The 72089-nt window shown below is 38.7% G+C and overlaps 3 protein-coding genes and 1 long non-coding RNA gene across 4 annotated transcripts in view; 3 read left to right on the top strand and 1 right to left on the bottom strand.

Moving 5' to 3' along the window:
* Positions 1-840, top strand: part of LOC110917702 — a 2848-nt gene extending 2008 nt beyond the window's left edge. The window contains exon 3 of the mRNA XM_035985902.1: positions 1-840. This exon is cut by the window's left edge and continues 452 nt beyond it. Within this exon, the coding sequence (XP_035841795.1) occupies positions 1-803 (803 nt within the window). The 3' untranslated portion in view covers positions 804-840.
* A 794-nt stretch (positions 841-1634) lies between these two features.
* Positions 1635-7153, bottom strand: LOC110918464 (serine/threonine-protein phosphatase PP2A-2 catalytic subunit). Its single transcript, XM_022162774.2, has 11 exons — positions 6988-7153; positions 5670-5726; positions 4996-5079; positions 4839-4910; positions 4547-4618; positions 4406-4446; positions 4167-4233; positions 3871-4062; positions 2979-3068; positions 2789-2896; positions 1635-1955 (listed from the first exon to the last, which is right to left on the bottom strand). The coding sequence occupies exons 1-11, from the start codon at positions 7075-7077 to the stop codon at positions 1890-1892; spliced, it is 939 nt and encodes a 312-aa protein (XP_022018466.1). The 5' UTR covers positions 7078-7153; the 3' UTR covers positions 1635-1889.
* A 24141-nt stretch (positions 7154-31294) lies between these two features.
* LOC110919901 lies at positions 31295-31633 on the top strand. Its single transcript, XM_022164152.1, has one exon. The coding sequence runs from the start codon at positions 31295-31297 to the stop codon at positions 31631-31633; it is 339 nt and encodes a 112-aa protein (XP_022019844.1).
* A 6088-nt stretch (positions 31634-37721) lies between these two features.
* On the top strand, positions 37722-48932 carry LOC110917833. Its single transcript, XR_002580891.2, has 3 exons — positions 37722-37743; positions 47075-47162; positions 48823-48932. It is a non-coding gene; the product is annotated as an uncharacterized LOC110917833 (long non-coding RNA).
* Positions 48933-72089: the final 23157 nt, after the last annotated feature.

The raw sequence follows: 72089 nt of genomic DNA, 5'->3' as shown, positions 1-72089 counted from the left end.
AGTCAAACCCTAGCCCTATTGACCCTAATGGTTCAAACCTCCCACAAGGTGGTTCAAATGATGACACATATTGGCTAGACCTTCCAAAAGATGATTCAAGTAAACAAAGGGTCAAGAAAGGTGACTTACAAGATGCAAGTTCATATTTCCATGTTAAACCCATGTATGGAGGGTTATTTACCGATATTGCCATTTGGTTATTTTACCCTTTTAATGGTGCATCAAGAGCCAAAGTTGAGTTCATCAACATTTCATTAGGAAAGATAGGGGAACATGTTGGTGATTGGGAACATGTCACGTTAAGGATCAGTAACTTCAATGGCGAGTTAAATCGCGTGTTCTTCTCACAACATAGTTGGGGAACATGGGTGAGTGCTTCTAGTCTTGAGTATGCAAATGGCAATAAGCCAGTGGTGTACTCATCGCTAAACGCTCACTCATCATATCCAAAACCCGGGTTAGTTTTGGTGGGTGGTCCTTCAGGGGCCAATATTGGACTTAGAGATGACACGGCTAAAGGTGGTCAAGTGATGGACACAGGAGTCAGGGCAGTGGTGGTCTCCGCAGAATATCTAGGGTCCGTGGTGGTCGAACCACCATGGTTAAACTATGAACGAAAATGGGGTCCAAAAATTGATTATGACCTTGATAAAGAAATTAACAAAGTGGAGAAGATTATGATAGGGAAGTTGAAAAACGTTTTTGACAAGTTTGTGAAGAGTATTCCTAGAGAAGTGTTGGGTGAAGAAGGGCCCACTGGGCCTAAAGTGAAGAACAGCTGGGCTGGAGATGAGATGGCGTAAACGGTTGATCTTTGATTACAATTTTTTTTCTTCATTCCAAAATATTGAGTCGTCGGTTTTTAAAAAAGTCGAAACAATGTGTTATGTATTATACAAAAGCATATATAGTTACATGATATTATACACTTTGGTAACCCGTTAAAAATTTAGAAAAAAAAAATCATATTTTCTAAACTTGCAAAATATTTATAAAATCTTATCAATTTAAAGGCATTATTAAAGTTTCTATCTGATTTTTCATATATATTTATTCATGAATGTTTATATAAGTTCATTTAAACATACTTGGTTTTTTTATATATTTAAAAACTTTTAGCATCTTTTTATGTCATTAGTCTTCGAGTTTTTATAAAATTAATCTACGCTATGTATTCTTGTAATTTACATAAAATGTTTATAGATTTTGGAATTTATATAAAATCTTTATAGGTTTTTAAAGTTGATCTTTACACAACTAAAAAAAACATATTTTTAGTATGTTTATTAAGCCAAAAATATATATAAAAACATACTTTCATATGTTCATTACACAACTTTATGCTTGCTTAAATAACAATTAAACATGTATATAAAAATTTAGTTCTTAAATCAAACTTAAAACAGCTAAGAAACAAATTGAAAAGCATCTTTAGTTAGTGCGCAGATTGAAATTGTTTCCATTACGTTACGTTTCTTAATATTGTGCACGCACACATTTTATCTTTTTGACTTATTAGTTTAAAACCGAATATATACAGTTCCGGCTCAGCCCGAAAATCAAACACGGGCCAGGTCGATATAAACCTGGGACTGTTTGTATATATGTGTGAATGTGACCCTGAAGAAAATGAATATATAAAAACAAACTAAACACATAAACCAAATCAAAGAGGGAAATGGCTTAATACAAATGTTAAATTTAGTTTAAACTAGTCAAAAACTCCTTCTAAATCATTCATTCCCTTTGCAGATACATAAAAAGCCCATTACTTCAACAAATGAAACATACAAACCATTTGGTCCTCCTTTTCTTGCACTTCACCTCATGAATTTTGGCCCATACAGTTGTATCACAAGCCCGAATCTTGACAGATGACCATGAATCATTCAGAGAAAATAATCCGGCGTTCGTCTGGTTACATCCGGTTCTCCTCTCCTAGGAGCAGGATCAAACTGCAAAATTTTAAAAGTTTTAAACTAGAATAACTGCACCAAAAGGTACACTCTTTCATTCAGTTTCTATTTTGACGAATGTACAAGTTTAAACCGTTAAAAAGAAAACGGATCAGATGCGTTGAAAGTCATTGTATTTTTTTATGCATAAAGGCTTCTGAATCATTTTATTAAAAAGAGTAAAATGCCATTTCGTCCCTCAGGTTTGGCCAGTTTTGCTACTTTCGTCTAAAGGTTTGTTTTTCCGCATCTGGATCCAAAAGGTTTGAAATCTTGCCATGTTCATCCGGCTCATTGACTCCATCTATTTTTTCCGTTAAGTCGGGTGTTTTCGTCTATTTTGTTAACTTCAAGGGTTTTGAATACTTGTACATTATGCTAAATGCTTGTACATAAAATGAAAAGACCGAATTGCCCTTTAAGTTAACAAAAAGACAAAAATACCACTGACTTAACGGAGAAAAATGGATGAAATTAACGAGCCGAATGAAAATGGCAAGATGTCAAACCTTTTGGATCCATATGCGAAAAAACAAACCTTTGGACGAAAGTCGTAAAACTGGCCAAACCTCAGAGGGACGAAAATGGCATTTTACTCTATTAAAAGAGAAAATTACTGATATAAAATAAATGTTTATAAGCATATCTGACGCACCAGTTACTTATAGAAAACTACAAAAATTCGGACAAAAGGTGATCTGTGGGAACTCAACCCAGCCATCTAACCCGTGAAAAAAAACTACCCATTCTAGCCTGTTACCCAACCCGGTACGCAGCCCATTTTGCCGCCTCTAATAGTGAAATGGTGACGTGTGTGTCGGTATAACAAAAACCTGGATAAATGTGTGGCCCTTGCAATCATCAACTTCCAAGATAGAAGCCATGTTTCCACATCGATAGCAATAATTCGGTGCGCTAAAGATAGTCACAACTTTTTGTTCCTGTCATGAAAAACAATCAAACGACATGAATCAAAAGGGTCCCACAAGACATAATAAGTAATAACATCAAAGTAATTATTACATGTCCCCAGTTGAATCCTTCCATGACCAGTTGATGAGCTCTAGCAATAAGCTTCAGGTTGTTGGTATGATTAAATTGCTCAGAAATATCCTACAAAATAATTTTACGTCATAAAACATTCACTTGATAGCTAAAACGAAAAAGATATCAGACATATTTACTAGGCTTGTTGTAAATGAACCAAACGTTCATGAACTGTCCGTAAACTTGTACGACGGGAAGTTCGTTTATTTAATAAAGGAACAGACTAGTCATGAAAAAAAAATTTTGTTCATTTAATTAAATGAACCAGCATGAACACATGTTGTGTTCGTTCATTTATGCCCGTTTATGTTCGTTTATTTATGTTCTTTACTTTTTTATGTTCGTTTAAATTTTAGTATATACATAATTAAGTAGTTATATTTATATAAATATAAACATAAAAGTGGCTTTATAACTTCTTATATAAATATAAATAATTAGTAATTACGCTTTCTAATAATAAAAATAAGCTTTACAATGGAACTTATCGTAATTAATCATTAATTTACAGATAAGAAACTACTTTTGGTTCGTTTGTCTTCGTTTATTATGGTCCATTATGCTCATTTGTGTTCAGTTATGTTATTTCAATTATGTTCATTTGTGTTCGTTAATGTTTCTTAAATTATGTTCGTTTAAGTTTGTTTGTTTATGTCCATTTACATTCGTGAACAGTTCGTTTCGTTTTAAATGAACAAACATAAGCGAACACGAACATACCAATTTTCTTAATGAACGCACATGAACACAAAAAGTTGTTTGATTATATGTTCGTGTTCGGTAAAAGTTAAATGAAAGAACACGAACACGCCTCTGTTCGTGTTCGTTCGGTTCATTAGACAGGCCTAACTAATATTTACATACTTACCTGTCCAAAGGTGTATCCGGCCCCACGTGGCGAAATCCCCCAACCGCAACGGTCATCTGGGTCAGACCATAGAAGATCACACATTGGACCCTCGTGCGGGACCTCTTGCACACGGTCAAAGTTTCTTATGCTGTCAAGAGTTTCGATTGACGGTGACAACCCACCATGAAGGCAAAATATTTCTGACTCAACCTAGCAGGATGAACATATAAATATATAAGTGGGGGTATACTATTATGCTAATAACATTATTGTAGTTTATAACGTAAATGAATATAGAGAATGTGGATGCTGACCAATGCAGTCAACGGAAAATAGTCAAAGAGATCTGTAAAAGTCTTCCAAACATTAGCATTGCCGTACCTATAAAACACATACAAACACAATTATACACCAGTAACAACTAACAGCATCATGCAAAGTTGCATACAGCAGAATAGTTAAAGGTAACCCAAACTTAAAATTTATAATATTAGTAGCATTGTGTATTTTGGTCAAATAAATATTGAATTATTTCGGGGTGCAAGAAACTCACTTTCGAAGGCATTCATCATAAAACCCATAGACTTGAGTGATCTGTATACAAAAATAATAATATAAGTTGATGAAAATCGTGGTTTGACCGGTTGACCCGTTTAAGAGATAAAAACAGAATCAGGATCGACTAGTAAAATACCTGACGACTTTCATGATTGCCTCTTAGAATTGTAATTCGCTGAGGATACCTTACTTTCAGAGCCACCAAGAGCTAAACAAAAGTAATTTTCATCAACTTCACGCCATTTTAAGTACAAATAAGTACGAAAGCTAGTAAAAAAAAGTCGATACTAAAATTGTCTTGTAATCAATTTGGGTACCAGAATAAGCTCCCTTTGAACCTTTGATTCCCCTATGTTATAACTGTACTCCCTGTGTCCCACAACAAATGCAACATTACATGAGAATAACATGTTTCAGCTTCTACTTACCGTGACGGTTTCGACAGAATAATATCCTCGATCCACGTAATCCCCCATGAACAAGTAGTTAGTATCTGGGCACTGCCATTGAAGATGAAACATAGTGAAGTGAAATTGTGTAACCGTAAACGAAACACGTGGAATGATATGAGGAGCGCTTAGATACCTTCCCGCCTATACGGAAAAGTTCAGCAAGATCATGAAACTGCCCGTGAATGTCACCACATATTGTCACGGGGCTTTTTACTGGCTGCAAAAAGCATCAAGAAAATGAATAAATAACAACAGATTTTCATATATCTATCAAAATCTTTGATATTTTATGTAGAGTAAAATGCCGTTTTTGTCCCTGAGGTTTGGCCAGTTTTGCGACTTTCGTCCAAAGGTTTGTTTTTCCACATCTGGATCCAAAAGGTTTGAAATCTTGCCATTTTCATCCGGCTCGTTAACTCCATCCATTTTCCTCTATTAAGTTAGGGGTATTTCCGTCTTTTTTGTTAACTAAAGGGAAATTCAATCTTTTTTAGGGGTATTCGGTCTTTTTATATAAATTGAAAAAAGACCGAATTGCCCTTTAAGTTAACAAAAAAGACGAAAATACCTCTGACTTAATGGAGAAAAATGGATGGAGTTAACGAGCCTGATGAAACTGGCAAGATTTCGAACCTTCTGGATCCAGATACGGAAAAACAAACCTTTGAACGAAAGTCGCAAAACTGGCCAAACCTCGGAGACCAAATTGGCAATTTACTCTTTTACATATCTGCATAAAGCTACAAGGTGATGTGATACATATATTGAATCTATATTCAACTTCAAGAATGATAAATTAACTCATACCTGAACATTGCTTTCGCCCATAAGTATCTCTTTTGCTTTCTCACATAATGTCTTAACCTACATCAACAGATAGCAAATAATTTAACACTAATGCTTCTAGAAAACAGCCACCATTAAACTCCATAACAGCGAATCTTTACACTTCCTATTTTAATATTTGCAGTGGGTTGTTACTTGTTTGTTTACTTTGCAGACTTCAGTTAAGTTTTCATAACAAAGAACATATAACATGAATATCTTTATTTCTTATTGATATTCAGACTTATTTTCACGAGTATGTAAACTATATATTCAATAATAAAACTCATTTCATACAAATTACAGCAAAACATGACCATCAGTCAAAAACCTTCTCAAAAAGTCTAAATATAATAAAGTCTTACAATAATTTCCTTTGAAAATTCGATTTATATACAACTGTATATATACACATACTTATAGCATAAGGCTTGAACAGCTCAATTAGCGCTCTAGCCGAGCCCTTATAAGCTGGCCCGGCTCGTTATATACTTCAAGTTAACTTCTATGCTCTAACACAGTAAAAGCTCGACTTGAACGAGCTCGAGTAGCTTGATAAAGTTCAACACGTTTGCAGCCCTATATTGAATTAAGTGTCCATTAAGTACATAAAATGCTACACAAAAAGGTTTAAATGATTGATCAAGAGATGTAGATGAACCACTATATCAGAAGAAGAATTATTTTTCTTGCCTACATCCTTTAACATTCTATACAATAACTACTATCTAACTTTTTATTCCACACTTTTTAAGTTTTTATAAAAGCAAAAGATAACGAAACCCTACTTAAAGTACAATCAAGATCAACAATTTATGCTCAAGAAAACTACCACATCATCTACCCCCTCAATTCCGTATAAAAGCCCGATTTCTTACACAAAATCTAATGTCCGTTAAACGTAAACTCAATGTACACATATCTTATCAAACACATCAACACCAACACTATCCTATTTCTTATCTCACTACAACACTTTCACACATAACAATCCATCTTCTATTTCTTAACACATTCCAAATCTACAAATCCAACACAAAATTCAACTTATTTAACCACTAATCACATCACAAACCACCTACAAACAATTACCCTCATAATTCATTCAACATCAAATTTACACAAATCATCAAACCCTAAAAGTGCCCTAACAACAACAAATCCAGATCCACAACACAAATCACAAAATCAACCACAAAAATGTTCAAAAATCATAACAGAAACGTAAATTAAACACACTAGCAACCCTAATTTGAAAAAATAACCAAAAAATATGGATCAAAATTGGGGGATTTGGAACCTCTGGTTCGGTTAAGGGTTTGCACTCCATGAGCTGTGAGATTTGTTCGTCGAGATTGCCATGGGTGTTGGAAGCTAGATCCACACTCATGCTGTGATATACATATAATAATAATAATCAGATCGATTTCGATGATCGAAATGTGGTGGATGATACAGAAAAAGGAAACCCTCGTAAATTGTTTGAGATTATTATTGTTTCGTTTCGGTATGTTTCATTATACTTCCCTCAATGTTAATGGTATGGCAGTTTCAGTCCCTTATGTTTTATATAAATAGAGTAGCAAGATGACATATTCGGTTTTTTACATTTTGGGTTTTTAGTTTTTGGTAGTTTTTTTGTTACAAAAAGTTGAATTTGGTTTGAACCAAGTAACACTATGGGGTATGGGACGGGGGTTAGGGTGTGAGTTGGAGAGAAACGTTCAAGTCATCACTTCGGGTGGGCTTGGGTTTGGGCGTGGCCCCTTGGGCGGGAGTTTAAGGCCGGGCGTGGGGCATGCTAGCGATCGTATGTGGCCGGCTCTTATCGGCTTGTTGGCTAGGGCATAGCAGGCCATGTTTAAATTTTAATACACCTAGCCAAGTCACGCCCCGCCATACCCCACGGACACGTCACTCACCAGCGGGGGGCTCAAACTACACGTCAACCCATGCCCCAAACCCCCCACCCACCATACCCCATGGTCTAAACCCAACTAACTGAATAACAAATAATGATGTTTAAATTTTCGGCATTTAGCCTAATCTAGTTACAATTTAACTAAATCTTATTTAGCTCAACCCAATTTATTAAGAGATCGTGGTTGTTCAGTCGAAACGGAAAAGTGGAAAACTGAATTGAATTCAAATTCAATTTTAAATTAAAATTACCGGAACTCAATTCGGTTTAGTTTTTGGTTTATGTAGAAAGAGATTTGAAGCTAAAAATCTACAATTGAACCGGTAAAGACCCTTGGAACTATTCATTCTTCTTTTTTTTTTTTTTTTTTTTTTTTTTGTTGAACAGCAAATGTTACAGTAACATACTCCTAAATTACATCAAATTAATCGTAATCTATCTTATGTTTGGATATGAACCTTGATCGTATCTCCAAGAGACAAGGGTCTCTACCAGCCAGCCAAAGCTAGAATGGCTAACAAAATTTGATGGCTTATAATCAAGCCAGAAGTTGACTGAAAAGTGTTGTGTTCTTTAAGCTATTTTTAAATTTTTTCCCTGTAACACTTAACTATACCAACACATACTTTTAGTTTGACAGGTTTGCTAGATTTGCATTATTATTTTTAGAGTAAATTACAAGTTTTGTCCTTTATTTTTGCCCCAAATTTCAGGCGTTGTCATTTACCTTTAAAATTGACGACTTTTGTCCTTAATGTTTGAAAATGTTGCACGTTATGTCCTTTATGGCAAACCCAATTATAATTTTCAGTTAAATTATGTCATGTGCACTGCACATTAGGGTAGAACGGTCATTTTCACCTCCCACTTGTCTTTCCCCCTCTTTAGTACCTGCTAACATCCCAATCTGCAAATTAGGGCTCACAAGTCAACTGCAAATTAAAGAGAATTATGAACTTTGGTATTAATCAGAAGTCGACGGTGGTGATCGGCGTTGTGGGAGACGGTGGTTAAGTGGTATATGGGAGTAGTCGACGATGGGTGTGGTGATTGGTGGTCGTCGATTTGGGGTTTTGTGGTCATCGACAGTTGTTGACGGCGAGGGTCAAGCGGAGGTGATTATCGGTGATGGTGGGTAGTTTGCCGGTGGTTATGGTGATTTTTGGTGGTTGGTAAATTAGGAGATGGTGATTGGGTGGTCGAAGGTGAAGGTCAAGTGGTCTAATGGGTGTACGGTGGTGAGTGACAGAAGCTAATGAAATTGGTGTGATGGTAATCGGCCGGAGGTTTGATAGCGGAGAGGTGGTCGCCGGCGGTTATGGTGGTCGGCAGTGATGGTTATAGTTGTTGTCGATGGTGGGTGAGGTTTAAGAATCGTGGAGGAGGTGGTCTTGTTCGCCGGAGAAGAAACAAAGAAAAGGAAGAAAGATTCTTTCTTCGCAATGCGGGGTTCAAATCCAGGAGAATCATGCTTGCCAGTATAAATTGGAATATTACTTGAAGACTGAACCTGGTGAAGAACATTCGCTGGTGAAGATCTAGTCACTGATGAATTACTAGCTTCCTTATCATCTCTATCCAAAAATAGGTGAAAATTTCCTCTTTTTACTACTATTAGACTGAGAACAATTTATCATCTTTAAACCCTAATTTGATGGGTGATATGAGCCCTAATTTGCAAAGGTGAAACTATTGGGATGTTAGCAGGGTATTAAATAGGGGGGAAAGATAAGTGGGAGCTGAAATGACCGTTCTACCCTTATGTGCAGTGCACATGACATAATTTAACTGAAAATTATAACTGGGTTTGCCATAAAGGACATAACGTGCAACATTTTCAAATATTAAGGACAAAAGTCGTCAATTTTAAAGGTAAAGGACAGCGCCAGAAATTTGGGACAAATAGAAAGGACAAAACTTGTAATTTACTCTTATTTTTAATACGTGAATCAGTGGCGCAGGTTAGAAGGGGTCGGGGGGACCTCTCGAACTTTTCGCTTAGTAGTATTATGTATGTAGCTTTCGCATAGAAATTTTTGGGTATATACGTTTTCGACCCCCCCTCCCAGTCGGAAATCTCAAACTTCGCCACTGGTGTGAATGGTATATGTGATTTGGGCTTGCACTCATGGCGAATTATTTTTAATACGTGAATCAGTGGCGCAGGTTAGAAGGGGTCGGGGGGACCCCTCGAACTTTTCGCTCAGTAGTATTATGTATGTAGATTTCACATAAAATTTTTTGGTATATACGTTTTCGACCCCCCCCCCTTCGGGTCGGAAATCTCATGCTTCGCCACTGGTGTGAATGATATATGTGATTTGGGCTTGCACTCATGGCGAATTGACATATTGAAATCATTTATCTCGAAAACGACTCATATAATTTTTCACGTTAAAGACATAAACTCTAACCTGAACATACATAAAACGATAACCCGAACACGACATGTATGAACCGGTTTATCTATAGAAGTTGACATGTCAAAATGGATTGACAAAGCTGTAATCAAGTTGTAAACGAACTAAAATGTATATTAAAGGGTTGACGGGTTGTAAACGGGTTAAACTTGTAAACTATATAATTTTTGTTCTTACTTTAAACTACTTGGCAAGTCAGTCCATTTAAATTTAGCACAACTCGAGCATGTTCTTAAATCAAAAGTGATCAGCTCGGACAAGACATAATGTTAAACCAACTAACTTACAACTTGAATATTTTAGTGTCAATTTTGTATCGTATCAAAGTTGTCACTCTTATATCTAAAAAGATTATAATAGTTAGAAAAACCGATAAAACTTAGACAGAAAAATTCAAAAGTAAAGTTATTATATAGTTGAATATATAAAAAGTGGCTCCAAGTCATATAAAATGTTTATTCTAATGATTATAAAATGGTTACCAGTATTGTCCATATCATATGCCTACCACTCGAACCTTTGTATAATTGTATTCTTTTCAACCGAAAGTAGAATTGCAACAAATCACAAAATCTCTCCAATCAATTTAGATTCTTATAATAAACAATATCGAGTCATATTTCTTTATCCATATAAAAAATAATTTAAGAGTTAGATTTTTTGAGAAGGAAAGAGATATAATCAATCATCAGCGAGGCTTCTCGTGCGGAGGCAGTACGGTTTCCGGGGGAACGCCGTAACCAAGTCTGGCCAACCCAGTGCGGGTCCGTTTAAGACAATATAAGTCTGTGCAGACTTGGCTAGGGCCGCCGATTAGGCGGTGTGACATTGGGTCACTAAAAAAGAAAGTCACCGTTCAAAAAAAATCAATCATTGATATAAAAGCAAGTCCAACGTATTTATATAAAATATAGGACATCAATATACATTCAAAAAATATATACTTCAACTGTAAAAATGATGCATTTCATTAAACTTTTTACTTATGAAATAAAAATTGTTAAAGGCAAAAAAATGTGGCGTTTTAGAGCTAAAGTAATAAGTTCTTCACCTTGATAGGTATGACTGGTGAAGCATTCCACGAGGAACGTACATATGTAATAGTTAACTGATAGAAATATTATAGATGTTGATACAACAAATACAAGACCAAGGCCTGTAGCGATATCTCAGGGGTAAAAGGGTTCAATGTTTCGATTAGCCTAACGTAGGTCGTGGGGTCCCCCCACGTTTGTAGCACATGGAGGCGGATCACTTTGTTATTATTCACTTTGAATTCTGGATTGAAGGGTTTAACCCATAATGTCTATGTTAAGTGAGATAATATTGTAGTGAGCCGAGAATAGAACAAGCATGGAGCAAGTTCTAGAGAGGAGAAGTAAGATCAGAGATCAAGGGTGATCTGAGTTGATCTGGAATGGCTGAAATGAATGGCAAGAGGCTGTTATTTATAGGGAAAGAATCTTCTATAAGAGGAAGCCTTTGACCAATGATCCTTGGCTACAGTGAGGGACTTGCCCATTTAGGGGTTGGAGGGTTTAGACCTGCGGGTAAAAGGTTGTTCTCTCTGTACATACTCTCTTTTACGGCTGAGAGTGTTGGACACGCAAAGGGTGATGTGACAAGGCTCTGACTTGTCTTTTTACTGTTCATGACCGTTGGACTATTTCCGAACCTTTCAACCTTTTAAGCTGTTGTGTCTCTAATCAGGTTATTAAGGTTTGAGCTACCCCCGCCATCAATAGATAAAAGTTAATGTCACTACTTTAGTTAAGGTGGCTTTGATGAAGGGTGTGAGAGGTGTTTCCTCTCGCTTCATTTAACGATACGTTAGACCATCTGTAGTGGGCTATATTTGGGCGTTTTCTCCCCCCAATCACGCCCGGCACCGCCCCCTGGGCGTTATTCAGCGTTTTTTGTCAAAAAAATTCCCTTGGCGTGTTTTAAATCATGCTCTCAACATTTGTGTTTGGCCAATAGCATTTAATATTCCCTTTTTTAATCCAACTAGGATTGGACCCGCCGCAATGCGGCGGGGATTCTTTAGTTATAACTAAGTCGATCTAGGACCCGCAAGTTATGTTAAACCTGTCAAACAGAGAAAAGTAGACGATGTAAAAACGTTCACCCACACACGCACGTTGCATCGCGTTAACTCGCAAAATTTAGAACGAAAGGTAAAAACGCTAAATCAAGACGCACGTTGCGATGTGTTAAGTCACAAAATTTAGAACCAAGTATAAAACGAAAAATTTGCGGAAAATGAAAACTATAAGGGACCAAAGTTGAAAGTAAAAAAAGTTATGAGGATAGATTGGAAAAGATAAAAAGTTTTGGGTTAAAAGTAAAAAAAAACAAATAGTTTTGGGCTAAAAGTAATTTATGAAATACTTTTGGGTGAAAAGTAAAAAAAATCATTTTTTTTTTTGAAAACCCCCAAAGCCAACGTTACGACAACCATATGCATAACCATTTTTTCTTTGAAAACCCACAAAGCACACCCCGCGTTGCGGCGGGGCGTAAACGGTGTCAAATAGTACTAATATCACGCAACCGTCATCGACCACCAACACTGACTCGACCTAGGATATGCGTGTTGCGACGAACCTATCAAACATGGAAAAATAGAGGTAAAAATGTTGAACCACACATGCACGTTGCGTCGTATTAACTCGAAAAATTTAGAACTATACGTAAAACGAAAATTTGCGAAAGACGAAAAGTATAAGTGACAAAAGTTGTGAAGTTAAATTGCAAATAATGAAAAGTTTTGGGTTAAAGTTAAAAAACAAATTATGTAGGGTTAAAATTGTAAAGGTAAAAACCTTTGGGTTAAAAGTAATAAATCAACTTTTTTTTTTTAAAAATTCCCAAAGCACAATGTACAACAAATGATGCATATATAACTTGGTAGTATAAAACGAAAAATTTGCGGAAAATGAAAACTATAAGGGACCAAAGTTGAAAGTAAAAAAAGTTATGAGGATAGATTGGAAAAGATAAAAAGTTTTGGGTTAAAAGTAAAAAAAAACAAATAGTTTTGGGCTAAAAGTAATTTATGAAATACTTTTGGGTGAAAAGTAAAAAAAATCATTTTTTTTTTGAAAACCCCCAAAGCCAACGTTACGACAACCATATGCATAACCATTTTTTCTTTGAAAACCCCCAAAGTACACCCCGCGTTGCGGCGGGGCGTAAACGGTGTCAAATAGTACTAATATCACGCAACCGTCATCGACCACCAACACTGACTCGACCTAGGATATGCGTGTTGCGACGAACCTATCAAACATGGAAAAATAGAGGTAAAAATGTTGAACCACACATGCACGTTGCGTCGTATTAACTCGAAAAATTTAGAACTATACGTAAAACGAAAATTTGCGAAAGACGAAAAGTATAAGTGACAAAAGTTGTGAAGTTAAATTGCAAATAATGAAAAGTTTTGGGTTAAAGTTAAAAAACAAATTATGTAGGGTTAAAATTGTAAAGGTAAAAACCTTTGGGTTAAAAGTAATAAATCAACTTTTTTTTTTTGAAAAATTCCCAAAGCACAATGTACAACAAATGATGCATATATAACTTGGTAATTTATATATGGAATAATAAGTTTTTTTGTTTGTTTTTTAATTTTTATTTAATTCTTTACACCCTTTAACATAATGCCCACATCCCCACTACACCTATTTTAGAAAAACGTCCAATAATGCCCCTTGCTGATTGTACTGCCACATAACGGAAAATGCCCTAAGATAAGGGCATTATTCACCCAAACCACTACATATGGTCTTAGGAAATGTTGTTAGATGGGTTGTTTCCAAAGTTAGACTATAGAAATGTTCGCTTTCTAAACTCAAAACTGCACAACATGTTTTCTTGAACATGGTGAATCATGTCATGTTGACTTTAAACCTAACACCATGTCTCTTCAAAGTTATTATTTTCTTCATCAATTTAGCTCTAAAAAAAAAACACATGGTTTAATTTGATTGACTGCTCAATAGTTCTAAAAAGTGGTACTCATGCTTTAAAAGACTCATCAAGTCTTCTAGCGTGTAGCATCTCATTAAGGCCCCCTAGTTTGTAGCAGGGGCGCAATATAGTGGGGTGGGAGGGGCGACCGACCCCCCGGACTTTTCGTTCAGTAGTGGAGAATATGTAGTTTTCGTATAGAAATTTTTGGGTATATACGTTTTCGATCCCCCCGGTTTTATAGAAAATTTTGGAAATATATGTTTTCGACCCCCCGGTCAGAAATCTCAAGCTTCGCCACTGATTTTTATGAGACGATACTAGTGTTTTGGACTAAAATTTTGTATTTTTTGTGGTCTTTATGCAGGTCATACAAAGAAGAAACTGAGAAAGTTTATGTGACAAAACTCTAGAAGAGTGCACACATATACATTTATATATTCTTAAAGAAAAAGGTCGGTGACACCGACAAAAGACAAATGTGGTACCCGCGGAAAATCCACAGTCATCCTGAGTTAACATCTTACTGTTTTGGTGTACTTGTCAAATTTCGGGACGAAATTTCTTTCAAGCTGGGGATAATGTGACAACCCGAGTTTCCAAGGTCCTTCCTCGACATGTCACTTGTTTGTGATTCGGTTTTTGTAATTTGTTTGCGTTATAACATGTTTATGATTGTCGCATGATTGAGGTTGTGTTATATGAGATTGTTAACATAATGGTATTATATGTGATTGTGAATATAGTTGTGTTTTGTGAAATTGTTAATATAACTTAGGATTAGTGTTTAGTGCATAATCTCAGCCCCTGTGATACCCATGTGGTTCATAATTGTGATTCACAATTGTCGGCCACTTACCTCTTAATTCAATGAGTAGCTATGTGTTGATAGTTGGACTATCAAGAAAAACGGACCTTGAGCCCATGTGAAGAGTTGGGTGCGGTCCAATGGATGTAGTTTTGAGACTAGACATGTTATAATTGTGAGCCAATATTCACGTAGAAGGGCTTCATTATAACATGTAACTGATCAATTAACAAACCCTAACGCATCCTCATCCTCTCTTGCGGATCGACGATAATCCATCCTTTACCGGGGCTCTCATTCTTGCGATGCATCATCTCTCTCTCATTCTAGTAACCGGTAAGTAGGTTCGTTATTCTTGATCATGATCGAGTTCGTGATTTCGTGATTGAGTTATATTAGTAGATATAAGGTTTCAAACATTATTAGGGTTCGTTTACAACCTGAGTTGAATATTATTAATTTTGTTAGGTGTTAAACGGTTGGCATGAGTAAATAGTAAGGGTTTTACGTGACTGATTGGATATCACCGTGAAGTTGAGAAAATATATGTGTGTGCATGAAATCAATATGTGTTCATGATCAATTTTATATAATAGTGGTGGTATTGGTCCAATAGGATTGAGGGCACATGGCTCATGTGGTGATCTAATCAAACTATGTCTGATGTGCATGTGGGAAATGGTCAAGATTGTCGGCCATCAAAAAAAAAAAAAAAAGGTCCAATCATATATGGAGGGGTCATTAGAATATCTAAATATTGTTAACTTGTGTGAAGATGATGATGATTTGACGAATATATGAATTGAAGTTCATGCTATCAATGATAAACAACCTGTAATAGTTGAATGTTTTGTTGATTGATGAAACCGTGAGTTGCGCGATTATTAAGTAGTGATAGGATGTCATGGTAAAGCTATTATTAACTGAGGTCTGGACCAATATTAGTGTTTGGTTTATATGGTCAGGTTTAAATTGGGTAACTAGATGATGGATCAATCGGAATTGTGATGCTTATGTTAGGCCGATTACATGTTAATAGTTGTGTGATAAATAAAGATATGTGTTTGTTGTGATCAGTAACTGTTGTTACAAATTGTGGTACTTGAAATTCCATTACAAACATAGTCATATGTATGGCAAGGAATAATGGATTAACGAATGGGTGAATAAAGATGTAAAACCGGATTAAATGAATTATGTGATGTAAGTGGTGATCGACATAAAATATTAAACGGTAGGGTTATTGGATTATTGGCCACAAGAATGGAATCGAGTTGTAGGTCCTGAATGGCTATGGAGTAATTATTAACGAGTCATGAACAACCTTAAATCACATTACTGAATATATGGCCTCATATAAGAACCTCATGAATTGGGTCGCGCAAGTGATGGGCTGAGCATGTGAGTGGGCTGCTCGAGTAAGGGCCCTCGCACAAACCGAGCCCAGTTAACTGTTGTGGGGGTTCCTTCACGGGTTGGCATTTCTTGGCCGTACACTAGAGTCGGGCCGCATGACGGCAATGGGTCACGGATGAAACTGATTGACACCCTTCGGCTGGGCTTGGGGTAGTTGGGCCGAGTATTAAGACTGAGTAGTATCTTGATTTCATGTTAAACAACTTAGGTTACAATCTCTTGCGTACGACAAGTTAAATGTTTGAGTTAAACGGAACCAACGTATAATATGAACTTATAATATGGGTATGTCTTGGTATGAATACTTGCTACAACTTATGTGATAGTATGAACTATGCTTGATACGACTTGTATGATGTGCACGTATGATTGTGATTTACGTGAATATGAAACTGATTGTCACTGGTGATTCTAATAGGATTTGATTGACAACTGTAAACAAGAAACTAGTCTAACCGAGCAAACCAAAGGTGAGTTCACTACATTCGAGCATGCGTCCCAGTGGTTGGGGACAGTCAGTGGGTATCCCATGGGGGGGGGATGAGTCTTTGGGTAAAAACGAGTATATTGGTTAATATTCTCACCTATCATCTTTTGTAAGTCCCTCATCGGGTATTAGTTAGTAGCGCTACTTAGGTTTGGCACCCTCACCCCGTGCCTGTAGAGGACGGAGGTGAACTAATGACCCAGTCTGGCCCAGTACTAGATAGGAGTACGTGGGAAGGGCAGTCGTGTATTTCAGGAGCCGTCATTGTTCGGAAATGAGATATTAACAATATTACTTGCATTGGTTATTGAACTATTTTACATTCAACTGGTAACAAACGTTTTCTTAAACTGTGGACTCGCCAGCTTTGTCTGATACACTTGTTACATGCTCGCAGGTCGTTAGGTACTTGGGAACAGGAACTTGCTGGCTGGAGGGCGTGAGTGGTCATGGTTGCATTGATGGGTTATTTATCAAACATTTATTTACTATGGTTGTCTAGAAAGTATTTACATTATGTTACGTTAACACTTCCGCTGAACATGGTGGTTTTTGATTTACTTATATTTGGATTTTATTACTATTAAATGATAAGAATTTATTTTAAACTTACGGATTCAATGTAATTGGTGGCTCATTACTAGTGGTCACACGTCTAGCAGGGACATTCCCTAAGTGGTAATTTGAGGGTGTGACAGTTTGGTATCAGAGCCGCTGGTTATAGTGAACTTGGTTTTAAAACGTTTTTTTTTATATAAAACCAGACTATAACCGACCAGATCCGAAATCGACCATGACACTCAGCTCCAGACTGCAAGGTTCGTTTCTCGTTTACTATTGCATAGTATATCTAGTGTTTGCTTATGAATAACATCACACGTGAATGCACACTTAGCACTGCAGTATAAACTTCCATGTTACCAACCCATGTTACGTGTTTTAAGAGTGCGACTCTTCTTGAACTTTCATGACCTATGTTGTGGCGTTGTCTGTCTTATTGCTCGAATTCGGGGAATCTTTTAGCGCGAATTAAGAGGCACTGAGATAAGCATGCAAATTGCCTTATTATTATGGGTGCACACATAATAATAATGTGGGGTGCATGTTAGTCCCAGTGAGGCTTAACGAGTGTGAGAAGGGTTCCGCTCTATTAATTGATGATATGTTAGAACTCAGCAGTCTATAGGAGTCATAGCAGTGATTGACTCCTACTCGAACATGATCTTTTCACTCCTCTCTGAATTCTTTCGAATCTCGATGCTACCGAGTATTACCTGAACGCACATCTGAACGCCTAACAAAACGTGTAGAATGTTAGGTGCTTACACGAATGTCCTCGAGTTGGTTTATACCCTTCACGCTTCTCTTTGTTGATGGAACTCTATGTATTTACGTTTTAGACTCCGAAGTGTGATCACTTCATCAACACACTCGCAGCATACCGCGTATTACTCAATCGACTTGCTAGATCGATGGACAAAAGGGTGAGCGTATTATTTTACCGACGTTAGTAATTGGACAACCCTGATTACCGGCAACGAACACCAGCGAAGTGACTGCAATTGAATCTCCAACCCTAGCCAACGATTGATGGGAGTCAACCTTTACGAACCAATCAGGACATAAGCAATGGCAACTGACTGTAGAATGGAATGTGAAACTCCCCGCACGGTGAGTAGTGCCTTAGCACGTACCATGGAATGTGAAAAGATGGACCTTGTTGGTGAAAGGACGCACGACACCGTACAGGCAACCATATTAGAGGCAGCAGCCGTGGCAACATCAAGGTACTCGTGATCGTAGCTTACAGTATGGAAACGAGAGTGACCTAGACAAGGATTGACTGTGTTAAGTCAAGGAGACGACAACCAATGGAACGACGACAGTACTGGAAATTCTCGTGACAAAAACAACACTGGAAATGAAGCTCAGGGAAGGACATTTAGTATTGGCATGGGCTATGTCAGGCATAATAGCAACACGATAGCTTGGATGGGTAGCTGTTCGCATCATCTCCGATCTGTTTGCCCTGGTATTTCTCGGAACCGAACTTGTTGTGGCAGCAACGGATAGCAATCCAAATGAAACCTCATATGCCCGTTGGGATGTAAACTCGACCTTGTAGGACAAGTGTTCGACGTCAACTTTCCTTCCACTACCCTTGATGGTTACAATACAATAGTTAGTGTGGATTAGTTATTCATACATCGCGCAGATATACCCTGCGAGAAGAAAGCTTTGCGTATCCCTCTCCCTAGTGGATAATCGTCATCTGTTCCGAAGTGCCAGAGTTGTGTGAAGGTTAGCATTATATCAACAATGGAAACCTAGAAGTGCCCACGGAAGGATTACCCCACTATGCTAGCACTCGTTACTGATGATAAGGCTAAGGAAAAGAGGATCGAGGATCCATCAATTGTTCGTGACCTCTCCCTATGTGCTACCAGAAGAACTATTAGGCTTACATTCGTATCGTCAGGTGGAATATCAGATTAGTATCGTGTCAGAAGCAACCCTTAGTACTGGCACTCCTTATTGTCTCACCTTAGGAAGGTTGCAGGAACTACCTAATCAACTTCAGGAACTGTTGGACAGGAGTTTGGCGAACCTAGTTTTTGCTCCGGGGAGCCCCATTTATATCCGTAAAGATAAGCCTTTTCGTATGCATACTAATTATCGAGAACCCAACAAAGTAGTGGTCAGGAACCGTTTGCCCCGACTATGTATTGACAACCTGTCGACCGATTGCGAGAGTCAAGCTCCCGTTCGGGGATTGGCTATCGAACGGATTATCATCAGGAAGGAGTCCAAGGGGAAAATGCCCTTAGAACGGCATATTGAACGCAATGCAGCCATTTCAATTTTGTGCACCAGGATCATTGAGTTGATCAATACACCAGAATCATGGCCAGGAGAAAAGAACACCAGGGGTGGCATATGTACCCTATTTCAGCGCTTCTGTGGGAGGAGCCATTACGTGTGAAATCCTGTTAAATGTCACATCTTAATTCTAGAAATGCATTTTGACCATGTAACCAACGGAGTGGGAATACACGTGGATCTCGCTAGGATGCATCTTGTTGGGAACCGATCGACACCAAAGATTCCTTTGGGGATGCACAATTCGTTGGTTTCGCTAGTTGCTATCGCAGCTTACCCACAGGATCTTCGAAGTCGCACAGCTTAAATCTCATTAGCACAGCAAGGTGCTGTGTTCGTGAAAGACGAAACAGGAGGGCATCTTTTCAGCTTTCGGATTCCAACTCTGCAATGCTCTGTGCACCATCTTTACCCGAGGGTGCGGGTGATTTAGTGGTATGCCATGATGGTCCGAATCAGGGTCCCAGTTACACACCGACGCAACACAATGGAGTGATGACTTACGTGATGGAGTTACAAAGAGGAACTGCACAACACACAACTGGCGGTGAAAACCGTGGCCTTGGGATTTTAGATGGAGGCATTACTTGGACGGTACCAGATGCGTTATTTAGACCGATCACAAGGGCCTCCCGTGTACCTTGCTTCGGAAGAGCTAAATCAGTTAATGGCATAGTTGGATGAAACTTTTGTAGGATTTCGACGGGGAAACTTGAATGTGCATGATCCTTGTGATTGACTATCGACTCTAATTTACCTGATCAGACTCGCTCTGTTCAAACTGGGGAACATAAAGAAGATGATCTTCGAAGTTGAACCCATGCGGGGCGTGGGAAAGCAACCCCTGGCAGGGTGGATGATATTCGCTACCCCCAGGAACGAGTGTGGATCACGGTATACGACAACTTTAGGAAACTTGTGTTGAGCAAAGGACCGGCTTCGATATTCTAGTTGTCTGGATGTTGTTGAGGGATAGTAGAAACTATGAATCTTGTGCTGATGGTCGAGCATGAAGACCCACCTAGCAATGCATGTGTATGACGTTTGACTTGTGGGAAAGTCAAGGTGGAGTATCTGCAACCAGCAACACCCATATGGAGGATGAGAACAGACTGTTATGGTTTCTGTCGCTAGTCTACTTACAACTCGAAATGGAAACAATATCGCATGGGTGATCATTGATTGCCTCACATAACCGGTACACTCTCTTGCAATCAAAGAAACTGACGAGTCATCACAGCTTCTGAATATCCCCCTGAGAGAGGCGGCTTCTTAGGCACGGGGTGCCAACTCCTGTTATCTCCGATGTTGATATATACCTGAGTTATGACACGCATTACACAACACCCTTGACTCACATCTGGACATGAGTATGACTTATCACTGTGGGACAACCGGACAAAAGTAATGAACCAACTTGACACACGAAGACATGATGCGAACATGTACGTGATTGACTTTAGTAAACATTGGAAGGACCCTTATCTTTGGGTGAGTTCTACTATAGCAGTTACCATTCTATCATTTAGGCAGCCCTGCTTGAGACATTGCATAGATAGTGACACTAATCTCTTTGTTGGCTTAAGGTGGTTGACAACGTAATCGCAGGTCCGCGACTTGTACTCGAAATTCTCGAAGATTGCTTAGATCGGAGATTGTTTGACGGCAACGTGTGACTGTCAGGAAGGTTGATAGACTTAGGAAACATTGGGAGATCGCTGTGGGCGAACGTGGTATAATCGAAAATCCCACCCTGGGAGGGTGCGGTACGCTATAGATAACGTGGCCAGCTTAGTTTGCGATGCGTTGGGACATCCGGATCTCTGGAATGAATCGGTGACAGGGCTCACAAACTCGAGTTAACTAACAAATGGGATAACGTTCGCGATGATATTTATGCCTCGAATTTAAGGTAGTGTTGTCCGATGAAACACTTGTGATACCCTTACCAGAGTCTAAGGTTATCCGACCAGTTGTACTTACCACGGAATCTATCGAAAGCCTAGACCAAGAAGTCAGGGTTCGTTAGCATAAGTCGTATAACAATTGTGAGAGCTCGTTGAAACTCAAGACGTGGACTGGAGTTCGCGTGGGAACGTAAAAATCTGATAAAGCTCTATAATCCTCAACTGTTTAGATGGTTGAGCTAACTTATGTTATCATTTGCGAATTTCGGGACGAAATTCCCTTTCAAGTTGGGGATGATGTGGTACCCGCGGAAAATCCACAGTCATCCTGAGTTAACATCTTACTGTTTTGGTGTACTTGTCAAATTTCGGGACGAAATTTCTTTCAAGCTGGGGATAATGTGACAACCCGAGTTTCCAAGGTCCTTCCTCGACATGTCACTTGTTTGTGATTCGGTTTTTGTAATTTGTTTGCGTTATAACATGTTTATGATTGTCGCATGATTGAGGTTGTGTTATATGAGATTGTTAACATAATGGTATTATATGTGATTGTGAATATAGTTGTGTTTTGTGAAATTGTTAATATAACTTAGGATTAGTGTTTAGTGCATAATCTCAGCCCCTGTGATACCCATGTGGTTCATAATTGTGATTCACAATTGTCGGCCACTTACCTCTTAATTCAATGAGTAGCTATGTGTTGATAGTTGGACTATCAAGAAAAACGGACCTTGAGCCCATGTGAAGAGTTGGGTGCGGTCCAATGGATGTAGTTTAGAGACTAGACATGTTATAATTGTGAGCCAATATTCACGTAGAAGGGCTTCATTATAACATGTAACTGATCAATTAACAAACCCTAACGCATCCTCATCCTCTCTTGCGGATCGACGATAATCCATCCTTTACCGGGGCTCTCATTCTTGCGATGCATCATCTCTCTCTCATTCTAGTAACCGGTAAGTAGGTTCGTTATTCTTGATCATGATCGAGTTCGTGATTTCGTGATTGAGTTATATTAGTAGATATAAGGTTTCAAACATTATTAGGGTTCGTTTACAACCTGAGTTGAATATTATTAATTTTGTTAGGTGCTAAACGGTTGGCATGAGTAAATAGTAAGGGTTTTACGTGACTGATTGGATATCACCGTGAAGTTGAGAAAATATATGTGTGTGCATGAAATCAATATGTGTTCATGATCAATTTTATATAATAGTGGTGGTATTGGTCCAATAGGATTGAGGGCACATGGCTCATGTGGTGATCTAATCAAACTATGTCTGATGTGCATGTGGGAAATGGTCAAGATTGTCGGCCATCAAAAAAAAAAAAGGTCCAATCATATATGGAGGGGTCATTAGAATATCTAAATATTGTTAACTTGTGTGAAGATGATGATGATTTGACGAATATATGAATTGAAGTTCATGCTATCAATGATAAACAACCTGTAATAGTTGAATGTTTTGTTGATTGATGAAACCGTGAGTTGCGCGATTATTAAGTAGTGATAGGATGTCATGGTAAAGCTATTATTAACTGAGGTCTGGACCAATATTAGTGTTTGGTTTATATGGTCAGGTTTAAATTGGGTAACTAGATGATGGATCAATCGGAATTGTGATGCTTATGTTAGGCCGATTACATGTTAATAGTTGTGTGATAAATAAAGATATGTGTTTGTTGTGATCAGTAACTGTTGTTACAAATTGTGGTACTTGAAATTCCATTACAAACATAGTCATATGTATGGCAAGGAATAATGGATTAACGAATGGGTGAATAAAGATGTAAAACCGGATTAAATGAATTATGTGATGTAAGTGGTGATCGACATAAAATATTAAACGGTAGGGTTATTGGATTATTGGCCACAAGAATGGAATCGAGTTGTAGGTCCTGAATGGCTATGGAGTAATTATTAACGAGTCATGAACAACCTTAAATCACATTACTGAATATATGGCCTCATATAAGAACCTCATGAATTGGGTCGCGCAAGTGATGGGCTGAGCATGTGAGTGGGCTGCTCGAGTAAGGGCCCTCGCACAAACCGAGCCCAGTTAACTGTTGTGGGGGTTCCTTCACGGGTTGGCATTTCTTGGCCGTACACTAGAGTCGGGCCGCATGACGGCAATGGGTCACGGATGAAACTGATTGACACCCTTCGGCTGGGCTTGGGGTAGTTGGGCCGAGTATTAAGACTGAGTAGTATCTTGATTTCATGTTAAACAACTTAGGTTACAATCTCTTGCGTACGACAAGTTAAATGTTTGAGTTAAACGGAACCAACGTATAATATGAACTTATAATATGGGTATGTCTTGGTATGAATACTTGCTACAACTTATGTGATAGTATGAACTATGCTTGATACGACTTGTATGATGTGCACGTATGATTGTGATTTACGTGAATATGAAACTGATTGTCACTGGTGATTCTAATAGGATTTGATTGACAACTGTAAACAAGAAACTAGTCTAACCGAGCAAACCAAAGGTGAGTTCACTACATTCGAGCATGCGTCCCAGTGGTTGGGGACAGTCAGTGGGTATCCCATGGGGGGGGATGAGTCTTTGGGTAAAAACGAGTATATTGGTTAATATTCTCACCTATCATCTTTTGTAAGTCCCTCATCGGGTATTAGTTAGTAGCGCTACTTAGGTTTGGCACCCTCACCCCGTGCCTGTAGAGGACGGAGGTGAACTAATGACCCAGTCTGGCCCAGTACTAGATAGGAGTACGTGGGAAGGGCAGTCGTGTATTTCAGGAGCCGTCATTGTTCGGAAATGAGATATTAACAATATTACTTGCATTGGTTATTGAACTATTTTACATTCAACTGGTAACAAACGTTTTCTTAAACTGTGGACTCGCCAGCTTTGTCTGATACACTTGTTACATGCTCGCAGGTCGTTAGGTACTTGGGAACAGGAACTTGCTGGCTGGAGGGCGTGAGTGGTCATGGTTGCATTGATGGGTTATTTATCAAACATTTATTTACTATGGTTGTCTAGAAAGTATTTACATTATGTTACGTTAACACTTCCGCTGAACATGGTGGTTTTTGATTTACTTATATTTGGATTTTATTACTATTAAATGATAAGAATTTATTTTAAACTTACGGATTCAATGTAATTGGTGGCTCATTACTAGTGGTCACATGTCTAGCAGGGACATTCCCTAAGTGGTAATTTGAGGGTGTGACAACAAAACTGCCCTCCAGCGCTTCCCCCTTTGTTCTTCACTGTGTTTCATTCTTGGCTTTCAAATAATCAAATATCTAGGTTTCTTCCATGGAATCTTTTCGATATATATAGATCTTATGTCGGCTATGAAATCTAAGCGACAATTTGATTCTTCTTATTCTGCATCAATCTGTTGCCCCGACATCAATTTCACTCTCCGGCTCTACATATTACTTATTAACATCGAGCATCCAAGTAAGGTTAGTTTTAGTTAGTAACTGATACCCAAATGCTCAATTATAGCTTAGTTTTGGTTTTTATAGAATAATTATACTACAATCATGATATCTCATCCTGTTGTTTCTAGGGTTAAGGTTTATTCTTGAAGCTTTGGGGACGTTAATTTAGGGTTTCTTTATCGAAAATCATGAAGGGAACGCTTGTATGCCGTGAGGTCGCCAATTTAGGGGTTTAATCATCGAACAAAGAACTGAACAGTGAAGATAAAAGAAATTATTTACAAAACAAGTTTGAAAGATGAAACCTGGCACATATTAGGTCTATTTATGTAGTTTCTTACACTATGTGTAGTCGTTTAAGGGGAGCTCTCAGTAATAGTTTAAGTAGTGTGAGAAACATGATTTGATTATGAGTTGGCCCCACACCCCAAGCCCTTCACGCCCGTTAAAGCCGCAACACCCCCACCCCACAATAACATCCCCAAGCGCGGTGTGTGGCATCTTGAATAGGTGGGGTGGCAGCAGGCGGCAGGCGCTAGCACACTACACAGTCTTAAGGTATGTTTGTTCTACAGCAATGTAGTTTGATTCGATCATTCACTTCAGTCTTAAGAGTTCACTTTAGTCTTAAGAAGACACAATGTAAAAATAGAAGGGGCTGAGCCATGATGAGGTGAGGGGTTCAGCTAACCTACTAAGAACAATTTTTAACAATCGAGTTGGGTTTGCTTTTTGAAGTAGTTTTTGATTTTTGGAACTGCTAAAATTATATCCTTTGCTCTGTCGTGATCTAGACAATGCTGCTGTTTGCAAGTACATTACCATGGAATCTATAAATTCAAGGAACAATTTCAATATTATGGCAAAGCTATTCATTGTTATTATAGTCGGCATATTACTATTACTGATCATTCCAACAACAAAGTCCATTTTTATAGAAGTGTTTAGCAAATTAAATTTCCATGAAGAACCAGGTTTATTCAGTTTTGGCCATGCAACACACCTTCTAATTCTGAGGACATTGGATGCAATCTTATCTTGACATATCAAACTTATATATATTAAGTATTAACTCGAGATCATGAAGGATTTCTGCAGGATTATAGGAGGACATGCGAAAGTAATTATCCTTTTGTTGGATTAGAAACAAGGGTGGGCAATTGGTTACCTGGTCAGGCAACTAAAAAAAGGATCACAGACCATCAGACAATACATCATGTGCTTAATCAAGAAGATCAACATTCTATAGACGTAGGAGGCAAGGAGTAGTTAGTTTTGCCTGTGTTTTATGACCTGGGTGCTGGGAGTAAAATTGTGGGAATCATTGACTTTATCACGCCTGTGCCAAAAGAAAGTAATATTGAAGATTTTGAACAAATACACAATCTACTAAAGGTTAGTGTCTTTTCGTTAATCTTACTTGCAAGTGCAGTATAATCATATTAATGGATATGAGTCCCAACATATATTCACATTTGAATTAAACACCACAAAAGTTTACCCAAGCTAAAATATAATAAGAGTTCTCAAGGCTCCTATTTACCTGCAATTTTTTGACTCACTGAGAACTTTTTAAAACAACTTAAATAGCCCCTAAAGACGTACGACGCTTGTGAGGCGTAAGTTTCAGATCTGAGGCGGAACGATTTTGGAGAGGCGTACGTATATATTTTGGGTTGGATAAAGACGTACGACGCTTGTGGCTATGCGCAATCAAGAAAAAATAGGGTAGAACAGAGATGGAGACATACCTTGTAGCGATGGATTACCAAGAAAATTAGGGTAGAAGTAGAACAGAGGAGGTGATGACGGCGATAAATGAGTCATGTAACTTATTAGGGTTACTGAAGAAAATAACTAGAGCTTTATTTATTTCATTTACAAAAACTTACATAAACACCCTTAAACATTAAACTTTTATCATAGTCAACCCAAAACTATTCTCAGAAGTCTATTTACATTAGGAAAGTTCTGTATTTTATGTTTAGTATTTTATTTTTTAAAAGATATATAATTTTTATATTAATTTTTTAATTCCGCCTCGGGCTTACGCCTCTGTTCGTCTCGAGGCTTACGCCTCGTGAAGCGAAGGAAAAACGCCTCGTGGGCGAAGGAAAAACGCCTCGAAACTCGTTTCCGTTTTTTTAAACCTTGCCCCTAATAAAGTTTGGATTAATTTTGAAAAGGGTCTCATTGATAAGGTATAGTTTTACATCATTCATTATTTTTTTTCCTGTTGTGACAGTTTGAAATAAACCATTTAACAAGTGTGGTATAGTAGTATAAAATATTTAGAAGGTTTTATTTTATTTGGGACAATTGAAACTGTTATTTATTATGATTCTGTTTCATTAATCGATGATAAATCACCATGTACATAATAACTGAACATGCCCCTCTACACAAAGGTATTGTTTATAATCTATACTAATGTACATAATACATATGTTGACATTGCATTTTGGTTATTTTATTTACATGGTAAAAGAATGTATATTTTTCAGGTGGTATTAGCAAAGATATTTTTCAAAGATGGATCGTTTCGATTCAACGGTATTAATTTGAGTTGGTTGTGTTTAAACCCACTGCATTGGTGATATGTACGTTTTCTTTATCTTTAATTTGGTCTAACTTTCGATGTAAATTTTGCTTGGTAGCCACATATGCACATTTCGAGTTGGTGTACTGTGTACATTTCGACATAGATTTTGTTTGGGTAAAATATAATACGTTTTCATTCGACCGTGTAAATTCCAGTTACCGTACGTTTCATCTTAAATTTAGTTGGAACCAGTCGGGGACGCCGCCGCAATGCGCGGCGGGTAAAATTACTAGTACATACTCAAAGATGGAAAGAAGTTTGTGATGGATTGTAAATGCCTAAGCTTTGATATGAAAACCTCAAGAAAGGATTAAAATAGTCGAGTCGAATGTGGTATAATCGTCTCTCTAATGAGCTATAAAAGAGAAATACATATGGTGTAGTTGGACATTTTCATACGGACAAAGTTTAAGACGTAAGTACATTTAACGATGTCCAAATATAATGAATCTTATCATCTCCTATCAAAGAAGCAAAGATCCTTGGTCCAAAAGTACCGTAGTTAAATACGAATTGTATATCTTGCTAGTTATACACGAACATGTATCATGTAATTCATTTACAAGATATAACTTGTGTACAGTGTGGAGATAATGTAATGGGTAAAACATATATTTTTTATACTCTTTAAGGTATGAAAGATCTATGTTTATATCTTACTAACCCATCGAAACAAGTTTGGTTAGTTTTGTAAATGCAAGGAACATAACAAAACACAGTTCTGGATCTTATAATATTTGTTTATAAGAAGACACTGGAAGGCTCATATGAAGATACACACCTTTGAGAACATAAAGGATAGTACATTAAGGATCAAGCGACAAATCATTGGCTACAAAAGTTTTGAGCAACTGTCAAGGAAGATGGACACACACCACTTAGAAGGATACGTAGATGAGGGGTAGATTTTATCAAGTTGCACTCTTTTTTCCCTTAACTAAGTTTTGTCTCATTGGGTTTTCTTAGTAAGGTTTTTAACGAGGCAGCATAACTGATCTAAAAGTATCTGGAGAAGAATATACGCACTGCACTTTTTTCCCTTAGCTGAGGTTCTGTCCCAATGAGTTTTCCTGACAAGGTTTTTAACGAGACAACATCTCAAACCGTATGAAATTGATAACCAAGGGGGCGTTTTATAAAATATATCATATTATATGGTTATCAACTCCTTAAATAGATTGACTTTTTTCTCCAAGATTTCATCTCCTATATATATTCCATTGTATTGCTTGTCTTATACACACCTATCAATAAAATATCAATATCTTTCTCCCTACATCTCTTCTATATTGTTTTGCTATTAGACTAGTTTTACAACAATATATTCATTTTTGGGTAAATTACTTTTTGAGTCCCTGTGTTTTCGTGGTTTTAACCCATTGAGTCCAAAATCAAAATGTTTAACGACCTGAGTCCCGATAGTCGTTTTTCTTAACCATTTGAGTCCAATTTTTTAACAATGTTAGGATATTCTGTTAGTTTTTCTTGAAGAGACTAAAATACCCCTAACATTTAAAAAACATAAAAATAAAATACATAATATATAAACCTACATATACCTTCTCTCACTAATCAAACACACACACACACACACTTCCTCTTTATTCTCTCTTTCTCTTTGCAGAAAACAACCTCCATCACCACCATACGTGAGCACCACCATCATAAACCACAGCCACACTGTAACTACCATGACTAGCCAACACAATCGTCGCCATCACAAACCACCACACCACCCCATCACCATAAACCACCACCGCCACAAGATCACCACTGCAAGCACTACCACCACTAACCATCACAACCACAACCACAACCATCACCAACCACGACACAACCCACCACCGCGACGACACCACCACTACAACCACCACCACTACAACCACCACCACTAGCCATCACAACCGCCACCCAAATCTCAAGCACTCTCCGCTCTCTCTCCTCTACATCTTTCTCTCATCCCTCTTCTCTTCCTATCACCATCTCTCTACAAAACCCTCATCTCCTTCCGTCACGATCTCTACCACTTCAATTTCATCCGTAAACAAAGGTACACTCACCAATCCCCATAAATTTCATGCTCCTTAAACTGTAACCACAAAAGGGTATTTTTCTTTTCTTGATTTAATCTGCATCTGTGTAGGGTTTGATGTGTGGGGTGGTAATGGGAAGACTCCGATGGTTGAGTTTGTTGCAAATTGGTTTGTTAATGATGTTGGGGTTTCACCTCTTATTCTAACCAGGATAGGTTGTTTGACCATTTCATCACTTTGACTTTTGTGTTTTGTGGTCGAATATATTAATTTGTATGTGCATAATTGATGAGATTTTGCTGCAGAAATATGCATCATAATTGATGTATTTCAGCACTTTGTATTCGGTGGCGGACCTGAGATTTTATGCATCATAATTGATGTATTTCAGCACTGTTATTGTTTCTAAAAATTCAAGCGCAAAGGAAGATTCAAGTGAAATCTAGCTCGTGAAATCAAATTTTCATCGATATTGAAATTCTAGGGTTCCTGTTCATGAAATCTTTCAATTTTTCATTGATGTTCATAATGTATAATGTATGGATATTTTGTGTGGTTGTGTTGATACAGTTGTGAAGATTTGGGCAGAAGTGGGGGTTGATGGTGATGGTGGCTGCGTAGTGGTGGTTATGGAGGAGGTGGGTGTTCATGGAAAGAGAGAGATGGGAGAGAAAGAGAGATGACATGTTTTTTGTGGTGGCAGTGGTGGGGATAATGGTGGGGATGATGGCTGTGCGTGGTGGTGTTCATAGAGAGGGAGAGAAGAGTGTGTAAAGATGACAGAGAAAGTGTGTGTAGGTGTGTGTGTTTTATTAGACATATGTAATTATATATATATATATATATATATATATATATATATATCTTATATATTAAAAGTTTATGCATTAAAGACTTGTTTTTTGTACTTATGTGTATATAAGACTTGTACTTTCTGTGTAAATGACCAAATTACCCTCATAGTTAACATACTTGGTGGATGGAGTTAGAAATTTGGACTCAAATTGTTAAAAAAAAGTGGCAATAGGGACAGAGACTTAGGACATTAAACATTCTAATATTGGACTCAAATATTTAAATCCACTAAATCACAGGGATTAAAAAGTAAGTTACCCTTATTTTTTGATGCGGTTTCCTCATAATAGAAAAAAAAACCACACATTCATCCTTTTTATTTATATGTGACACACTTACACTTGCACAATATAACGTGTAAAAGTAAATTTCACTCGCAACAAATAGACCCACCATACCATATATTTGTATAATGCCAAATAGAGTTGTTAATTAATACGTTAAATAATAATTCTGTAAATGACCATTTTGGTCGCTGATAAATACATTTAACATAAATATATTTTGATTTAGAGTTTCGGGTAGATTTCGAGATCTTTTAATTTTGAGGTTTTATTGCATTGATAAATGATAAATTTTGTTTTCCATTTAAATATGTATCAAACCTTTGTATACGTTTTCTAAATCAAGTAGTTCCATACAAGTTATCATCATTTTAATATACAATTAATTACAATATCTGAACTATAATTAAAAAAAATTAAGTAACGTATAAACATTATTTTATCCTCATATAGAAAACCATATTCCATAAAATATGTGATAGCCCGCAAGAGTTAAAGAGCACCTTCTTGTTTGTTCCCACTATAAAACGAACCACACCACATGTGTTAGTACCACAAACTCAAATCAAACCCTCAAACAAAAATGGTGTCTCAATCACCAATACCACTTCATTTGTGTTTCTTCCTCATCATACTCTTCATGTTCCTAAGCTTGTCATGGTACTCGAGTTACGAATCAATGTTCGAGGGTTTCTTCGATAGTCTTAGGTTGGTTTTTATCATTTCACCGGTTTTGTTATTAGTGGTTCTTCAGTTGATTTCCACATTTGATGCTACCGGCCGCTCGACGTTCTTTGTGGCGGATAATGATTCAAATGCCGGCTCAACTCCGTGGGGTGTTGGTTTGGTTCTTGTGCTTCTTTTGTTCTTGCTTTCTTATCAGTCTGATCTTAGGGAACGGTGGTTTCCGCTTCTTAGTTGATGATTTCGGTTGTGGGGGGTGTTATGGAAAGTAATCATGTAACAACTAATAAGTCACTAGTGTAAATGGTTGTAGTAGTTTCGTATATTATATTGTTTACCACCATTGGTTTACAACTTACTTAGCAATGGTGGCGAAGCTTGAAAATTTTTATGGAGGGTCGAAAGTCACCGGACCTAATTTTTTTTCTATCGCTTTGTTTCGAGGTGATATGTTCGGGTCAGACGTCGATGATTCGATTCGGGTCGGGTCAAACATTAATATCAAATAAAAAACGTTCTCAAACATTAAAAAGTAAACATTGTTTGACAAACAACTAAACAAAGACACCAAAACATTAAAAAGGAGAGGAAAGTGGGTATACCCGGTTCACCTGGATGAAGAATTATAGTTGTGCCCGTCTTCCGTTAAGATTTTTGAATTCTTCAATTATAGACTCCGAATCAAAGTTCTCAGCAATTTCTTTTTCTATGTAAATTACAGTTTTTATTCTTCACCATAGCATAATCTAATAACAAGTTAACAAATCACCCCAAATTTCAAGTTAACAAAAAGATTCAACAAGTTTAAGGCAAAAATTCGGCCCCAATTTCACCCCAAATTTCAACCTAAATCACATATATCGCAGCCCTAAATTAAACCTAAAGATTAAAAACACATACCTTATGTAGATTTAAGAAGAATCCGTCGAAATCCGTCGAAGATTGAAGCTCCTGTTGAAGTCGAACAAGCAGCGCAACGATTTCTTTTTTCTTTTCCTTCCGTTCTCACTTCTACAGCGTAGGGTCTGGTGCAGTGGCGTGGTCGACTCGTCGTATCCAACAAGCACAACGATTTTGGTTTTTTTAATAATAAGGTGGGCTGGACTTTGTATAATGGTATTAATTATGGAATTAGACTATCTAATTATTTGGGCTATAAACAATATATTCTTCCAGACACGTTTACAGATACAATATTTGGGTCAAATATAATTATTTGGGCTATATAATATTCGGGGGGTCGAAAACGAATATACCTAATTTTTTTTATTAAACCAGGGGGTCGAAAACAAATATACCTAAAAAATTCTATACGAAACGTAGATACATAACACTACTGTGCAAAAAGTTCGAGGGTCGAGGGCCCCCCTCCCAGCCCCTTAATAGTTGTGCCCCTGCTTAGCAATCAAAGAACATCTTTATAGATTTTTCGTTTTTTTAAAAGTTGAAAAAAATATAAAACTCATATGTATTTTGTATAATTCATTTGTAGGCAGTGTTTATCACCATTAGTTTAGTAGACTCAATTTAACAATTAGAGAAAGCTTTGTTATTTTTTTAAATGATTACTTTTTTTGTTTTCCACTACTTTAATTATCTTTTATACACTACATACAAATGCATTATATTATTATTATTATTATATGATGTGGTTCTAAACATATTGGTTTTGAAATTAGAGTTATGTTGACGTAAAAACAGCCTTATCATACAAAACATACAAAAGTCATGTAAAAAAGAAAACGCAGTGATATTTCTGTAATTATTTACTCGTAGGGTAATTATCAAAATTACTCTACAAATGATATTGTAAAATAATTTTGATCTTGTAGGGTAATTTTGTAAAATGTTATTGTATGGTAATTTTGATACACTTGTAGAGTAATTATAATGGGTTATTGGATTTTAATAATGCTAAGTTTCGTCTATTGGTCGTTAATAATCCCAACTCTAAACATTTCCCCTAACGATCCCAACTTGTAAGAATTTGACCCACATCGATCCTTTTCAAGCTGTAGGTGACTTAATTAAATTAAGGAGGTTCCAGGTGCACTTGAATCAATTGAGTAGGCGAAATTCTTATATGTTATAAAAGGATCAATGGGGGCCAAATTTTTATAAGTTGAGATCGTTGGAGGGAATTTTTATAGTTGAGATTATTATCGGCTAAAAGATGAAACTTTGGATTATTTAAATGCAATAACCCAATTATGATACTCTACAAAATTACCATACAAGATCAAAATTATCTTACAAGATCAAAATTACCATATACAAGATCATTTGTAGAGTAATTATAATACGCTACAAAATTACTCTACAAGATCAAAATTACCTTACAAGAACATTTTACAAAATTACTCTATAAGATCAAAATTACACTACAAGAACATTTTACAAAATTACCCTACAAGATCAAAATTATCATACAAGATCATTTGTAGGGTAATTTTGATAATTACTTTACGAGTAAATTACGAAAATGTCCCCGCATTTTTTACATTTTCACCCTATTCGTACGTTTTGTATAATAGATGTATTTGTATTTGATCTTTTGTCTTTGAAATTAATATACCCCTATATGTATGTATTAACTTTCAGCTAATGTGTAAAAGAAAGGTAAGATACGAGCAAATGATCTACAACTTAACTTTCAATTAATTTGTAAAAAAAAGGTAAGATACGAGCAGATGATCTACAGCGTTACTATTTTATATCCTCATATCATAGAGTAAATTGCTATTTTGGTCCCAGAGGTTTGGTTACTTTTGACACTTTAGTCCAAAACTCAAACATTTTAAATCTGGGTCCCTATGGTTTCACTTTTATTGTTATTTTGGTCCAAAAGTTAAATCAGTTTGTCTAATAAAATTCTGTTATTTTGTCTTTTTCTTCAGAGGCAAAATAGTTAATATAATTTTATTATAACACATTATTGATTAAATTAATTAAATGAGTAAATTACAAGCATTTAACTTTATGATATTTGGCTGAGTATTTTTGTGATCTATTATATATTTTTGTGGGCTTGGTGGTTTCTTTGTTTTGTGGGCCTGGAACCACGTTTAGTGCTATTTGGAATTCAAGTGGAGGAGTCAAAGTTATGTTGTTTATGTTTTGCGTTACGCTGCTTTTGATATTTTGGACAATTTGTATTGGACTACTTAATAGTATTTTTGGCCTTTGCTTTTTGGATTTTGTATTTTGTATTTGACATGAACGTTCTCAATGTGTAGAGGGAATGACAATGGGCCAGATTTGGGCTGGGTATTGGTAATCCCAGGTTTATATCCGGTGGTAATTTTTTGTCCCACACCCGGTCCGTTACCCGTCAGATATTTGTCTGGTAATTACCCGTCGGGTATCGGGCATACCCGCGGGTATCGTGTATACCCGTTAATTTCTTAAAAATACCCGTTGGGACAAATGTACAATTTTTTCTTTGATGTTTATATAATTTACTATTTTAATGACTATAACATATGAAAATATGATTAATGAATTACATATCACATTCAGACTACATATACCAAACTAAATCAAAACGATTACTTAATTAAGTAATTGTATCTGGACCACCTAAATGCATAAACATCCACATAACAAAGGGTGATAGCTTCCATCCAATATACATGCTCAAAAATAAGTTATGTGTTCACTAAGCACCTGCCATTTACATATCCACATATGACTATAGAGAAGGTAATAAGTACATGTACTAAGTTTATATATATATATATATATATATATATATATATATATATATATATATATATATATATGGAAATCTATAATATGATAGTTTCGGGTATTATTCGGGTTAATTGGTCGGGTATCACTAAATCCCATACCCGTACCCGATTTTTTTCTTTTTTAAGCTCGTACTCGACCCATACCCATTGGGCTTCGGGTATATCTGACCCGTATGTTTCGGGTTTCGGGCATACCCGTTGGGCTTGGGCTTTTTTGCCATCTCTAGACTAGAGGTGCACAAACCGGGTTTTTTTTTAAATACTTGGGTTCGGGTATATACCCTGGTATGGATATGATCGGGTTTTGACTTTTTGGGTATAGACCCTACCCGGGTCGGGTTGGGGTCCGGCTATTGGCCAGAAAATCTATACCCTGTGTACCCGGGTTCGGGGTTTCAATACCCGGGCATTAGAATACTCTATTTCCGGGTCGGAGTAGGGTTCGGGTATTGGTCGGGGTATGGTTCGGGTATAGATCGGGTTTTTCGATTCTTTTTTGGGCATAAAACAAAGAAATATAATGGAAACATTTATTTATACATATTGTATGCCTTGACATCTGCCCAAAAAAGCCTCACGCAAGCTCTAAGAGTTATTGTACACAACGAGTCCGGGTATTACGAGTATTATGAAAACCCGGTTACGGGTATTACGAAAACCCGGGTATGGGTTTTATGGAAACTCGGGTACACTGAAAACTCGAGTACAAACCGGGTATGAAAAAACCTGGGTTTGGGTTCGGGTATTGAACTAAATATGCATACTCGGTCCCTACCCTACGGTTAGAGTCAGGTCCGGGCCCAGATTTTCTAATACTCAAGTTCGGGTTTTTTGTCCACCTCTACCAATATGGAGTGTGGACAGACCAGACCATATAAGTGTAATTGAAACCTTTTAGGTATCTTAGGTATTTACTTTTTTCGATTAACCTTAAAATTTTGACAACATTCATTATTAACCCTCAAGCTTTTAATAAATTACGTATTTACTTCTAACTTTTGGTAATTGACTATTTTGACCTTCTTACCTTTTCTATTTAATAACTTAACACATACTTTTGTTTAAATTACTTTTACGACTTTACACCACAACATGCGACACATTATTATACTATCTTTATATTTGCCTAATCACGTTAGTGTCTAAATTACTCTTACGATTTTACACTATTGTCTAAATTACTTCTACAAACTTTATATTTGCCTAACCACGTTAGCGTCTAAATTACTTTTACGATTTTACACTACTGTCTAAATTACTTCTACAACTTTACACTGCAACTTCTCATACATACTATTTTTTATCTATGTCTAATGACATTAATGTCACGAATTTTTTGTGATTATCAGTCTCAGTCCAGTCATCAACCGCACATGAACAATCCTACTTCTTGCAAACGAACTTGAGACTTAACAATCAAAACAATGATTGAAAGTTATATAGTAATAATTGAATAAGTATTAAGTAGGTAGTTGTAACAGTTCGCCTCTTGTTATTTTGGAAGACTGAAATAGTATGTACTCGTATTATTATTTCTTAATAGACTGTTTTTAATTATTTGTATCATATGACATTTGTCATCATGAAATGTTTTTATATGGTCATCCACTATCATCTAATGTAAGACTAGGTTTTTAAGACCTGAATGTAATGGTTATAGTAATCGAAGGAGTATGGTTCCAAATGATATGCAAGTTGCGCGTAGGGTTATACTCACATTTAGCTTTCAAAACACTCAGCCTGTTCTAGTGTTCTTATTCAGGATCTATCCGCACATACACAACCTTGACAGCTCATGAAAGCACTGAAGGAAGTCCGTGGTATAATTTTACTTTTATTTCATGAACCCGGTTCATATTATTTATGTGTTTATTTCGTTACAAGGATAATTCAAAACACTTTTGACAAATAAAAATGCACGTATATATATGTCATTCAAAACAAACTTTAACTAGTGAAAACTATATATATACATTTTTTTTAAATAACGGAAGCGTATGTAACAAAAACACGAATATTTTATACCAAGGAGCACCCGTAATGGAACAATGTCACTGTAACACCCCGAAAACGGATTTGGTTATCAAACCACCTTAATATTAATGAACGGGTAAAATACCGTTAGTGGTAAAAATTAACCCGGTAAATATTAAGATTTAAATAATTAAACCTAATATTAAATAAAACGTGAATAAAAGCTTTTAAGGAAGTAAAGTTTATAAGAGGCCCGAGTTAACGGGACTTAAAATAAACTAAGTCATAACTTTCCCGAATTCACCAAGTAGCTAGGAACATCAACCTAGTTAAAAAGGTGTCTTAAAACAATGAAGAAAATATGGGTAATAACCTTTTTTATAAAGTTATAAAACATGGGGGACTAATATTGCCAAGTGGGAAACTTGGTTTATTAAAACAAAAAAATAAAAACAACACACACACACTTGGTGTGTGTGTGTGTGTGCGTGAAATCGTCCAGGAGAAGGAGCAAGAGCTCCAAACCCTAGCTCATCCAAATTCATCAAATTGGAGGGCTAAACGACGCTTAAATTCACAACGGAATGCGGATTAATGATCACCAAGTCAAGGGGATCGTAAGGTATGTCGAATTTCTAACATTCGTGAAGTTGTAAAAATTTGGTAATCATCCTAATCGCGAATTAGGCATGGATTATAGAAGCTATGGCTAGATTAGTGATGTATACTTGCTTAGGAACGAAACCCTAAGTGAAAATCATACATAACATGCTATGAATTGAAGGATTTGATGAATTAACACACTTAGATAAGTGGGTATAACAACCCTCGGTAAAACCGACACCCTCATAATAGTTCTGACACCCTAATATATCTTTAAATGTCTCAACATGTCTTTATATGCAACCGTATGTGAAAACCGAGCCCAAAATACAATATAACATATAAAATAAATTAAAAACAATAATTATTAAGTTGAGGCGGGCCGCATTGACCTCACCTCAACTTAACGCGGGCCGCATTAGAACGCAACCAGAATCCGCTGAAATCATTAGTTGATGCGGGCCGCATACAAGATCGCTTAAGTCCATGCGGGCCGCGAGCGACCTAGAATGTGGCGCAGCCCGGTGATGACACGTGTCATCACCGTATCAAATCTAGAAGGTGACCGGGCCAAGCTATACGTTGACCGGAGGTTAACGCGGGCCGCGTAAGGGTTAGCCTTACTTAACGCGGGCCGCGTGAAGAATCGATTACAGCCCTATAAATAGAGGGCATCAGCCTTCAGTCCGTCTCGCTCATTTCTTTCTTTCTTTCTCAAATTTTCTGTAGTGGCGTTATTATACCCGGGCGTTATACCCCCTAAAATAGCGAGGTTCTGCTACGATGTAAGTATTGTAACCCCTGGAGACGTATTAGATACGCTGCCCGATTGATCTAGGGTTCCGTAACGGCTGTCGTGGTTCTGCCCGACGTAGTCGTTGGAATGCCGTCTCGGGGAGGGTATTACTAATGTTAAAATGGGTTATTATACTAACACACGTGCATTTGTGTAATTTATAGATATTCACCAGGAAACCCTAAAGAATAACCTAAGACAGCAATGTGAGTTGATTCACTTTTTGTAAACCTTTTTGTTTACTGTTTTTAACAAAACCTCACTAAATTAAATATATACAAAGCAGTTATTGAGTATTTGTAAAGAATACAATTATAGTAGGTATGTTGGGGTTTTGTATACAAAATTGGTTACTGGCGTGGTAACGTCCCATAAGTTGAGTATGACCGTACCACTGATGTTAATTGTGATGTCTTGGATACAAATGTAATTGCGGATGTGCCCCTCAATACTGCAAATTGGTTTTTACTTAAACTTGATTAAACTGGGATTCACTCACCAGTATTTCCACTGACAAAATGTTTTTAAAACGCGTTTCAGGTAACAAAATGTGAAAGCCAAATAGAAGCCAGCTGGACAGCACTGAAGGCTTGGAAAAGTGGCAATAAAGTTACCTAAGAATAAAATGGATGTTTTTATTAAATAAATAGGATTTATTCCTATAAAATGTGTGTACTGGAAACTTGGGTTTTACCCATATGTTTAATATTATTAAACGAGGTGGTTTACTCTGATTTAACATTTCCTAACTACGGTCCTGATGAATAAATAAACGTGATACCACCGAAACTGGCTCACGGCCGCCCGTTCCCGGGAACTAGGGATCGGGGGCTGTGACAGAAGGTGGTATCAGAGCTATGCCACTGATTCAGCCACAGAAGTGTTCTGCTGACATCAAAATTCAAAGTGTTAGGAAATAAATTATGGAAATACGTGTATAATTGTATTTCTTGCTATGTGTTATCTGACTATTTGTTAGTTTACAGTATGAGCGACCAAGGACCTTCCGACACCTATCGTCAACTGTCTGGTTCGCCTAGGAGCGAAGGCACCTCCTCTTCTCAGCCTGCCCTCTCAGGGTATTCTGCTGACACAGAAGAAGGAATCTTTGTGTTTAAGGCTCAGTCTGAAGAGCCATTTCCTCAGAAAAAGAGGGGATGGTTCAGTAGGGGAGCGCACGAGCGTAGGAAAAGAATGAAAAAGTTGCAGGAGCAGCGAGTGTTAGCCGCAGCAAAAAGAGAGACTGATGCTTATAATCAGGATATGCTTAATAGGGGTATCGCTAATATCCATATTTTAGCAACCACTGCTGCTGACCCAAACCTGGAACAAATGCTAGCACCCCAACCACAAAATCCTGACCAACCCATGGAAGTAGAAAACCAGATAGAAATGCCTGATTACAACCCGGAGGAGATACCTAGGGTACCTGCACCAGATCCCCTAGACCCAAACAACTACGACCCCTGGTGGGACGATGTTAGGGACTACGTGCAACAGAACCCAATACAGGAAAATGTGCCAATGCCCAACTTAGGAGCTTACCCAGGGTTAGATCCTCAAGATCCCTACAACATTAGTGATGCATATGTTAGGGAAATTTTAGAGAATCCATACCCGTACCAGGCCCCTATGCCTCCGTATCAAGAACCCGTACCCCAGTTTCCAAACCCAGTCCTAGAACCTGCACCCCCAATGAGTGCAGAAAATGTCCAAGAACTTAGGACTTTTGGGGAAGAAATTTTAGAAAGCAGTGAGAGAATGCGACAGGTGGGAGAACGCCTCGTATGGAAATACGATGAGCGTAATATGGATTTTTGGATGAATCCATATCAGTGAATGTGATGACAGGAACGGTAGTAGTAATAATAATAAAATATATGTGTGTATGTGTTAGAAAAAAAAACACTAAGGATGCCTACTATTAGTATTGTAGATTTACATTTCAGTCGATATTGTAATTTAAATTTCAATACTAGTGTGTAATGATGCATACTATATAAATAGAGTAAAAGTCGCAATGCTCGACGCTTTTGGTTAAAAGTGCGTGTCATGTGATTGGCTATATTCAAATATTAATTGTGATATTAATATTTGGTAATTGTTTAAAATTCAGATGGCCGACGAGGAAAATCAGGATAATCTGAATAACGATAACCAGAGTAACATTAACGTGGTTAATGAGAATCCGGACAACAATAACAATGGAAACCAAATGGATAATAGTGCCGTTCAACACATAGTGGCACAAGGAATTATAGATGCAATGCCATTTATTATTCAAACGGTTCAAGAAGCGAATAATAAAAGTAAGCATAATAGTAAACGACCAAGTGAACTGGAAAACAGCGTAAACAATGGACCCGTACTTCAAGCGCCCATTCCCAAAAGAAGAAGAACCATGCCATATGGTTGTTCTTACAAGGAATTATGGTCCTGTAAGCCAATAGAATTCTCGGGCAATGAAGGACCCATTGCAGCCCTACGCTGGATAGAGAAGACTGAGGCCGTTCTGAAAATAAGCAAGTGTGCTGAAGAAGATAAGATAATGTTTGCTTCAAATCTGTTTAAAAACGCAGCCTTAGAATGGTGGAACACTATCCTCCAGTCAAGAGGAAGTGATAAAATTTATAACATGGAATGGGAGGAATTCAAAAATATGGTAGAAAGGAAATTCTGCCCTCCTAATGAAAAGGAACAAATAGCAAATAAATTTCTGAATCTTAGAATGGTCGGGGTAGACAGTAAAGGTTACACTACCATATTCTTTGAATATGCTAGGATAGTACCTACCCTTGCATCACCTGAACCAGTGTTAATCTCCCGTTACATCTGGGGATTAATTGGAGAGATTAGACATGTAGTCAAGGCAGCTAGACCCCAAACCATAGAAGAAACTGTAGAACTAGCCAATACCTTGAATGATGAACTAGTGAGAACTAGAGAAGAAGATCAGAGGAGAAACCTAACCCAAAAGCTTACTCAAGAATTCCGTTCTGGGAATTCCAATCGTAGGAATGTAGGTTCTACCTCTGCACCATACTGCAAAGCCTGCAGAAAGAAGCATTCCAGAAGATGCTCTACTTACTGTAATTTTTGCAAGGTCCCAGGACACAAGGAAGAGAATTGCAAGAAGAAATCCAGTAATGGAATGTGTTTCAATTGTGGAGAAAAAGGTCACATCAGGACAAACTGTCCGAAATTGGCTCCAACTGCAAACAACAAAAATCCTAAAAATGCTAGAGCATTCGTTCTAACTACAGACGAAGCTAGACTAATTCCGGACGTCATTGCTGGTACGTTTTTAGTTAATGATATATTTGCTAAAGTATTATTTGACTCTGGTGCAAACCAAAGTTTTATTAATACTTCACTTTGCAAACTCCTAAATCAATCATTAACTAAACTACCACAAGAATGTCTAGTAGAGACAACAAATGGAGAAACCGTTAAGATTTCTGAAATCTTGCAAGGAGCAAGAATAGAAATTTAAAAAAAAAATTTATTGCAAACCTTTACCCAATGAATCTGGTAGGATTTGATGTCGTGTTAGGAATGGATTGGTTAATAGCCAATAAAGCCAATATCTTATGTGATCAAAAGTCAATTCAAGTAAAATCACCAAGAGGTGAAAAGATCACAACTAAAGGAGATAAACCATCTAGATCCACTAAATTCATCTCTGTGATGAAAACTGCAAGTTATATAAGGAAAGGATCTATAGTATATATGATTTCTATAATCACTAACACTAAAGGAAAAGAGTTAAAAGACATTCCAGTAGTGTCCCAGTTTTCAGATGTCTTTCCTGAAGAATTGCCAGGACTACCGTCAGACAGGGATGTTGAATTCAGAATTCACCTGTTACCAGGGACAACACCGATTGCCAAAGCACCGTACCGTTTGGCAGCCGCGGAAATGCAAGAACTGAAGAACCAGCTAGATGAATTGTTGGAGAAAGGATTCATACAGCCAAGCTCATCGCCATGGGGAGCGCCGATTTTATTCGTTAAAAAGAAGGACGAATCAATGCGTATGTGCATTGACTACCGTGAATTAAACAAAGTCACGATTAAGAATCGGTATCCATTACCGAGGATCGATGATTTGTTCGATCAACTTCAGGGAGCTCGATTTTTCTCTAAAATCGATTTAAGATCAGGGTATCATCAATTAAAGGTACAGGAAGAGGACATTCCTAAAACCGCATTCAGAACGAGGTATGGTCATTATGAATTTACTGTCATGCCATTTGGTTTAACCAATGCCCCAACCGCATTTATGGACATGATGAACAGAATATGTAAGCCATATTTGGATAAATTCATAATTGTCTTCATAGATGATATTCTAATTTACTCTAAAAGTAAAGAGGAGCATGCAAAGCATTTGCAATTATTTTTAAGTTTATTGAGAAAAGAAAAGCTTTATGCTAAGTTTTCAAAGTGCGAATTTTGGTTAGAACAGGTGCAATTCCTCGGACATTTAGTTAACCATGAAGGAATTCATGTAGATCCAACAAAGATCGAGGCAATTACCCAATGGAAAACCCCAGAGTCACCAACTGAGGTTAGAAGTTTCTTAGGATTGGCCGGTTATTATAGAAGATTTATTCGAGATTTTTTTAGAATAGCCATTCCTTTAACAAAGTTAACCTGTAAATCTGTTAAGTTTGAATGGGGACCAAAACAAGAAGAAGCCTTTAGAATTCTTAAGCAAAGATTAACCCATACACCCATACTAGCGTTACCAGAAGGAACTGAAGACTTTGTAGTCTTTTGTGACGCTTCTAAGTTAGGATATGGATGTGTATTAATGCAACGTCAAAAGGTTATAGCTTATGCCTCCAGACAACTTAAGAGTCATGAAGAAAATTATTCAACCCATGATTTGGAATTAGGAGCTATAATTTTTGCCCTTAAAATTTAGAGACATTATCTTTATGGTAGTAAGTTTACCATATTCACAGATCATAAGAGTTTAAGGTATGTTTTTGGGCAAAAAGAGTTGAATATGAGACAAAGACGCTGGATGGAATTACTTAGTGATTATGATTGTGATATCCAGTATCATGCAGGAAAAGCAAATGTAGTGGCAGATGCTTTAAGTCGAAAGTATCATGAAAAGCCAAAAAGGGTACGTTCTCTTAAATTAAATCTTCAAGTAGATTTAAATGATCAGATTAGGAAAGTTCAAGAATCAGTAATCAAGGAAGATACTGAAAAATTAAAAGGAATGATTAAAGAATTAGAACAAGGAACAGATGGAATTTGGAGGTTCCATAAAAAGAGAATGTGGATACCTAAATTAGGAAATTTACGTCACCGTATATTAGAAGAAGCCCATAAGTCTAAATATACGATGCATCTAGGAAATGATAAAATGTACCAGGATTTAAAGAAAAATTTCTGGTGGATAGGAATGAAAAAAGACATAGCAGCTTATGTTTCTAAATGTTTAACTTGCTCACAAGTTAAAGCTGAACATCAGAAACCCTCAGGATTGTTACAACAATTAGAAATGCCAGTCTGGAAATGGGAATTGATAACAATGGATTTTGTTACCAAATTACCCAAAACAAGAAAAGGTAATAATACAATCTGGGTGATTGTAGATAGGCTAACCAAATCAGCTCATTTCTTACCAATGAAGGAAACCTTTAGTATGGAACAATTAGCCAAATTGTATGTAAAAGAAATTGTTTCTTTACATGGCATTCCTTTATCAATTGTTTCTGATAGAGATAGCCGATTTACCTCTCATTTTTGGTCAAGTTTCCAAAAAGCAATGGGAACCAGGTTAAATCTAAGCACAGCTTATCATCCTCAAACGGACGGACAAAGCGAAAGAACCATTCAAACAATGGAAGGCATGCTTAGAGCTTGTGTAATTGATTTTGGAGGTAATTGGGACGAACACTTACCTTTAATAGAATTTTCTTATAATAACAGTTATCACACAAGTATCAATGCTGCCCCATTCGAAGCACTTTATGGACGAAAGTGCAGAACCCTAGTCTGTTGGGCAGAAATTGGGGAAAAACAATTATCTGGACCTGAGATAGTACAAGAAACAACTGACAAAATCATTCAAGTCAAGGAACGACTGAAAGCAGCACGTGATCGACAAAAGAGCTATGCTGATAACTGACGCAAACCATTAGAATTTCAAGTAGGAGATAGAGTATTATTAAAAGTCTCTCCTTGGAAAGGAGTGGTAAGATTCATTAAAAGAGGAAAGCTTAGTCCCAGGTATATTGAACCTTTCAAAATTCTTAAAAGAATAGGACCTGTAGCCTATCAGCTACAACTGCCAGAGGAAATGGCAGGAATACATGATGTATTTCATGTATCTAATCTCAAAAAGTGTCTAGCTGATGAATCCCTCGTAGTACCTCTCAAGGATATAGAGGTTAATGAACAACTCAAATTTGTAGAGAGGCCTCTACAAATTGAAGATAGGAAAATTAAGAATCTCAAGCATAAGAGATTAGTTCTGGTTAAAGTAAAGTGGGACTCCAAAAGAGGACCTGAATACACATGGGAGCTTGAATCAGAAATGCAAAAGAAATATCCACACTTGTTCCAGTAGATCTCGAGGACGAGCTCTAAAACAAGGTGGGGAGGATATAACAACCCTCGGTAAAACCGACACCCTCATAATAGTTCTGACACCCTAATATATCTTTAAATGTCTCAACATGTCTTTATATGCAACCGTATGTGAAAACCGAGCCCAAAATACAATATAACATATAAAATAAATTAAAAACAATAATTATTAAGTTGAGGCGGGCCGCATTGACCTCACCTTAACTTAACGCGGGCCGCATTAGAACGCAACCAGAATCCGCTGAAATCATTAGTTGATGCGGGCCGCGTACAAGATCGCTTAAGTCCATGCGGGCCGCGAGCGACCTAGAATGTGGCGCAGCCCGGTGATGACACGTGTCATCACCGTGTCAAGTCTAGAGGGTGACCGGGCCAAGCTATACGTTGACCGGAGGTTGACGCGGGCCGCGTAAGGGTTAGCCTTACTTAACGCGGGCCGCGTGAAGACGCGATTACAGCCCTATAAATAGAGGCCATCAGCCTTCAGTCCGTCTCGCTCATTTCTTTCTTTCTTTCTCAAATTTTCTGTAGTGGCGTTATTATACCCGGGCGTTATACCCCCTAAAATAGCGAGGTTCTGCTATGATGTAAGTATTGTAACCCCTGGAGACGTATTAGATACGCTGCCCGATTGATCTAGGGTTCCGTAACGGCTGTCCTGGTTCTGCCCGACGTAGTCGTTGGAATGCCGTCTCGGGGAGGGTATTACTAATGTTAAAATGGGTTATTATACTAACACACGTGCATTTGTGTAATTTATAGATATTCACCAGGAAACCCTAAAGAATAACCTAAGACAGCAATGTGAGTTGATTCACTTTTTGTAAACCTTTTTGTTTACTGTTTTTAACAAAACCTCACTAAATTAAATATATTCAAAGCAGTTATTGAGTATTTGTAAAGAATACAATTATAGTAGGTATGTTGGGGTTTTGTATACAAAATTGGTTACTGGCGTGGTAACGTCCCATAAGTTGAGTATGATCGTACCACTGATGTTAATTGTGATGTCTTGGATACAAATGTAATTGCGGATGTGCCCTCAATACTGCAAATTGGTTTTTACTTAAACTTGATTAAACTGGGATTCACTCACCAGTATTTCCACTGACAAAATGTTTTTAAAACGCGTTTCAGGTAACAAAATGTGAAAGCCAAATAGAAGCCAGCTGGACAGCACTGAAGGCTTGGAAAAGTGGCAATAAAGTTACCTAAGAATAAAATGGATATTTTTATTAAATAAATAGGATTTATTCCTATAAAATGTGTGTACTGGAAACTTGGGTTTTACCCATATGTTTAATATTATTAAACGAGGTGGTTTACTCTGATTTAACATTTCCTAACTACGGTCCTGATGAAAATTTCCGCTGCCAAATTGAATAAATAAACGTGATATCACCGAAACTGGCTCACGGCCGCCCGTTCCCGGGAACTAGGGATCGGGGGCTGTGACAGTGGGTTTTAGTGTTATGATGGAATTGATGATATGATTATGATTAGAATCATCATGCATGTTAAGTAATCGGGAAATACTTAAACAATTTGCAAGTTTGAGTATTTGATCATAAGTGATAGTGGTGAATTTTGATGTTAATCTTGGTAAAAATAACGAGTTATGAACTAGTTGTAAATGTGTAAAAATGTATGCACATTAGGTGTTTGTTAAAATGCCTAAATGAAAACTAAAGTGTTGAAATTAGAGTGAAAATGTGTATTTGAATAATTTGGCAAGTTATATGAAATATGAAACAGGAAGAGTTCTAATCATCATGTTGATTTGAACTAATGTTGTAAATCATGTGATCGTAGGTAGTTAACTTTAATAAGCTAAGTTAACTAATCATGAAGTCGAATAGTAGTTTCGACTTATGAAATAAGTGAGATGGAATAGTCGTGAATAATTATGACTAATCTAACCATCTTACAATTTACAATGATAGTTTGACGATTAACAAGCTAGGTGAAAGCTTGGGAACGAAGCGGGTCAAACGAAGCAAGAATGACGGAAAAGCATAATTTGGAAGTAAGGTAAGTATGGCTTACACTAGTCTTATATTTTAGAATATTCTCTTATCGTATTATTTACGAATAAGATAAATACATAGTTGAAGTATGATATTCCGGCGTGTAGACGTACGGAACAAGATAGTCGAGCATGACAAGAAACCAGGTTGATGGTTTAAAAGGAGTTAAATCAGTAATTCGATCATTTTATAACAAATGAAAAATGAACTTTTAAATGGTTACCTTATAGGGTAACCCAAAACAAACAATAAGGGTAAAACGGTAAATTGGTCACTTGTTGACCATAACTATTGGTTTTAAAAGACACTTATGAAGTAAGCCTTAATAGGCCGAAAGTGTTAAGAAATGAATTATAAGTAAAACGACCGCACGATGTAAATCGGAGCGAGTCATATAGTCGAGATGAAAATACATGTCATATCGCTAATATAATCGGTCATTTAGACCAAACGGGTCAAAGGGTGAAGATACCACCTTTTGATAATAACGACTAATGATTCTTGTCGAGTTATATGATTTCAGGAATAAATGTAGAAGTGATATTTGCATCGCTATTATTTAGTGATTATTATCGCAAGACATTAAAACAGGTCAATACATTGACCCGAGCCAGGTATGTGTAATAGAGTAATTATTCATTTAGAACGTAAGGTTCAATGACCATTAAATGAAGTCTTAGATAGGCAATGGGTTACTTAAATGGGTAAACCGAATGTTTTAAAAGAGGGTCGTGGCGTTTCGAAAAGCATAATGACCTTTCGAACAAGATCATAACTCAAAAGAAGAATTATGGGTCAAACATACTCTCAAAAGACCTTGTCGAAATTGAAAGACTAAAAAAGGACCAAAACGCCCTTGTTAGCTAATTCGAACAAACAACCTTTAAAGGTTGTTTGGAAACAAGTTTTATGATTAGGTAAATACTTAGAATAAGTATAGAAGCTGAAAGAGGTATTATATTAGTCAAATGGCACTATTTGAGTTTTTGCCATAAAATAATGATTCGAGAGGTAAAATTTGGTTTATATAGATCACCACATTAAACCCACCATAAATATAGTTGTGGTGGGAGATTATAGAATAAGAAATGTGGTGATGGAATGCTAGAAGCAATCGAAAGCGATTTTAGGCTCAAAAGTGCTTAAATACCTTTAATGGGTCAAAATAAGCATACGGGCGAAAACGGGTTTAAATTATGTAATAAACCTGTGATTAGAACCTAAAATGGTAGATAACATTAATTTGAAGAAGTGTATGTGATATAGGGATCAAACAAATACATTTGTTTGATAAAATGCATAAACGGGTTAAAATTCGGTAAAAAGGTAACGAGTCGAAGGCTTAGAAGTCTCAAGATTTATTATGTTGGAAGTTGGATTTTAACTCCATATGACGGAGAATTAAATCACAGACGCGTAAGAAAAAGAAAGAATCGTGTAAAACGGATCAATAACGAATGAGTTATGTCCGTTTTCGTGAAACTTGGGTTGGCTGGAATTATGCAGCAACAAATAAACAACTTGCTGTCAAAAGGGGGGCTAGGTGGGGCGTCTAGCCCCCCCTGAATCCCAAAAATGTTTAATTTTGATTGTTGACCCATATAACTTGTTTAAACTTGTTATTTAACTATCAAAACTAACTTTTAAGTTGGTTTTGATCATAGGTGATCGCCAAGAGTGCCCGGATGAAGATCAAGCTCGAAGAAGAACCGAACACACGAGATTAAAGCTTCCGCACAGCGTAACGTCGTAACTTTTAAACGACGAACTTATTTGTATTATGTTGAAAACTTTTAAGTTGTAAAAGTTTTAAATTACTCGTATTGTATAAGGATACTTAATCGTAATCACATGTTTATTTTCGTCATTTATACGAAAACCTTTAAAATAATATCAAGGGTGTTATAAGTTGGTAATCAGAGCTCAAGGTTGAAGGGTAAAGTGTTCGGTTCGAGGCTTGATCGCAAATCCGGTAAGTACATGTATGTTAATGGTTTAGCGTGATAAGGTGTTGTAAACAACACATAGGGTTATCGTGTAATACACGTTACCCCAACCAAACGATTGATGCAGTTGACGAAAATACGCGCGTTGACGCGTATAGTAGAAAAAGCCTTGTATTATAATACGGGCGATTATTGAAGTTGGCATTACTAACTTTTGCGAATGTTTTAATTGAAGGACACTCGCGTTTGAAGACGACGAGAGTTGAACGAATTGTGGATATGATGATGGAACGGTCCGAGATATGACAAGAAGAGCATACTCATCATGGACCTAAATCGCGTAACGGTCGCGAATAAATTGATGGCAAGGTAAGCCTGTTAGAGCAAGCATTATCAGGTGCACACTTTTAAATTTAATTACACAAGTAGTAATATGCTGATCCGAGTGTCGCGCTCCGGTCAAAGATAATATTTATAAGCCCAAATTACCCTTAACAATGTGTTAGTGGTAGTAAGGGGTCGATCCACGAAGAGTATGTGGTTCGTGTATGGATTCGAATGAATTATAAACAATTGTCACAATTATGAAGCTTGCTAAAGTGTTTTTGTATTTTTTTTGTTTAATGGAGAGATATGATTTTTAACTAATTGAATTGCTGCAAATGATTAACACTACTAATTAACGATTGTAAGAAAAATGATTACTAGAACGATATTAATAAAAAGGGATCACACCCGGTTTCGGTAATTATTAACCTAGGATTTCTACAAGTTCTAGTTTCAACTCAAATGCATTTGATTAACGGATTTAGTGTACCGTGACTTAGGTGCTACTATGTAACACCTCGAATTTTTGTGTCCAATGATGTGTTAACACGTGTCATTTGATTACACGTGGCATCTATAATAAATAAAGGACTAATTTTGACAAACCTTGAAAGTATATAAATTCGAGGGTTATAAATGTCAACAAGGGTAAATATACTGTATAGTAACCCTAAATAAATGCTTGTACCTTCAAACGAATAAATCATAAAACGTACGGAAGCGAAACGCGGAAGAAAGTGAGAGATTACGAACTACAGGGGTTAACTGTGTCAACATGTTTAATATTACCTCTGAGTGACCCTTTAACGTTCCCAAAACTTCGTAACAGTGTTATACGCTCACTAGAATATACTGTATAAATTCCGCGACGTTCCGTCTTAAAACGAGAGAGTTATACTCAAATTCGTATAAGAAGGGTTAAAAGCGTCAACAGTGAAAGTTAAGGCTTTCCAAATAATTTATAAATAAACCGGGGACTTTATAACGCGGGTAAATAACACGAGGCCCCTATCGGTAAATAACCGAGGGCCAAACCGCAAAGTTACCCCTTCAAACCCGAAAGGTCAGGTAAATCATTACGAAAGATTTCGTTATTAATTACCTGGATTTCGTAATCATTTCAAAAGATTTTAAAAATCTGAAAAACAGGCTTCACGCGACCCGCATTGTATTATGGTTAAGTTGAGGCGGGCCGCGAGCCTCCCCTTTTACGCGTCTGATCTTTAAATCCCAGGCGGCCCGCATTGTAAACGCATGGAACTTCCATGCGGGCCGCATTGGACGCCCAGATGCAGAAAATTGGTGTTTTCTTGACTTTTGAGCATTGTGAACGATCAACCTCCAATAAATGAGGCATGGGTGCCCCCTACTCGACCCATACACCTCTGGGACACCTACCCATCATCTCTGGACTATTGTGGTGGTTGTAATGATCATAGAGGCTTGGCATTTGCTATAAATAGCCACATTCTTGCACATAACATTCACACAACTTAAACATACACTTCTGGTCATTCTAAGGAGCTCCCAAGCACTTTTCTCTGCTCTATAAGCAAGAACACAACTTCTGTAAGTGATCTAACCCTTTGTGGTTTCACATTTCCTTAGTAAATGGCTAAGAACCAAACCGTCGTAACTACGGTTTGACTTTACAATAAATCAGTAATGGTTCAGTCTTATGACGAATCAAAAGTGGTTATGAGTTGGTATTTATGTGGGTAATAAACCTCTAAAATGGTTCCCCCTGATCACCACTCTAACTATGTCAAATGTCGAGTCAAACGTGCGGTTAAAAAGTCAACAGAAAGCTATTTTAGCGATTTATGCATAATCTGTAATGTATATGTTATGGAACCTGTTTTGACAATCATAAAACATGATAATAAGTATATAAACCTGTTTGCGCTCGTTTGAATCGATCATTTACTATATTGAACCGGTTCGGAGCCGAAAGTCGCAAAAGTTTGACTTTTGCTTTGACTTCAGTTCTGACCCGTTTTAGTGAGGTATAAATATACCTTAGGACTCTCTTAGGACCAGGTCACATGTTGGTATAAGCCTCTGTGGTCGGTTCATGAGTTATCCGAGTCTTTTACGTATTTCCGTCATTCGCCTAAAAGTTGACCGTAACGGCCTTTTAAAATTAAAACGAGTATTTCGGACACGTGAATGGACCAAAACCTTGCTTATTAAATTATAAGCATGTCCTTAAAGTTTCACGTCAATCCGAGGTCTAGAATGAGAGTTATGCTAAAAAGCGCAACTAATGTAAACTTTAGTAATTAACGGCGCAATTAGCATAACACCTATCTAAACCAAGATTTCGTCACCAAAACTTTTACCCACTGTATTAAAATAATATTTTGGGAATTTTAAAGATTTTTAATAAATTTTACCTCGCTCATAACCTGCGGTTATGGCTACGGTTCGGTAAATACCGAATATGCCCTTTTTGGCCAAAACATGAGTTCTACAAGGTCTTTTGACCCGATTCCAGTTGCTACTGATTTTAAATAATAAATAAAGTGTTTTAAGCTTTATAAGCTGTTCGGGAAACTCAGATTTCCTGTAGAACTCGAAAAGCCCTTTTAAAGTCTTTAAAATGACCGAAAAGCCCCTACGGGGCATAATATTAACTTAAACTCGTTACGGGCGTCACGGAAGGTATCCTACTGATACCACAACCCATTTAAGGCATATTGACTTAGGAAATTAGCGTACGACTCTTATAGTTAACCGTTTCGCCTATTGCGCGCACGGTTCGGCTTATGAAACTAGTTTTCATAGAATAGCCGATATGGGTCAAATTATATTATTTGAACCCCAAAATCCAGAGTATGAACTATAAACCCATATAAAACAAGTCACTGAACTTGTTGGGTCCAAATCATACTCCATTCTCGGTTTTCGCCTTTTCGTGCGAATTAACCATAACTATGTATCGGAATCAACCGGTTTAAGCCACGGCTAATATAAGGACCGTTTGGATTCTAAGAGGTTAATTAAAACCTTCGTTCCAGATTAGGAGCCCCAGTAAAAGCTATCGGTGACTTGATCTAAATTAAGGAAATATACTTGCAAAGGTAAATACTTTAACTTATTTCCCCTATATGGGCTTGGGTTACGGTATATTAATACCGCTTGATTGAGCATTATATAATTCCATCGCTTAGGTGGTTAATTGATTAAATATGATCGGCTCATTTAAACAGTTTTGTTGCTTATAAGCCTTTGGGGGGTTTAATGACCGTTGTCCCGGATATCCTTGGCATCATTTTACGAAATGGCCACGACCATCGACATCCCGGTGTAGGCGTACACCCGGTATAAAGTGTCGACATTAAATTTAAAAGACGTAGCCGTTGGTTTCTATACTACGGTTTTACGCAAACGTGGTGTGTCTATAAATCTTTAACCCGGCACGACCCGGGCTACTGAACGCATAAAAGAACATGTAAAACGTTCACAAGATCATTATGAATTTTCCCAAGTTATAAAAGAGTTTGTGCCTTGTGCATTCAAATCAATTTTAATAAACATTTTCAAATGTGTCAGTTGAATGTATTTACCAGTGTAAACTGACGTATTTTCCCCAAAAAGATTAAGTGCAGGTACCTAAACGTAAATTGGCTGGTATTAGCTCCCTAGCGTCGGGATAAGCCTCGCAAGCTTGATTGCAGTATCTGATGGAACAATACTTTATGTTTATTTACGATCCACTGTGGATATATTCAACCCCTGTAATACATTTTGATATTACGATCAGAGGTTGAAATTTTTATATTTATCTTATGCTTCCGCTGTGCATTATATAATTGTGTGGTTTGACTATATTGTTGCCAACATCGTCACGGTAATCCCCCACCGGGCCCACCGGTGAGACACGTGGAAAACGGGGTGTGACAGGTTGGTATCAGAGCCAACATTGAGTGAATTAAACACTATCCTATTGTTTTTAATCTCAATGACACAATTGCACATACTTGAGTCTAGACAATAACTTAGGACAAATTCGGATTATTACTCCTTTTTGTCTTTATTTTCGATTTGATTTTTAATAAGTTTTGGAGCAGGAAAATGCCACCTGTTATATTCCGAGGAAGAGGAAGGGGAAGAAGAGGCCGAGGAGAAATCGTGACACATCACGATACCGAAGCTGGACCATCTGGTACAAGACATCCTTCGATGACACGGAGCGAAGAGCCACAACGACGAAGAGATCTTTACGAACCCGCGAGGCATTCCACTTCGCACAGCTCGACGCCATCCTACCGGCACTCCTTTGGGCCAGATTCAGAAAATGATCCCAACAACCCACAACCTTCCTTCATACCTCTACAACGTTCGGTATCGCACCGAAATTACGACGACCCTACTCCATACTACATAGGTCAGTTTAATCCGGCTGACTACATACAGGAACCTTCAGGTTTTGTTCCACTAGGGCCACAAGACCACTTTTCGGAAGATCCCATGGAGGAGGATGAGGATCCAACTGAACCAGCTCGTGGTACGCCCACGCATCCGATAGAAGTTTCTGATGGGTCATCCTTCCATGGAACGCCCTATCAAGGACCTGACAGTTTCCAAGCGATGTTTGACCGACATGAATGGTACTACACGCCATCTCGACAGACATCTCAACCACCGAGACATCCACAGGATCCCTCTGAGGATTCACGCTTTGAGGCAGTTACGCCACCACCTCCGCCACCGGCACAACCAGTAATACCTGATCCGCCGAGGCGTAGGAGGACAAATGCTCGTATGTCTACACGAGGAGGAGGGGGTATCCACTTCAGCACTCCTCGACATTCTAGTAGTAGCCACTATCCGCCGCTACAAGAAGAAGGACCTTCCAGTCCTATACAGGAGGCGAACTCCGCACCAGCTGCACGAAATTCGCCACCATTTGGGTATGACCAACCCATACCAGCTTATACAGGTCCGACGGCTTACAACCCGTTTGAACCGTCACAAGCACAATACAACTACGGCTATGAGCGCGACCCATATGTGGTGTCGGCTAGATATAATGCGCGCTACCCTGACGGAGCACATGGAAACATGGGACCACCGGACTACTCAGCTCATGGGTATCCAATACCTCCCAGACCTCCAGTTCCGCATCAAGCGCCACAACCACGTTTCTCTCCTCCTGAACAGGAAGAAATACTCCATCGACTAGATCGTGTGGAGGGAGAGTTCGAGGAAGAGAAGAAAAGCCACCGAGGATTTCTCAAAGGCTTGGCGAACCTATTAAAGGGCAAAAAGAAGAAACGTGACCACTAGCCCTTAATAGTTGTACTAATGTAATTTCTACTTTGAAATAAGTCCCTGCGTGGACAACTTATCGTATTTCAGTCCCTACGTGGACTTATCTTTAGTCCTTGCATGGACACCTATCTAGTATTAGTCCCTGCGTGGACTTGTCACTTATTTTAAACTCCTATGGAGGTATGTACTATTTGAAAGACCCGTTTAGGGCAATATGTAATTGTATTTGAGATTTTGGAATGTATGTTATGAGTTTTGTTTTAATATATATAAAATAAATCAAAACCAATCCTTTTAATTGATCTGCCTAAATAAAGAATCTTAAAAGGTGGAACCTAGCTTGGTGTCTTTTAAGATCCAGCCAAGATGGTACGACCTAATTGAAAAGATTCTGATTCCCTGTTAACCTCTGTACGCATGTTAACAATCATGGCAGATGTGATTCGTTAAAAATCACGCACGTCATTCTTATACAATAATCCTTTAAGGATTTCAAAACCCAACTAAATGATTTATAAATCATGGGTTAAATCACCAATGAAGGTGATCAGTATTATTAAAACATCCATTAGTGATGTAGTGCCTATGGGCCAATATTATTAAAACATCCGTTAGTGATGCAGTGCCTACGGGCCAGTATTATAAAGACATCCATTAGTGATGCAGTGCCTACGGGCCAGTATTATTAAAACATCCATTAGTGATGTAGTGCCTACGGGCCAATATTATTAAAACATCCGTTAGTGATGCAGTGCCTACGGGCCAGTATTATAAAGACATCCGTTAGTGATGCAGTGCCTACGGGCCAGTATTATTAAAACATCCATTAGTGATGTAGTGCCTACGGGCCAATATTATTAAAACATCCGTTAGTGGTGTAGTGCCTACGGGCCAGTACTATAAAACATCCATTTAGTGATGTAGTGCCTACGGGCCAACTATATTTAAACATCCATTAGAGGTGTAGTGCCTGTGGGCCATAATAATTGTCTTATAAAGACAAAAGGCAGTGGTAGTCTATGACTCTCTGTCAGAAAGAGATAAAAGAACTACGGTTCAAACCTCTATGCCTTTTGATTCTATGAAATCTCGGCTAATATTATAAAACATCATCATGATTAGGCTTTATGCCGCCAATATTATCTATATAGCTGAAATAGGATATATTCAGATCCTAATATGTAATGAATTAATAAGTTAACCAAATGTGGTCTCTGCACCATGGTTGACAAATTGTCATAAAAGACAATTATATAATAATCGCCTAAATAAAATTTTGTTATCTTCTGTAACAGATTCAAGTTACAATGGCGGATCCAAATGGAGAGAACAGCCACACGAATGAAGATGACTATGACAATGCGTCAGTACATTTGACAGGCGCACAACTGAAGGCTCTGATTGACAATGCTGTTCAGGCAGCTATTGATCGTCAATATACTGAGTCACAAGGCAGAACAGTGTCAAAACCACCCTCTAAACCAAAGACACACTCCAAACCACCCTCTGAACCCAAGAAAGATGACGACAAACATTCGTCTACTGAGCACAGCGTTCATCGCGATAGAGAATATACTGATGCGTCGAGTGCTAAGGGTTGCACCTACAAATACTTTGTATCATGTAAGCCCCGTGAATTTACGGGGGAGAAAGGTGCGGTTGACTGTATCACCTGGCTAGACGAGATGGACACGATAGTGGACATCAGCGGGTGCGCTGAGAGGGACGTGGTTAAGTTTGTGTCCCAGTCATTCAAGGGCGAGGCCCTGGCGTGGTGGAGAGCTCTGGTGCAGGCTTCAGGTAAGTCTGCCTTATACAAAATGTCATGGGGGGAGTTTATTGCCCTCATAAAAGAAAACTACTGCCCTCAACATGAGGTTGAGAAGATTGAGGCGGATTTTGTCTCACTAGTAATGACAAACCTGGATTGTCAAGCATATCTGACAAGCTTTAACACTATGTCACGCCTGGTGCCATATCTTGTGACACCAGAACCTCGAAGGATTGCCCGTTTCATTGGGGGCTTAGAGCCGGCGATCAAGGCCAGTGTGAAGGCCTCTAGGCCGACGACCTTCAGGTCAGTTACTGACCTCTCCTTGTCTCTTACACTTGATGCTGTCCGTCTGAGGGCACAAAGGAGCAAGGAGGCTGAAAAGCGAAAACGTGAGGATGATACCTCACGAAAGTCTGGGAAAAAGCACCGTGGAAACGGTGAGGGCAAGAGAGGGTCGGAGGCAAAGAAGGAGGGGCAAGCTGATGGAAGACCTCACTGTAAGGTCTGCAAGAAACCTCACTCCGGGAAGTGTAGGTTTGCGTCTGGTTCACAGTCGCAACAAAAGACTCCATCCTGTGGGCTATGCAAGTCCAAGGATCACAAGACCGTGGAGTGCAAAAGGATAAAGGATGCAACCTGCTATAATTGTAATGAAAAGGGGCATATAAAGAGTAATTGCCCGAAGTATGCCAAGAAGGCGGAGGAGACTAAGAAATCAAATGCGAGAGTTTTTCGCTTGGATGCAAAGGAAGCGGTTAAGGACGACAATGTGCTTACAGGTACTTTTCTCGTAAATAATATATTTGCAAGAGTACTATTCGATTCTGGCGCTGATAAGTCCTTTGTAGACCAGAAATTTTGCCAACTACTAAATATGCCAATCAAAAACCTTGACGTGAAATACGAAGTAGAGTTAGCAGACGGCACGATAGAAACCGTCTCTACTGTTCTAGAAGGATGTGAAATGTCCATTAGGAACCATTCTTTTCCTTTATCTCTACTTCCTTTCAAACTGGCGGGTTTTGACATCGTGCTAGGCATGGACTGGTTATCCCGTAATCAGGCCCAAATCATTTGCGGCAAAAGGCAGATAGTCTTAAAGACTCCGAGTGGTGAATCTCTTACCATTCGAGGGGATACGCATTACGGATTGCCCGAAGACGTATCTATGCTGAAAGCTTCAAGGTGTTTGAACAGAGGCTGTGTAATTTACATGGCTCAGGTGATAATTGAAGAACCAAAGCCGAAGATCGAGGATCTTCCTGTCATTTCTGAATACCCCGAGGTTTTTCCTGAAGAACTACCTGGTTTGCCACCAGATAGACAAGTGGAGTTCAGAATAGACATCATTCCTGGAGCAGCTCCGATAGCCAGAGCGCCTTACAGATTAGCTCCAACGGAAATGAAAGAACTGAGGACCCAGTTGGATGAACTGTTGGCGAAAGGTTTTATCAGACCTAGTTCATCTCCCTGGGGAGCTCCTGTCCTATTTGTAAAGAAGAAGGACGGATCGATGCGGTTGTGCATCGACTATAGAGAACTAAATAAAGTTACCATAAAGAATAGATATCCTTTACCAAGGATCGATGATCTGTTCGATCAGCTGCAAGGAGCGAGCTACTTCTCAAAGATCGACTTAAGGTCGGGTTATCATCAACTAAGGGTCAGAGATGAAGATGTACACAAGACTGCATTTAGGACTCGCTATGGTCATTACGAGTTCCTAGTGATGCCTTTTGAGCTCACAAATGCACCGGCTGTGTTCATGGATCTCATGAACCGCGTTTGCAAGCCGTACTTGGACAAATTCGTCATAGTCTTCATTGACGATATCCTTATCTATTCCAAGAATCAAGCTGATCACGAGAAGCACCTCCGTTGCATTCTCGAATTACTACAGCGTGAGAAACTCTACGCCAAATTCTCGAAATGTGAATTCTGGCTACGAGAAGTTCAGTTTTTAGGACACGTTGTGAGTGAGCGTGGTATCCAAGTGGACCCCGCTAAGGTAGAGGCGGTCATGAACTGGCAAGAGCCAAAGACGCCTACCGAAATCCGTAGCTTCCTGGGGTTAGCAGGATACTACCGGAGATTTATTGAAAATTTTTCGAGGATTGCTGCGCCCTTGACTTCCTTGACCAAGAAGAAAGAAAAGTACATTTGGGGCCCAAAGCAGCAAGAGTCCTTTGAAATACTGAAGCAGAAACTAAGCAACGCACCTGTGTTGACCTTACCTGAGGGTACAGATGAATTCGTAGTTTACTGCGATGCATCACACACGGGCATGGGGTGTGTGCTTATGCAGAAGGGCAAGGTGATTGCCTATGCTTCAAGGCAATTAAAGGTGCATGAAAAGAATTACACCACCCATGATTTGGAGTTGGGTGCCGTTGTATTTGCACTTAAGTTGTGGAGGCACTACCTTTATGGTATTAAATTTGTGATTTATTCTGATCACAAAAGCCTCCAGCACCTGTTCAACCAGAAGGAGTTGAACATGAGACAGCGCCGTTGGATGGAAACCCTGAATGATTATGACTGTGAAATCAGGTACCATCCCGGCAAGGCAAATGTGGTCGCCGATGCCTTGAGCAGGAAGGAAAGGGTAAAACCCATTCGAATCAATGCCAAGAGCATTGAGGTTAAAAATAATTTGATTGAAAGGATTTTGGCTGCACAGCGAGAGGCTGTGTTGGAAGCTAATTATCCTAATGAAAAGCTGGGAGTAACTGAGGAGCAGTTGACTCTTAGCAAGGATGGAATTCTTAGGCTGAACGGACGTATATGGGTTCCGATTTATGGAGGACTACGAGATGTTCTCCAGGAAGCCCATAGTTCCAAATACTCAGTCCATCCGGGTGCAGACAAAATGTACCAAGACTTAAAGGTAAATTATTAGTGGATAGGCTTGAAAAAGTCTGTAGCCGCCCATGTAGCAAAGTGCTTGACTTGTGCTCAAGTCAAAGCCGAGCACCAAAAGCCGTCTGGCTTGCTACAACAGCCTGAACTTCCCGAGTGGAAGTGGGAATGTGTAACTATGGACTTCATAACCAAGTTACCCAAGACCAGGAAAGGAAACGATACAATATGGGTCATAGTCGATAGGCTGACTAAATCAGCTCATTTTCTACCCATCAAGGAGACGTATAGCTCCGATATGTTAGCCCAACTTTATGTTGATAAGATTGTAGCCTTACACGGCATACCTGTGTCTATTATCTCCGACAGGGATACTAGATACACATCTCATTTCTGGAAAAGTTTCCAGCAATCTTTGGGCACGCGTTTAAACTTTAGTACGGCTTACCATCCACAGACGGACGGTCAAAGTGAGCGTACTATCCAAACGCTAGAAGACATGCTTCGTGCATGTGCGATCAATTTAGGTGGTAACTGGGATAAGAACCTACCCCTGATCGAATTCTCCTACAATAATAGCTACCACACCAGCATAAAGGCTGCGCCTTTTGAGGCATTATATGGTAGGAAATGTAGATCGCCTGTTTGTTGGGCGGAAGTAGGAGAGGTCCAATTATCGGGACCAGAGATTGTTTTCCAGACGACGGACAAGATTGTCCAGATCCGGGAACGTCTCAAGGCTGCCCGCGATAGGCAGAAGAGCTACGCTGATCCAAAGCGTAAGGATTTTCACTTCGAAGTGGGTGAAAAGGTATTACTTAAGGTATCACCCTGGAAGGGGGTGATGCGTTTCGGCAAGAAAGGCAAACTGAGTCCGAGATACATAGGACCTTTTAAGGTCATTGAACGGGTCGGATCAGTCGCCTATAAGTTGAACTTTCCTGAAGAGCTCAATGGAATTCACAATGTGTTCCACATCTGCAATCTCAAAAAGTGCTTCGCCGACGAATCGTTGGTGATTCCACACACAGATGTGCATATAGATGAGAGCTTAAAGTTCATAGAAAAACCTTTGTCGATTGAAGATCGACAGGTGAAGAAGCTTCGCAGAAAGCACGTACCGATTGTAAAAGTCAAATGGGATGCTCGTAGAGGTCCTGAATATACGTGGGAAGTCGAAGCTACAATGAAAGAAAAGTACCCCTATTTATTTGAGTAAATCTCGGGTCGAGATTTATTTTAAGGGGGTGAGGATGTAACACCTCGAATTTTTGTGTCTAATGATGTGTTAACACGTGTCATTTGATTACACGTGGCATCTATAATAAATAAAGGACTAATTTTGACAAACCTTGAAAGTATATAAATTCGAGGGTTATAAATGTCAACAAGGGTAAATATACTGTATAGTAACCCTAAATAAATGCTTGTACCTTCAAACGAATAAATCATAAAACGTACGGAAGCGAAACGCGGAAGAAAGTGAGAGATTACGAACTACAGGGGTTAACTGTGTCAACATGTTTAATATTACCTCTGAGTGACCCTTTAACGTTCCCAAAACTTCGTAACAGTGTTATACGCTCACTAGAATATACTGTATAAATTCCGCGACGTTCCGTCTTAAAACGAGAGAGTTATACTCAAATTCGTATAAGAAGGGTTAAAAGCGTCAACAGTGAAAGTTAAGGCTTTCCAAATAATTTATAAATAAACCGGGGACTTTATAACGCGGGTAAATAACACGAGGCCCCTATCGGTAAATAACCGAGGGCCAAACCGCAAAGTTACCCCTTCAAACCCGAAAGGTCAGGTAAATCATTACGAAAGATTTCGTTATTAATTACCTGGATTTCGTAATCATTTCAAAAGATTTTAAAAATCTGAAAAACAGGCTTCACGCGACCCGCATTGTATTATGGTTAAGTTGAGGCGGGCCGCGAGCCTCCCCTTTTACGCGTCTGATCTTTAAATCCCAGGCGGCCCGCATTGTAAACGCATGGAACTTCCATGCGGGCCGCATTGGACGCCCAGATGCAGAAAATTGGTGTTTTCTTGACTTTTGAGCATTGTGAACGATCAACCTCCAATAAATGAGGCATGGGTGCCCCCTACTCGACCCATACACCTCTGGGACACCTACCCATCATCTCTGGACTATTGTGGTGGTTGTAATGATCATAGAGGCTTGGCATTTGCTATAAATAGCCACATTCTTGCACATAACATTCACACAACTTAAACATACACTTCTGGTCATTCTAAGGAGCTCCCAAGCACTTTTCTCTGCTCTATAAGCAAGAACACAACTTCTGTAAGTGATCTAACCCTTTGTGGTTTCACATTTCCTTAGTAAATGGCTAAGAACCAAACCGTCGCAACTACGGTTTGACTTTACAATAAATCAGTAATGGTTCAGTCTTATGACGAATCAAAAGTGGTTATGAGTTGGTATTTATGTGGGTAATAAACCTCTAAAATGGTTCCCCCTGATCACCACTCTAACTATGTCAAATGTCGAGTCAAACGTGCGGTTAAAAAGTCAACAGAAAGCTATTTTAGCGATTTATGCATAATCTGTAATGTATATGTTATGGAACCTGTTTTGACAATCATAAAACATGATAATAAGTATATAAACCTGTTTGCGCTCGTTTGAATCGATCATTTACTATATTGAACCGGTTCGGAGCCGAAAGTCGCAAAAGTTTGACTTTTGCTTTGACTTCAGTTCTGACCCGTTTTAGTGAGGTATAAATATACCTTAGGACTCTCTTAGGACCAGGTCACATGTTGGTATAAGCCTCTGTGGTCGGTTCATGAGTTATCCGAGTCTTTTACGTATTTCCGTCATTCGCCTAAAAGTTGACCGTAACGGCCTTTTAAAATTAAAACGAGTATTTCGGACACGTGAACGGACCAAAACCTTGCTTATTAAATTATAAGCATGTCCTTAAAGTTTCACGTCAATCCGAGGTCTAGAATGAGAGTTATGCTAAAAAGCGCAACTAATGTAAACTTTAGTAATTAACGGCGCAATTAGCATAACACCTATCTAAACCAAGATTTCGTCACCAAAACTTTTACCCACTGTATTAAAATAATATTTTGGGAATTTTAAAGATTTTTAATAAATTTTACCTCGCTCATAACCTGCGGTTATGGCTACGGTTCGGTAAATACCGAATATGCCCTTTTTGGCCAAAACATGAGTTCTACAAGGTCTTTTGACCCGATTCCAGTTGCTACTGATTTTAAATAATAAATAAAGTGTTTTAAGCTTTATAAGCTGTTCGGGAAACTCAGATTTCCTGTAGAACTCGAAAAGCCCTTTTAAAGTCTTTAAAATGACCGAAAAGCCCCTACGGGGCATAATATTAACTTAAACTCGTTACGGGCGTCACGGAAGGTATCCTACTGATACCACAACCCATTTAAGGCATATTGACTTAGGAAATTAGCGTACGACTCTTATAGTTAACCGTTTCGCCTATTGCGCGCACGGTTCGGCTTATGAAACTAGTTTTCATAGAATAGCCGATATGGGTCAAATTATATTATTTGAACCCCAAAATCCAGAGTATGAACTATAAACCCATATAAAACAAGTCACTGAACTTGTTGGGTCCAAATCATACTCCATTCTCGGTTTTCGCCTTTTCGTGCGAATTAACCATAACTATGTATCGGAATCAACCGGTTTAAGCCACGGCTAATATAAGGACCGTTTGGATTCTAAGAGGTTAATTAAAACCTTCGTTCCAGATTAGGAGCCCCAGTAAAAGCTATCGGTGACTTGATCTAAATTAAGGAAATATACTTGCAAAGGTAAATACTTTAACTTATTTCCCCTATATGGGCTTGGGTTACGGTATATTAATACCGCTTGATTGAGCATTATATAATTCCATCGCTTAGGTGGTTAATTGATTAAATATGATCGGCTCATTTAAACAGTTTTGTTGCTTATAAGCCTTTGGGGGGTTTAATGACCGTTGTCCCGGATATCCTTGGCATCATTTTACGAAATGGCCACGACCATCGACATCCTGGTGTAGGCGTACACCCGGTATAAAGTGTCGACATTAAATTTAAAAGACGTAGCCGTTGGTTTCTATACTACGGTTTTACGCAAACGTGGTGTGTCTATAAATCTTTAACCCGGCACGACCCGGGCTACTGAACGCATAAAAGAACATGTAAAACGTTCACAAGATCATTATGAATTTTCCCAAGTTATAAAAGAGTTTGTGCCTTGTGCATTCAAATCAATTTTAATAAACATTTTCAAATGTGTCAGTTGAATGTATTTACCAGTGTAAACTGACGTATTTTCCCCAAAAAGATTAAGTGCAGGTACCTAAACGTAAATTGGCTGGTATTAGCTCCCTAGCGTCGGGATAAGCCTCGCAAGCTTGATTGCAGTATCTGATGGAACAATACTTTATGTTTATTTACGATCCACTGTGGATATATTCAACCCCTGTAATACATTTTGATATTACGATCAGAGGTTGAAATTTTTATATTTATCTTATGCTTCCGCTGTGCATTATATAATTGTGTGGTTTGACTATATTGTTGCCAACATCGTCACGGTAATCCCCCACCGGGCCCACCGGTGAGACACGTGGAAAACGGGGTGTGACAGGTTGGTATCAGAGCCAACATTGAGTGAATTAAACACTATCCTATTGTTTTTAATCTCAATGACACAATTGCACATACTTGAGTCTAGACAATAACTTAGGACAAATTCGGATTATTACTCCTTTTTGTCTTTATTTTCGATTTGATTTTTAATAAGTTTTGGAGCAGGAAAATGCCACCTGTTATATTCCGAGGAAGAGGAAGGGGAAGAAGAGGCCGAGGAGAAATCGTGACACATCACGATACCGAAGCTGGACCATCTGGTACAAGACATCCTTCGATGACACGGAGCGAAGAGCCACAACGACGAAGAGATCTTTACGAACCCGCGAGGCATTCCACTTCGCACAGCTCGACGCCATCCTACCGGCACTCCTTTGGGCCAGATTCAGAAAATGATCCCAACAACCCACAACCTTCCTTCATACCTCTACAACGTTCGGTATCGCACCGAAATTACGACGACCCTACTCCATACTACATAGGTCAGTTTAATCCGGCTGACTACATACAGGAACCTTCAGGTTTTGTTCCACTAGGGCCACAAGACCACTTTTCGGAAGATCCCATGGAGGAGGATGAGGATCCAACTGAACCAGCTCGTGGTACGCCCACGCATCCGATAGAAGTTTCTGATGGGTCATCCTTCCATGGAACGCCCTATCAAGGACCTGACAGTTTCCAAGCGATGTTTGACCGACATGAATGGTACTACACGCCATCTCGACAGACATCTCAACCACCGAGACATCCACAGGATCCCTCTGAGGATTCACGCTTTGAGGCAGTTACGCCACCACCTCCGCCACCGGCACAACCAGTAATACCTGATCCGCCGAGGCGTAGGAGGACAAATGCTCGTATGTCTACACGAGGAGGAGGGGGTATCCACTTCAGCACTCCTCGACATTCTAGTAGTAGCCACTATCCGCCGCTACAAGAAGAAGGACCTTCCAGTCCTATACAGGAGGCGAACTCCGCACCAGCTGCACGAAATTCGCCACCATTTGGGTATGACCAACCCATACCAGCTTATACAGGTCCGACGGCTTACAACCCGTTTGAACCGTCACAAGCACAATACAACTACGGCTATGAGCGCGACCCATATGTGGTGTCGGCTAGATATAATGCGCGCTACCCTGACGGAGCACATGGAAACATGGGACCACCGGACTACTCAGCTCATGGGTATCCAATACCTCCCAGACCTCCAGTTCCGCATCAAGCGCCACAACCACGTTTCTCTCCTCCTGAACAGGAAGAAATACTCCATCGACTAGATCGTGTGGAGGGAGAGTTCGAGGAAGAGAAGAAAAGCCACCGAGGATTTCTCAAAGGCTTGGCGAACCTATTAAAGGGCAAAAAGAAGAAACGTGACCACTAGCCCTTAATAGTTGTACTAATGTAATTTCTACTTTGAAATAAGTCCCTGCGTGGACAACTTATCGTATTTCAGTCCCTACGTGGACTTATCTTTAGTCCTTGCATGGACACCTATCTAGTATTAGTCCCTGCGTGGACTTGTCACTTATTTTAAACTCCTATGGAGGTATGTACTATTTGAAAGACCCGTTTAGGGCAATATGTAATTGTATTTGAGATTTTGGAATGTATGTTATGAGTTTTGTTTTAATATATATAAAATAAATCAAAACCAATCCTTTTAATTGATCTGCCTAAATAAAGAATCTTAAAAGGTGGAACCTAGCTTGGTGTCTTTTAAGATCCAGCCAAGATGGTACGACCTAATTGAAAAGATTCTGATTCCCTGTTAACCTCTGTACGCATGTTAACAATCATGGCAGATGTGATTCGTTAAAAATCACGCACGTCATTCTTATACAATAATCCTTTAAGGATTTCAAAACCCAACTAAATGATTTATAAATCATGGGTTAAATCACCAATGAAGGTGATCAGTATTATTAAAACATCCATTAGTGATGTAGTGCCTACGGGCCAATATTATTAAAACATCCGTTAGTGATGCAGTGCCTACGGGCCAGTATTATAAAGACATCCATTAGTGATGCAGTGCCTACGGGCCAGTATTATTAAAACATCCATTAGTGATGTAGTGCCTACGGGCCAATATTATTAAAACATCCGTTAGTGATACAGTGCCTACGGGCCAGTATTATAAAGACATCCGTTAGTGATGCAGTGCCTACGGGCCAGTATTATTAAAACATCCATTAGTGATGTAGTGCCTACGGGCCAATATTATTAAAACATCCGTTAGTGGTGTAGTGCCTACGGGCCAGTACTATAAAACATCCATTTAGTGATGTAGTGCCTACGGGCCAACTATATTTAAACATCCATTAGAGGTGTAGTGCCTGTGGGCCATAATAATTGTCTTATAAAGACAAAAGGCAGTGGTAGTCTATGACTCTCTGTCAGAAAGAGATAAAAGAACTACGGTTCAAACCTCTATGCCTTTTGATTCTATGAAATCTCGGCTAATATTATAAAACATCATCATGATTAGGCTTTATGCCGCCAATATTATCTATATAGCTGAAATAGGATATATTCAGATCCTAATATGTAATGAATTAATAAGTTAACCAAATGTGGTCTCTGCACCATGGTTGACAAATTGTCATAAAAGACAATTATATAATAATCGCCTAAATAAAATTTTGTTATCTTCTGTAACAGATTCAAGTTACAATGGCGGATCCAAATGGAGAGAACAGCCACACGAATGAAGATGACTATGACAATGCGTCAGTACATTTGACAGGCGCACAACTGAAGGCTCTGATTGACAATGCTGTTCAGGCAGCTATTGATCGTCAATATACTGAGTCACAAGGCAGAACAGTGTCAAAACCACCCTCTAAACCAAAGACACACTCCAAACCACCCTCTGAACCCAAGAAAGATGACGACAAACATTCGTCTACTGAGCACAGCGTTCATCGCGATAGAGAATATACTGATGCGTCGAGTGCTAAGGGTTGCACCTACAAATACTTTGTATCATGTAAGCCCCGTGAATTTACGGGGGAGAAAGGTGCGGTTGACTGTATCACCTGGCTAGACGAGATGGACACGATAGTGGACATCAGCGGGTGCGCTGAGAGGGACGTGGTTAAGTTTGTGTCCCAGTCATTCAAGGGCGAGGCCCTGGCGTGGTGGAGAGCTCTGGTGCAGGCTTCAGGTAAGTCTGCCTTATACAAAATGTCATGGGGGGAGTTTATTGCCCTCATAAAAGAAAACTACTGCCCTCAACATGAGGTTGAGAAGATTGAGGCGGATTTTGTCTCACTAGTAATGACAAACCTGGATTGTCAAGCATATCTGACAAGCTTTAACACTATGTCACGCCTGGTGCCATATCTTGTGACACCAGAACCTCGAAGGATTGCCCGTTTCATTGGGGGCTTAGAGCCGGCGATCAAGGCCAGTGTGAAGGCCTCTAGGCCGACGACCTTCAGGTCAGTTACTGACCTCTCCTTGTCTCTTACACTTGATGCTGTCCGTCTGAGGGCACAAAGGAGCAAGGAGGCTGAAAAGCGAAAACGTGAGGATGATACCTCACGAAAGTCTGGGAAAAAGCACCGTGGAAACGGTGAGGGCAAGAGAGGGTCGGAGGCAAAGAAGGAGGGGCAAGCTGATGGAAGACCTCACTGTAAGGTCTGCAAGAAACCTCACTCCGGGAAGTGTAGGTTTGCGTCTGGTTCACAGTCGCAACAAAAGACTCCATCCTGTGGGCTATGCAAGTCCAAGGATCACAAGACCGTGGAGTGCAAAAGGATAAAGGATGCAACCTGCTATAATTGTAATGAAAAGGGGCATACAAAGAGTAATTGCCCGAAGTATGCCAAGAAGGCGGAGGAGACTAAGAAATCAAATGCGAGAGTTTTTCGCTTGGATGCAAAGGAAGCGGTTAAGGACGACAATGTGCTTACAGGTACTTTTCTCGTAAATAATATATTTGCAAGAGTACTATTCGATTCTGGCGCTGATAAGTCCTTTGTAGACCAGAAATTTTGCCAACTACTAAATATGCCAATCAAAAACCTTGACGTGAAATACGAAGTAGAGTTAGCAGACGGCACGATAGAAACCGTCTCTACTGTTCTAGAAGGATGTGAAATGTCCATTAGGAACCATTCTTTTCCTTTATCTCTACTTCCTTTCAAACTGGCGGGTTTTGACATCGTGCTAGGCATGGACTGGTTATCCCGTAATCAGGCCCAAATCATTTGCGGCAAAAGGCAGATAGTCTTAAAGACTCCGAGTGGTGAATCTCTTACCATTCGAGGGGATACGCATTACGGATTGCCCGAAGACGTATCTATGCTGAAAGCTTCAAGGTGTTTGAACAGAGGCTGTGTAATTTACATGGCTCAGGTGATAATTGAAGAACCAAAGCCGAAGATCGAGGATCTTCCTGTCATTTCTGAATACCCCGAGGTTTTTCCTGAAGAACTACCTGGTTTGCCACCAGATAGACAAGTGGAGTTCAGAATAGACATCATTCCTGGAGCAGCTCCGATAGCCAGAGCGCCTTACAGATTAGCTCCAATGGAAATGAAAGAACTGAGGACCCAGTTGGATGAACTGTTGGCGAAAGGTTTTATCAGACCTAGTTCATCTCCCTGGGGAGCTCCTGTCCTATTTGTAAAGAAGAAGGACGGATCGATGCAGTTGTGCATCGACTATAGAGAACTAAATAAAGTTACCATAAAGAATAGATATCCTTTACCAAGGATCGATGATCTGTTCGATCAGCTGCAAGGAGCGAGCTACTTCTCAAAGATCGACTTAAGGTCGGGTTATCATCAACTAAGGGTCAGAGATGAAGATGTACACAAGACTGCATTTAGGACTCGCTATGGTCATTACGAGTTCCTAGTGATGCCTTTTGAGCTCACAAATGCACCGGCTGCGTTCATGGATCTCATGAACCGCGTTTGCAAGCCGTACTTGGACAAATTCGTCATAGTCTTCATTGACGATATCCTTATCTATTCCAAGAATCAAGCTGACCACGAGAAGCACCTCCGTTGCATTCTCGAATTACTACAGCGTGAGAAACTCTACGCCAAATTCTCGAAATGTGAATTCTGGCTACGAGAAGTTCAGTTTTTAGGACACGTTGTGAGTGAGCGTGGTATCCAAGTGGACCCCGCTAAGGTAGAGGCGGTCATGAACTGGCAAGAGCCAAAGACGCCTACCGAAATCCGTAGCTTCCTGGGGTTAGCAGGATACTACCGGAGATTTATTGAAAATTTTTCGAGGATTGCTGCGCCCTTGACTTCCTTGACCAAGAAGAAAGAAAAGTACATTTGGGGCCCAAAGCAGCAAGAGTCCTTTGAAATACTGAAGCAGAAACTAAGCAACGCACCTGTGTTGACCTTACCTGAGGGTACAGATGAATTCGTAGTTTACTGCGATGCATCACACACGGGCATGGGGTGTGTGCTTATGCAGAAGGGCAAGGTGATTGCCTATGCTTCAAGGCAATTAAAGGTGCATGAAAAGAATTACACCACCCATGATTTGGAGTTGGGTGCCGTTGTATTTGCACTTAAGTTGTGGAGGCACTACCTTTATGGTATTAAATTTGTGATTTATTCTGATCACAAAAGCCTCCAGCACCTGTTCAACCAGAAGGAGTTGAACATGAGACAGCGCCGTTGGATGGAAACCCTGAATGATTATGACTGTGAAATCAGGTACCATCCCGGCAAGGCAAATGTGGTCGCCGATGCCTTGAGCAGGAAGGAAAGGGTAAAACCCATTCGAATCAATGCCAAGAGCATTGAGGTTAAAAATAATTTGATTGAAAGGATTTTGGCTGCACAGCGAGAGGCTGTGTTGGAAGCTAATTATCCTAATGAAAAGCTGGGAGTAACTGAGGAGCAGTTGACTCTTAGCAAGGATGGAATTCTTAGGCTGAACGGACGTATATGGGTTCCGATTTATGGAGGACTACGAGATGTTCTCCAGGAAGCCCATAGTTCCAAATACTCAGTCCATCCGGGTGCAGACAAAATGTACCAAGACTTAAAGGTAAATTATTGGTGGATAGGCTTGAAAAAGTCTGTAGCCGCCCATGTAGCAAAGTGCTTGACTTGTGCTCAAGTCAAAGTCGAGCACCAAAAGCCGTCTGGCTTGCTACAACAGCCTGAACTTCCCGAGTGGAAGTGGGAATGTGTAACTATGGACTTCATAACCAAGTTACCCAAGACCAGGAAAGGAAACGATACAATATGGGTCATAGTCGATAGGCTGACTAAATCAGCTCATTTTCTACCCATCAAGGAGACGTATAGCTCCGATATGTTAGCCCAACTTTATGTTGATAAGATTGTAGCCTTACACGGCATACCTGTGTCTATTATCTCCGACAGGGATACTAGATACACATCTCATTTCTGGAAAAGTTTCCAGCAATCTTTGGGCACGCGTTTAAACTTTAGTACGGCTTACCATCCACAGACGGACGGTCAAAGTGAGCGTACTATCCAAACGCTAGAAGACATGCTTCGTGCATGTGCGATCAATTTAGGTGGTAACAGGGGTAAGAACCTACCCCTGATCGAATTCTCCTACAATAATAGCTACCACACCAGCATAAAGGCTTGCCTGAAGAGCTCAATGGAATTCACAATGTGTTCCACATCTGCAATCTCAAAAAGTGCTTCGCCGACGAATCGTTGGTGATTCCACACACAGATGTGCATATAGATGAGAGCTTAAAGTTCATAGAAAAACCTTTGTCGATTGAAGATCGACAGGTGAAGAAGCTTCGCAGAAAGCACGTACCGATTGTAAAAGTCAAATGGGATGCTCGTAGAGGTCTTGAATATACGTGGGAAGTCGAAGCTACAATGAAAGAAAAGTACCCCTATTTATTTGAGTAAATCTCGGGTCGAGATTTATTTTAAGGGGGTGAGGATGTAACACCTCGAATTTTTGTGTCCAATGATGTGTTAACACGTGTCATTTGATTACACGTGGCATCTATAATAAATAAAGGACTAATTTTGACAAACCTTGAAAGTATATAATTTCGAGGGTTATAAATGTCAACAAGGGTAAATATACTGTATAGTAACCCTAAATAAATGCTTGTACCTTCAAACGAATAAATCATAAAACGTACGGAAGCGAAACGCGGAAGAAAGTGAGAGATTACGAACTACAGGGGTTAACTGTGTCAACATGTTTAATATTACCTCTGAGTGACCCTTTAACGTTCCCAAAACTTCGTAACAGTGTTATACGCTCACTAGAATATACTGTATAAATTCCGCGACGTTCCGTCTTAAAACGAGAGAGTTATACTCAAATTCGTATAAGAAGGGTTAAAAGCGTCAACAGTGAAAGTTAAGGCTTTCCAAATAATTTATAAATAAACCGGGGACTTTATAACGCGGGTAAATAACACGAGGCCCCTATCGGTAAATAACCGAGGGCCAAACCGCAAAGTTACCCCTTCAAACCCGAAAGGTCAGGTAAATCATTACGAAAGATTTCGTTATTAATTACCTGGATTTCGTAATCATTTCAAAAGATTTTAAAAATCTGAAAAACAGGCTTCACGCGACCCGCATTGTATTATGGTTAAGTTGAGGCGGGCCGCGAGCCTCCCCTTTTACGCGTCTGATCTTTAAATCCCAGGCGGCCCGCATTGTAAACGCATGGAACTTCCATGCGGGCCGCATTGGACGCCCAGATGCAGAAAATTGGTGTTTTCTTGACTTTTGAGCATTGTGAACGATCAACCTCCAATAAATGAGGCATGGGTGCCCCCTACTCGACCCATACACCTCTGGGACACCTACCCATCATCTCTAGACTATTGTGGTGGTTGTAATGATCATAGAGGCTTGGCATTTGCTATAAATAGCCACATTCTTGCACATAACATTCACACAACTTAAACATACACTTCTGGTCATTCTAAGGAGCTCCCAAGCACTTTTCTCTGCTCTATAAGCAAGAACACAACTTCTGTAAGTGATCTAACCCTTTGTGGTTTCACATTTCCTTAGTAAATGGCTAAGAACCAAACCGTCGTAACTACGGTTTGACTTTACAATAAATCAGTAATGGTTCAGTCTTATGACGA

The sequence above is a fragment of the Helianthus annuus genome, chromosome 16 (assembly GCF_002127325.2).
Source record: "Helianthus annuus cultivar XRQ/B chromosome 16, HanXRQr2.0-SUNRISE, whole genome shotgun sequence".
Classification (NCBI taxonomy): domain Eukaryota; kingdom Viridiplantae; phylum Streptophyta; class Magnoliopsida; order Asterales; family Asteraceae; genus Helianthus; species Helianthus annuus.
Note: the sequence above shows the minus strand (reverse complement) of the source record. Positions and strands in the feature narration are given on the sequence as shown.

Excerpts from the sequence above, each read along its gene's own strand:
- LOC110918464 (XM_022162774.2), bottom strand. The coding sequence starts at position 7,077 with ATGAGTGTGGATCTAGCTTCCAACACCCATGGCAATCTCGACGAACAA. Across the intron at positions 2,897-2,978 it reads AAGGATTCAACTGGGGACAT|GAACAAAAAGTTGTGACTAT; the intron begins GTAATAATTACT and ends TTTTCATGACAG. Across the intron at positions 1,956-2,788 it reads AGGGCCACACATTTATCCAG|TTTGATCCTGCTCCTAGGAG; the intron begins GTTTTTGTTATA and ends AAAATTTTGCAG.
- LOC110919901 (XM_022164152.1), top strand. The coding sequence starts at position 31,295 with ATGGTGTCTCAATCACCAATACCACTTCATTTGTGTTTCTTCCTCATC.